Source organism: Callorhinchus milii, unplaced genomic scaffold, assembly GCF_018977255.1.
Source record: "Callorhinchus milii isolate IMCB2004 unplaced genomic scaffold, IMCB_Cmil_1.0 Scaffold12, whole genome shotgun sequence".
NCBI lineage: Eukaryota > Metazoa > Chordata > Chondrichthyes > Chimaeriformes > Callorhinchidae > Callorhinchus > Callorhinchus milii.
Window position 1 is genome coordinate 651,599 of NW_024704753.1, and position 70,758 is coordinate 722,356.

The 70,758-nt window shown below is 49.9% G+C and overlaps 3 protein-coding genes across 4 annotated transcripts in view; all 3 read left to right on the forward strand.

Annotated features, from left to right (window-relative positions):
• Positions 1-2,659: 2,659 nt before the first annotated feature.
• alas1 (aminolevulinate, delta-, synthase 1) lies at positions 2,660-14,262 on the forward strand. 2 transcript variants are annotated; one of them, XM_007884917.2, is made up of 11 exons: positions 2,660-2,784; positions 4,741-4,949; positions 6,045-6,248; positions 6,671-6,802; positions 7,167-7,389; positions 8,349-8,533; positions 9,192-9,371; positions 10,110-10,274; positions 11,878-12,146; positions 12,671-12,833; positions 13,951-14,262. In XM_007884917.2, exons 2-11 carry the CDS (start codon positions 4,754-4,756, stop codon positions 14,109-14,111), a joined length of 1,878 nt encoding a protein of 625 aa, XP_007883108.1. In that variant the 5' UTR covers positions 2,660-2,784; positions 4,741-4,753; the 3' UTR covers positions 14,112-14,262. The 2 variants fall into 2 exon arrangements, with proteins under 2 accessions (XP_007883108.1, XP_007883107.1); XM_007884916.2 differs by lacking the exon at positions 2,660-2,784 and adding an exon at positions 3,473-4,028.
• A 15,041-nt stretch (positions 14,263-29,303) lies between these two features.
• slc6a11b (solute carrier family 6 member 11b) lies at positions 29,304-48,775 on the forward strand. Its single transcript, XM_042339485.1, has 15 exons — positions 29,304-29,411; positions 31,087-31,319; positions 32,444-32,578; positions 32,747-32,887; positions 33,265-33,355; positions 34,370-34,502; positions 38,720-38,854; positions 43,091-43,194; positions 43,630-43,754; positions 44,808-44,920; positions 45,205-45,342; positions 45,571-45,673; positions 45,982-46,082; positions 47,840-48,010; positions 48,596-48,775. The coding sequence occupies exons 2-15, from the start codon at positions 31,103-31,105 to the stop codon at positions 48,734-48,736; spliced, it is 1,848 nt and encodes a 615-aa protein (XP_042195419.1). The 5' UTR covers positions 29,304-29,411; positions 31,087-31,102; the 3' UTR covers positions 48,737-48,775.
• Positions 48,776-61,004: 12,229 nt separating this feature from the next.
• The window catches only part of slc6a1b (solute carrier family 6 member 1b), a 22,203-nt gene continuing 12,449 nt past the window's right edge, over positions 61,005-70,758 (forward strand). The window contains exons 1-4 of the mRNA XM_042339486.1: positions 61,005-61,135; positions 61,231-61,334; positions 61,763-61,887; positions 62,911-63,023. Of these exons, the coding sequence (XP_042195420.1) occupies positions 61,034-61,135; positions 61,231-61,334; positions 61,763-61,887; positions 62,911-63,023 (444 nt within the window). The 5' untranslated portion in view covers positions 61,005-61,033. The remainder of the gene's footprint in view (positions 61,136-61,230; positions 61,335-61,762; positions 61,888-62,910; positions 63,024-70,758) is intronic.

The window sequence follows — 70,758 nt, forward strand, 5'->3', positions numbered from 1 at the left end:
TGTGTTGTAGAGGTTGTTAGGGGGGTATATGGGTGGGGGAGTGTGGAGAGGTTGTTGGGTGTATGGGTGGGGGGTGTATGGGTGGGGGGAGTGTGAGAGGTTGTTGGGGGTGTTGGGTGGGGAGTGTGTAGAGGGTTGTTAGGGGGGTATATGGGTGGAGTGTGGAGAGGTTGTTGGGTGTATGGGTGGGGGGAGTGTGGAGAGGTTGTTGGGTATATGGGTGGGGGAGTGTGGAGAGGTTGTTAGGGGGGTGTATGGGTAGGGGGAGTGTGGGTGGGGGGAGTGTGGAGAGGTTGTTAGGGGGGTGTATTGAGGGTGGGTTTGAGGGGGAGCCAAGGAGGGACTGAGGAGGGGTGGGGTTGGTGAGGGGGGACGAGGAGGGACTGAGGAGGGGGTGGGGGTGGTGAGGGGGGGCGAGGAGGGGGTGGGGGTGGTGAGGGGGGGCGAGGAGTGGGGTCGGGGGCCAAGGATCTCTGGGGCCACTCTAGACCCGGGATGACAACCTGTCGGATGCCTTGTGATGTGTGTCCCTGACATCAGATTTGTTGTTGTGACTGTTCTACACGTGTGTAACACGGATGCACGAAACACACGAGTCGGCCGGGCCAACGCCCCAGCGCAGTGAGTGCTGGGGGGGGAGAGAGCGGCGCATTGTCGGAGACCCCACCCTTCAAAATGAGAGGTTAACCGCCCCTCCCGGTCTGCGCTCTGCTCAGCCAGACTGTGATTAATGTCTGGGCGACCCTATTGTAAAAGGGATGGGAGTCTCTGGCTCTCTGTGCGCCTCTGGCCGCAGACCGGTCACTCACTGCTACACCTCACTGTGTGCAAATTGGCTGCTGCCGCTCGCCAAAGCCAAACCAGTCACTACAGCCACCCGTGAGGCACTGCCAGGGATATTATTACTGTGTTAGTGACCCCCATATCGTGGTGGACAGAGCGCTCGTCTCGCAAACGGGTTTGATTCCCGGGCAGGGTGAAACATCGGGCAAGTTTCCTTATTCCACACCCCCTCTGTTTACCTATAAGTAAGTTGGGAACCCAGTTGTTAAGTCGATTGGCGGATTGCTTTTCTGGGGGTAATAATCACTTCAAAAAAAAATTGGTCACTTCAATCCGACTGTTTGTGGGACGATGCTGTGTGCAATTGGCTGCCGAGTTTCGCCCACAAATACACAGTCAATTCACTTTACAGTGTAATTGGGGAAGCGCTTTGAGATGTCTGGAAGACGTGATAAGGCTCTGTATCAAGGTTTGAGGCTCTGGCCAGACCTGCCCTAACAGTGTGTGGATAGTGAGAGCCTCAGGGAGATGGGGACCGCAGACTTGCCCGGGAGGTGAGGCTAAAGGAATCCGTGCCTTTTGATGAGGTCAAATGTCTCAAAAAGTGCTTCAAGTGGAATATCTGTGAATGTGTGATTTGTGAGTGAACCCGGCAATCCAGTAATAATCTCTCAAGAAAAAAACAATGATAATTTGGTCACTTCAATCCACGGCTGTTTGTGGGGACGCTGCTGTGCGCCATTGGCTGCCACGTTTCACCTACAAAATACAACAGTCAATTCACTTTACAGTATATCCTGTGAAGAGCTTTGAGACTTTTGGGTATGTGATAAGACTCTGTATCAAATGCAATGATCATTATTATATAATTTCCCACAAACAAACAGCTGTGAAATGACAGATCAGTTTAATCTGGGTAATTGTCAGCCAGATACCTTCCCTTTTCTAACAGCACCACAGGATCTTTAATGTCCCGCTGGACAGGCAGAAGGGGAGCAAGGTTTAATGTCTCATCCAATATTGTCGTTGCTCTCTTCCCCCCCCCCAGTACTGGAGCCTCAGCCGAGACTGTGAGCTTAAATTCCCTGATGCGGGGACTCGAAGCCTCCTGACTCAGAGGCCAGAGCATGATCGAGTGAGTCAGTCTGAAACCCTAATTATGTAAACGGGAAGGATTTATTTCTATTTGTCGGTCGGGAGAGGTCTTCAATTTAAGTTCATCACAAGGGAACACGGGGAGAGTTAGAAAACTTTCAGCCACTTGCCCAGCGAAGTGAAGTGAAGTGAAGGGCCTATTTGGGGCAGGAATGTGCTGAGTGCACGGCAGGTGAAAGCTTGCCATGGATTCACTCCCAGTCTCCCGGCAGGAATCAGGAATGTGTTCGTGTAGAGACAGCAAACAGTGCCAAAAGCTCCCAGTACAGGGGCAGGGGGAGGGGATGGTTAGGGAGGGTTGGGGGTGGGTGGGGGGAGCGAATGTGATGGAGCGTTGGGAGCAGCACTCGTGTCTGGGCCAAGCGCTCTGAGACGCTAGCCCGTGTGAAGGCCGTTATATCAGTGCAAGTCTCTACACAAACACATTCTTCACAAATACAAGTTGTTGTTGCTCGCGCTTTCTCCATCTCTCTCCCTTCCTGTCTCCCTCTCACACTCTCGCTCTGTGCTGCAGTTTCAGGTTCCCATCTATGTAACGGTGTGTACACGGATGACGATGATCTCTGCCTGGACGACATCAATCAGTGAGTGTTCGATTTCACACCTCAACCTGGCGCTTGGCATTCACAGCTCGGCACCCCCCACCCCGCACGCACACACACACTGATGCCCCTGCGTACACACACTCTTGATTGTGATGATGCCTCCTGTTGCCCAGCCCACATTAGCACTGCTCAATCTTGTAATTTGTTGAGTGGTTTTGAGTGCTTCACACTCGCCCCTGTGGTGGTCTTCTGTGTTAGGGGCAAGAAGGGAAATAGGCAATCAACTCTTTCAGTAGAAGAAGTAAGTTGTTGAAGAATCCATCTTAAATGTTGCTGTGTTGGATTATTTATTGACTACTTTAAGTACAGTACTTGAAATGTCTCATCCATACTTGGGTTTACACTGATCGTCTGTACTAGGGCCAGTGCATGGAGTTTGTTCATGTTAAGGATCTTAATTACCTTTTGGTTTAAAATTGAGCATCAGTGAGTTGCGATGTAGCTTGTGTGGTTTTAAACCAGTCAACTCTTACTAGTGGGTGAGCGGTGTGCACTGCATTGTAGAACTCAACCTAATAAATATGAACTTGTGATCTGGTAAGATAGCATCCATAAGTGTTTCAGGTAATGCCCACTGTTAAAGGTTGCCATAATCTGAAGACATTTTAAATGGGAGAGGCAGGTGAGGAGAGAACACTGGTGTATGCACTGTACTTTAGACCCATGTGTAAACCAAGCCTATAAACTGCTATAAATACAAGTCTCCGTACATATTCTAATGTGAAACCTACCTCCAAAGATCTGGGTGCAGTTTTGATCTTCAATCAAAATAGCTTGTGATATAAATAACACTGCTCCCTCCCCTGCCAGGCATTGTTTTGATGCTAAATGTGTAGCTCTGTGAATACAGGGTTGGCATTGCTGTACAGGCACGTTGCTTGCAAACACTTATAACTTTGGTGAATGTCCACGTGAAGTGGTAAGGTGATAACTTTACTTGCTAGGTTGTTGGGGTAAATCTTCAAGAGAGGTTTTGTTTGTTGTTTAGTAGTTGCAGACTTTGCCAGCTTGTTTTTCCAATTGTAATCTTGCAGGTGCTAGTGATGGTGTGAGTTGAGTTTGTTTGAGGGCAATGGGACTACATGGAGAGCTCTTTCAGAAAGCTGTCACTGACACGATGTGCTGAGTAGCCTCCTTCTGTGCTGTAGTATTCTCTGATTTTGAGCGTCATTGTGACTGGATATTTCTAGCCGTCTAATTCCGTCAGCATCACTGAGCTGCTTCAGCATCGCCCCTCCACTCCCATTGTCTCAATACATGAGGAACTGATTGAGATGTCTAAACCAGATGCCCACACTCGGGGTTTCATTTGGAGCATCTGACCCTGTAGCCATTTCAGGCTAACGGCCGCTCTGGAGTGTACACGCTTAAACCTGTGCATTTCTTGTTTTTGTGAGAACCTTACCTAGTGTAAAGTAGCATGAACCTGTTGAGGTGTGGGTTTGCCGTTCAGTTTCTGAGATGCCAGTGGAACAGTGTCTTCAAGTATGTTTATATTTGAGCGATTGAGAATGTTTGTTTCTGTTTCACCGTGTAAACTACATTGGCTTCTGTGTTGACTGGCACCGTTCTTAAAACCACTTTGAGGTAAAGCCAATTTGGTGTACAAGTATGCTTTTAGCTTTGGAGAGAATGAAATTATTTTTCCGTTTACCTAGGTAAGCCTTTAGTTTAAGGAAATTATTCATTTTTAATTTAGTGCCTGGTGCTGATGTAGACCCTCTCTGCTCTGACCCAGCTAGGCTATCGTTGTGTTACTGTGACATTGTTTATGATGCATTTTTTAAACTGAACTGTAATCATTGAGATTCCTGATCTAGTGACATTGAGATTCCCCATCTCTAGTGCAATGAATATCGTAGTCAAGATATTGGAAGGAAACTTTGATTGATGTAGGAGGTTTTAATACAGAAGAAAGGAAGTAAACTGATTGCTGGTGTTAGAGGGATGAGATATAAGGAAAGATTAGATAAGCTTCAGCCTCAAAGCAGTGGCCTCGGAGACCACCTGAGAGGTATATATACAAGATGTTAAATGGCATCAAGAAAGCATTAAGCGTCTAGGTTTTCTTTTCCATAAGTAATCTCCTGTGCAATGTGTGTATTCCCACTTCGGAACAGCTGGAAACGTTAGTTAAGTGAGTGTTGGAAGTATTTACCTGGGAGGCTTTGCTCTGAAAAGTTTAATTTTTTTGCAGATTGAGAACCACGATGGAGACTGTTGTTTGGCGTTGCCCGTTCCTGTCCCGTGTCTCACAGAACTTTCTCCAGAAAGCGGGCAAATCCCTGATCTACTATGCTCAGCGCTGCCCCGTCATGATGGAGTCAGCAAGCAAGCTGGCAATGCGTAACGTCACCACCTCTGCTGCTCACCACCAGACCAAGGAGACCACACCAGTGACTGAGAGTAAGGACCCCTTTGCCCCTCTGCGTATAGGCAGCAGAACTCCCCTTCCCTGGCTAAAGGCGGCAAGTGTTCAGTTTGGGAGGGAAGGGGAGTCGAGCAGCTTGTTTTGTTGGGGTGTGGTGAGGCGGTTGAAGTTCCAAGATCAGTAATGTCAAACAATGAAGCCTGTTCCTTGTGACTGACTGATCTGAACAGGGAAATGATGGAAACTGCTTAGTGTAGCTGTAACCCAGTAATTAGTTATGAGGAACTGATGTTTAAAAAAAAATCCAAATATGTTCTTTGGCCCAAGGGCCAAAAGTCTCTGCTTTGCATTTCCTGCTAAGCACAGCGCTTTACATATTTTGAAACTATTCACTGTGGGAAAACATGATTCTTTACATATTGATTGTTTCTTCACTGTTAAATCAGGGTGTTACCGGCATAGTGGAATTATTTGGGTGAAGTATTTTGACACTTGTTATTTCTACTGTTGCTTAATGGGAAATGTGATGCCCGCAGGGTGTGGATATTTTTCTCATGTCTCCATTCTATGGATTGCAGTAACATTAATGTGCAGCTGTCAGATGGCATCATTCAGAATTTGGAGAAATTTAATCTAATTTGCCTTTTAATTTGAAAAAGCAAGGATTTCAGTCAGTGAGCGGATTGTACATTGAGTTTTGAATTCTTGTATGGAATGCTCTTTGATCTCATTGAATTTGAAAATGTGCAGTCCTGCAGCACAGTAGTTAGAACGCTCACCTCACAAGGGAGAGGACCTGGGTTCGATTCCCGGGCAGGGTGAAACATCGGGCAAGTTTCCTTATTCCACACACCCCTCTGTTTACCTATAAGTAAGTTGGGAACCCAGTTGTTAAGTCGATTGGCGGATTGCTTTTCTGGGGGTAATAATCACTTCAAAAAAAAATGTGGTTACTCAATCCATGACTGTTTATGGGACATGGCATTGGCTGCTGCGTTTCACCCACAAAAATACAGTCACTACACTTTACAGTATAAGGTGCTATATCAAATGCAAGGTTTATTATTAATTTTTGTCTGTAGTTGTCTGCTCTGGGCATTTTCTTGAACAATCTTTTCTCTGTGCCACAGAACCCAACGCCTCACGTGCAGCTCCGGCGAGTGTCCCCAGCGTCCAACTTCCCCTGGGACACCCGGCCCCAGGTCCAGGCCAGGCTGTCGCCTCCAAATGCCCCTTCCTGGCTGCTGAGATGAGCCATGGCCACAGCAGCGTGGTCCGCAAAGCCAGTGTGGAGCTTTCGGAAGATGTACAGGAGATGCACGCTGTCAGGAAAGGTAGGATTAACTAGGTTTATAACCTTGTACTGTGGTGTTGGACTTAAATCCAGAATGTCCTTGTATTCCAACTTAGTATGGTGGTGCATGTCACATTGCTTGAGTGTGAAGCAGGATCTCTATATTTCCCAATTGTCCGTGCCTCCCAGTCCTTTAAAGTTCGTGGTATTTTTATTAAGCACCCGTTGTTTTGAGCCAAGGCCAAATCGAGATCATGCCTCTGAATTTACACCACCTGAGCTGAGAGTGTCAGCAAGTCTCATCATTTCAGGTGTGCATCCGTCTTTGATTTCTGCATGTTTAGAATTGTTTACTCCACTGTGGCGATGCCATTGATCTCAGCACTAATCACCTTACACCCACGTTAGGATTGTTTTAATATTGATGGCATCAGGCTAACCAATTGCAAAATTACCCTTCAGAGTTGGCTCATAATCCAGCTGCTGTCAGTGTGAGTGAAGTGAGCAGACAGCAGCCCAGCCTCCTGAGAAACCTGCACGGTGCTGTCAAGCAGAAACGTCCGTCCCATCTCATTCAAGACAACATGCCCAAATGTAAGTGTTAGCTACAGAAATGTAATGAGCATCCCAACTTATCCCAATCTCAATTTATACTATTCTGTAGTTACTTTTTTTTCCTCATCAATTGAGGGGCAAGGGGTGGGTGGGAGAGAGGAATGGTGTGTGGGTGCTGGTTAAACTCCTGACATTTATTTTAAATCACTTTGGAGTGTCTCCTTAACCCTGACCTGCTGTGCACAATTAGCTTCTGCGTTTCGCCTACAAAATATACAGTCAATTCACTTTACAATATGTGCTGTGAAGAGTTTTGAGACGTCTCAGCAATGTGATCAGGCGCTATATCAAATGTGAGGATGATTATTATTATTATTACTAATATTATTCTCTTTATCTGCAGCTGTCCCAGCCTTCAAATATGATGGTTTCTTCGAGAAGTCGATCAACGCGAAGAAGAAAGACCACACGTATCGAGTCTTCAAAACTGTGAACCGGCGAGCAGATGTCTTCCCCATGGCTGACGATTACTCTGACTCTGTTAGCATCAAGAAGGAGGTGTTTGTGTGGTGCAGCAACGATTACCTGGGGATGAGCCGGCACCCCAGGGTCGTGGCGTCTATAATGTGAGTGTCCCTCGCAACTGTACCTACACACTTTACTGGCCCACGGCTTTTTGTTGGGAACGATTTTCTATTTGTCAACGTATCTGCACCTTGGCTTGTACGCAGAATGTCTCAGTTTGCAGTTGGCTGTGCTTCTCTCCCCAACTGGTGTATGTCAACACAGCCTTGCACACGAGAGGGGTGTGGTGAGGAATGAAGCCCCGAGTTAAACATGAGCGAGATGGTGGGCAGGGTGGAGCAGATTATAATAAAAATGTAATAATCCTTGCATTTGTTGTAGCGCTTTTCATGTCTTCTAGACAACAACAACAAGATTCCATTTATTGAGCGCCTTTCACGTCGGGAGGACGTCCCAAGGCGCTGTACAGTTAGGTCAGGACCCGAGCAAGGGGGAAATGGTCAGGGTGAGGGGAGGGAAGGGAGGGGGTGAGGAGGGGGTAGAGAGTCGAGAGGGGAGCTGAAGGCTGAAGGTCAAAGAGAAAGGTCTTGAGACCGGCCTTGAAGGAGGAAAGGGAGGAAGCGGCGAAGGCACTGGGGGATAGAGTTCTAGAGCCTTGGGGCTGAGAGGCTGAAGACATCTCAAAATGCTTCACAGAGTATACTGTGAAGTGAATTGATTGTATATTTGTGGGTGAAACGTGACAGCCAATTTCGCACAGCAGCGTCCCACAAACAGTCATGGATTGAGGGACCAATTTTATTTATTTTTCTGAGGGATTATTATCAGGCGAGCAAGGATTAAGGAATCTTGCCCAAGGTTTTGTCCTGCTGGGAATCGAACCCAGCTCTCTTGCTTGTGAAGCGAGTGCCCTAACCACTGAGCTACAGGACTCCACAGATTGGAATGCCTTTGTGTGCAGAGAATTCCTTTCTGAACTCGTACAAGATCTAATCCTCTAGCTGGCTTCAGTTTGCCTTTGTTTCCAGCTGTGTAACTGGAAGCTCGGTTTCCTTTCCAGGGATGCCCTGCGGCAGCACGGTGCGGGAGCTGGGGGCACCAGGAACATTTCTGGAACCAGCAAATACCACGTTGATTTAGAGGGTGAATTGGCTGATCTTCACGGCAAGGACGCTGCTCTGCTGTTCTCCTCCTGCTTCGTAGCCAATGATTCAACGCTCTTCACTCTGGCCAAAATGCTCCCAGGTACGTATGGTGCTCAGTGAAACCTGCTTACAAGATCACTGGACTATCCTTAAATATACTTACTGCTGTCTTCCCATTGTTTGAGAGTTCACCAGACTAGCCTTAAACTCCCTCTGGTAACCTGTTCCAACTGCTGGTGTCAAATACTTCCCATACTTTTGGTGTCTTATCTACAGAATCACTTTCACATCCCTGGCCATTGCTGCCTTGGCTTGTCGCGCTGGGTTTACAATCCCTTCAGATCCCCACAGAGATGTCTTGTGCTGCACGTTACCTGTTTAATAGCTTTGCGTTCCGCACCCTAATTGCAACTTTTTGCCTAAATGGTATTTATTCTCTCTCTGCTCTACAGAAAGCTGGTCACATTGTGATGTTTAAATCATGCTTGTTAATTTTAATAAAGTGAATTTCCTTTCCTTCGAATGTCTGTTACAGGACTTTAACCACTTTGTGAATCATTGTGTACGTTTCTGAGCAAGATGAGTAACTCTGTTACCAGATACTTCACAGCCTTGGCTTTTGAGCAGTGTTGGGTTACGAGGCTTGTTTTGTCTTACTGTGGGCTCCCTGTCGTTGGGAATGATTTCAGAGGCTGTGTGTGTGTGCGTGCGTGTGTGTGTGTGTGTGCGTGCACTAAGTTCTGTTTCCATTTGCTCAGGTTGTGAGATCTATTCTGATGCGGGAAACCATGCCTCCATGATCCAAGGAATTCGGAACAGTGGTGTTCCCAAGTTCATCTTTCGTCACAATGATGTCAGTCACCTGCGGGAGCTGCTGCGTAAATCCAATCCGGCCACTCCCAAGATCGTGGCCTTTGAGACTGTGCACTCAATGGATGGTATGTGTCTGTAATCTATTCCCATTGTAAAGGGAACTGGGTGTAGTGTGTCAGCAAGCTAATAAGGTAATTCCTAAGTTGCAAAACCTCCCAAACTAGTCTGGCCACATTTATTTACCCTGAAATCTGTTAATATGTTTGCCTCCAGTACAGTCACCATTTACTGTAAATCTTCCCTCTGCCCCTGCCCAACGTTGAAATGTTTGATGAGGTCCTGTATCAAACGTTAGGATGATTTTTAGAGAAACACCGATTGTAGTGTGATTGGGTTATGGGCTCTGACATTTCAAACCGAAACATCAGAGAACGCACAGAGTTGGCCTCACAGTGCTGGCCGGCTGGCTTCCTGAGTGTTAAATGGCCAACCTCCTGTTGGTTTAATCCCTGCCTTGGGACGTCCTCTCGATGTGAAAGGCGCTATACAAATGTAATTTTGTTGTTGTTTGTCATTGCCTGTGTTGCTGGCTATAAATGCTCAGCTCCCAGCAGTGACAGCCATAATCTGGGTGGTGACTATACTTTAAGCACAGGAAGCCAACCAGTATTCTATGTACAGGCACACAATGTGGAAGAACTGACCACAATCGTGCTGGTTATAACGCCCTCTCCCCTCACATCACCAGATTACCTGGGCTGTACTGTATGGCAATGGTGGTTGGGCAGGGGCAGAGTTAAATTTCCATATTGTGGTTTGAAAGCCTTTCTTTCCCAAGTGTCTGATGTTGCCTTTTCCCTCAGGCGGTGTGTGCCCGCTGGAGGAGCTGTGTGACGTGGCACATCAATACGGTGCCGTCACCTTTGTGGATGAGGTCCATGCCGTGGGGCTTTACGGCTCTCGGGGTGGGGGCATCGGCGATCGTGACGGGCTCATGCATAAGATGGACATCATTTCAGGAACCCTGGGTATGTGCTTCCTGGCCCTCTTTCCTGGAGTGCTGCGAGCCTGCTGCTATTGTGGTGGATTAGGGCACTCTGACCTCGGAAGGATGATGATTGAGCAGAACAACACTTGCTAGTAGCTGGAGTGCGTGTACGGGGCGATGTTTCTCACGTCATTTGGTGTCGTTTCCAAAGTTCATGACCAATAAATAGGTAGATCTCCTCAACGCCACTGATTAATAATAATAATAATAATAATCCCTCCAAAACCAAAAACAATAATAAATTGGTCATTTTCAATCTACGACTGTTTGTGGGACATTGCTGTGCGCAATTGGCTGCCGCGTTCGCCCACAAATATACAGTCAATTCACTTTACAGTGTGTTCTGTGAAGCGCTTTGGGACGTCCTCCCGACGTGAAAAGCGCTATATCAAATGCAAGGATTATTATTATTATCAACAACAGCTTGTGTTTACATCGCGCCTTTCACTTTATAGGCACTTCAGTCACCCTTATTAACAACCCACAGTTGGTATATAATTACTATTTAGTGAAAGTCTGGGAGTTTGGGCTTTATTATATTAAAAAATAATAGTGGTTTGATTACGTTAGTAACCCATTTAATGCTGTTTAGCAGCAATTTTGTATACAATACAGGATGCTGACGTTTATCACTCTGAATGCCTGTTGTCAGATGTAATTAAAGCACTGACCTAGAAAGGCTTCAGAGAAGAGTAAACTGAGCCTGTGACCGAGTTTGCCCAATATCTGTCTTATATTAAATAATGGTAATGCTTATCAAATTACAGCCATGTGATACACAGCCGCCTTCTTGTACAGGAGTGTGAACAGCCTCTTTACAAAACAGCCATTGTACTGGATGGTCCTGGGTTTACTAACCCTCAGTGCCAGTTTTATTAGCATCATTACCACTGCACCTAATCAGATGGTGAATGAAATGTTACACAATAAACTTTGTTCCCATTTTGGCTCTGACCTTTCAATGAGAAAGTTGTATCCTATGCAGGCTGAGATGTCTTGTAATTCCCTTTGTGCATGAGGGACATTTGGATTACTGATGCTCAGCAGATTGTGTGGATGCTGCCTTCTGAGAATCATTCTGTGTAGCAGGAGCCACATCCTGCTATCTCTACCCCAACCCCACCCCCCACCCTTACCCCAGCACATTGCTTGGCATCATTGCTGGTAACATTCAGACGTGCAGCAATTTGCTGAGATCTGCTTTCTTCCCTGCTGAATGTGGTTCATGTTGAAACTGTTCTGCATGTTGGCGTTTGTGCTCATGGAACAATTCATAGCAAAAGTGGAGTTCTGCAGTCTAGTTAGGGCAAGCTCGCCTCGTAAGCGAGAGGACGTGGGTTTGATTCCTTAGGCAAGTTTCCTTACTCCACACGACTCTGGTACCTAGTAGTAAGTAGGGACCCAGTTGTTAGTCGATTGGTGGATCGCTTTCCATCGGTGGTAATCCCTCCCCAAAACCACAAAATATACAGTCACTTTACAGTATATCCTGTGAAGCGCTTCGAGACGTCTTGACGTGATCAGGCACTATAGCAAATGCAAGGATTATCATTATTATTAAAGCCGCTCTCTTCCTTTCGCAGGGAAAGCCTTTGGCTGTGTTGGTGGCTATATAGCCAGCACGGCTTCTCTCGTGGACCTGGTGCGTTCCTACGCCGCTGGCTTTATCTTCACCACCTCGCTGCCGCCCATGCTGCTGTCGGGGGCCCTGGAGTCGGTGCGCGTGCTAAAGAGCGAGGAAGGGCGGTTGCTGCGACGTAAACACCAGCGTAACGTGGCCCATATGAGGCAGCTACTGATGGACGGAGGCTTCCCTGTCATCCAGTGTCCCAGTCACATTATCCCCATCCGTGTGAGTGTCCCTTCTATCACTTCAGGCCTACACTGCCTGAGCTTCTCATCACCTCGTGTTTACTGTATAGCGCCTTTCACGTCGGGATGACATTCCCCAGCGCTGGGGGATGTTCCAGCGACTCGGGATGTCCTCATGTGAAGGGCACTAAACAAAGGTAATTTGTTGTTGTATTTTGATGCTTTTCATTGTGTTTCCTGTAAACTGGGAATCCTAAATCTGTGTCAGGTTAATGGTCTCCTGTGATTTGATACCTTGTTTGCTGGAGGAGCCTGGTTCACGTTGAACAGGCGGCTTGTGATAATATGCTGTGTGTCAGCTCTCACATACCCCAAAACATTAAGGCATCGCTGCCTCTGAAGTGGGAGTTGATGGCCACACCCTCTGGGCAGGTTGGAGCAATATTCCTGCTCATTGAATTGATGGGGAATGTGTGTCAATGAGATCTTACTTGTAAGTGGTTTGCTTTGTAAAGGATTGCCCGCCCCACCTCACTGACTAATGTGCTTGGTCTGTTTCTGCAGGTTTCCAACGCAGCGCAGAACACCAAGGTCTCTGATCAGTTGTTGAGTAAATACAACATTTATGCCCAAGCCATCAACTACCCCACGGTGGCACGTGGTGAGGAGCTCCTGCGCATCGCTCCTACACCTCACCACACCCCTCAGATGATGGATTACTTTCTGGGTAAGATACAATGATGTGTGGGACACAGGGGCAGCCAGAACATCTGCTTGTTACACTCGGCTTGACACTCTGTCACAGCCCATTGTGTACTGAGGTGCTCACTCATCTGCTGGCTAAACAAGGCAGCCAGACTGTCTGGCCAAAACACATTATCAGTTTACTGTGATGCTTGGTGTATAATGCCACTGGTATTTAATGACTAGCAACTACGGTGATGGCTGTGTCACTGGGACATGCCCTTGGCTCTGCCCAGTGTGTTTGGGAGTTGGCAGTGTGTGGTTAATCCTGGGTGAGTGGATTAGTGATTTAATGGTATGCAGAAATGTTAGGTTACTTTCCTGTGGAGTCTAATAGCTCAGTGATTAGAGCACTCGCTTTGCAAGTGAGAGACCTGAGTTCAATTCCAGGCAGAGGGCGAAACCTTGGGCAAGTTTCCTTACTCCACACAGAGCCTAATAATAATCCTCCAAAACCCAAATCAATAATAAATTGGTCATTTTCAATCCACGACTGTTTGTGGGACATTGCTGTGCGCAATTGGCTGCCGCGTTCGCCCACAAATATAGTCAATTCACTTTACAGTATATTCTGTGAAGTGTTTTGAGATGTCTAGAAGATGTGAAAAGCGCTATATCAAATACAAGTATTATTATTATAAGCAGGACAAAACCCTCGGCAAGTTTCCTTACTCCACACACTTCTGTTTACCTACCAGTAAGTGGGAATCCGGTTGTTAGTTGATTGGTGGATCGCTTTCTGGGATCTCCTTAGCCTCCTTCAAGTCCTGCCTCAAGACCCTCCTCTTTGACCATGCCATCAGCCACCCCCCTTCCCCTCCCCTGCCTTTGCCCCCCCCACCCCCGACCCCAACTCGGGTCTGAAATGTTGTATTCGGTTCAGCGCCTTGGGACGTCCTCTCGACATGAAAGGCGCTGTACAAATGTCATCTTGTTGTTGTTGATACTGCTGTGGGACACTGTTGTGAGTAATTGGCTGTTGTGTTTTGCCCACAAAATGTACAGTTACTTTACAATATATTCTGTGAAATGTGTGTGTCACAGACGGTAAGCAGAGTGAAGGTATGCCAGACTAAATCTGTTTTATTTTTATTAAACAGAGAAGCTGCTGATTGTGTGGAAGGATGTTGGGCTGGAGCTGAAATCCCACTCCTCTGCAGAGTGTAACTTCTGCCATCGCCCCCTACACTTTGAGCTACTGAATGAGAGCGAAAGGTCCTATTTTGATGGCTTGAGCAACTTGGTGTCTGTGAGCGCCTGATCCGCCTGCCCAGGGAGGGCACTGTGGCTCTCCCCTTCCTTCCCCCATTACATCCAACTTTATACTCCACTGATTTTAACAGAATATATACATATAATTTATACAAGTTATTCCATGATGGGGGCAAAAACTAATAAAAATAGTAAAATCATCTGCGTGTCTCTGGTTTGCTCAGTGCTGTGGGTGAGGCTGTCACTCAGTTACTTTCTGGGAAGAATATGACACATGGTTGTGAAAGGGCTGCTTTCTAGAGATATCAGCAAAGACTTTGCCAAAACAACTCATTCCCACATCTCCTTCCTGTCTGAATGTTGTTGTTGGGTCCTGACGCTGGGGATTTTCAAAGATGCTTTAAATTCCTAAATTAGTTTGTGCGGTCAATTCACTTTGCAGTATATCCTGTGAAGCGTTTTGAGATGTCTCAAAGACGTGATAAGGTGCTATATCGTCACATTTTGCAGTAAGTTTTGTTTTGAAACAAAAAAAACAGAAGCTCTGTGTGGAGTGACTGCCCGTAAGTATGTGTTGCTGTCACGCCTGATTTACAGTAAAGCCTTCCGGCTCCTAGTGGGAAGTTATCTGTTCCAACTCTGTAAAAACTGGAATCCAGTCTATTTCCTGCTGTCTCTGACCTCACTGACTGACGCATGATGAGGAAACCTATTGCCAGTTCCTTTTGCCGGAACTGACTTACTTGTCAAGACAAGCAGATTGCAAATGTTTTCAAGGGTTTCACCCACAAACACACGGTCACTATGTTTTACAGTATATTCTGTGAAGCGCTTTGAGATGTCTCGAAGATGTGCAAATGCAAGGATTATTATTAAGGTTTCACTGACCATCAGGAGCTCAGTCCAAAGTTTTTTTCTTTATATTTTCCTGGTGCACTATAATAATAATAATCTTTACTATAATAATAATCCTTGTGTTTAATACTGCACCTTATCAGGTTGGTGAGACGTCTCAAAGGATGTACTGTAAAGTGAGGTGACTGTATTTTGTTGGCAATACGTGGCAGCCAATTGCACACACTGGCCCATGAGGGGAGGTGTTAAACCCGAAGGTTCCCACCCAGACCTGTTCAGGTTAGAGACTCCCCAGACTCGGGAATGGGGGGGGGGGGGGGTTGTTCCGGGTTCTGGGCTGACAATCCCGCAGATTAGACACTCTCAGTGACTTCAAGGCTGAGGACAGACCTTGCCCTGCTTTGCCTGGTGTGTTTCCCTACCCAAACACACGCCACACGCGGCAGCATTATCAATGAAATATTTCGGACGTTTTGACTATGAATTTGGAAGGTTTTTTGTTTAATCTTGTAACTTGGGGTGGGGGTGTGCTGTGGTGTTGCAGCCAGAGCAGGAAAGGCCGGTTATTATAATAATATTCATCCTTGTGTTGTCACACAACACAAAATTACATTACCTTTCACGTTGGGAGGATGTCCCAAGGCGCTGAACAATCAGAGCTCGCGTGGGCGGGGGGTTTGGGTCAGTAAGGGTGGAGGGCAGAGAGGGTAGGAGGGTGGCCAAAGGCACAATCGAAGAGGAGGTTCTTGAGGCGTGCCTTGACGGAGGTAAGGGAGGGAGCGAGGTGAAGGGTATGTTAGATGGAGTTCCAGAGGGTGGGGGCAGAGAGACTGAAGACCTGACCGCCGATGGTGGGGCAGGCCGGTCGGGGGACATGGAGCAGGCTGGAGCCTACTGAGTGGAGGGAGAGGACAGGTTGATAAGGGGTTAGCAGGTTGGAGAGGTAGGAGGGGACAAGGCCATGGAGGGCCTTGAAGGTGACGATGAGAATTTTGAACTTGATTCTCTGAGGGAAGTGGAGCCAGGCAAAGGTGGGTGTGATGGGGTCATGGAGTCTGGTGTAGGAGAGGACACAAACTGCAGAGATCTGGATGATCTGCAACTTGTGGAGGGAAGAGTTGGGCGGGGTAGTGGCGGAGTCGGGAAATGTTGCAGAGGTGGGGGAAGGCAGAGCGTGTTATGGCATGGATGTGGGGGAGAAAGGACAGTTGAGGGTTGAATAAGATGCCTAGGTTCTTGACTGGCTTGGTGAGGTGGAGTGTGCATCCTTGGATGCTGTCAGTGCCTGAGGTGCGGAGGCGTTGGCAAAAGCCAATCAGGAGAGTCTTGGTCTTGCTGACGTTCAAATGTAGAAAGTTGGCTCTCATCCAGGACTTGATGTTTGACAGACAGTCTGTCAGGACATCAGTGGTCCTGGGGTCGAAGATGGAGGCAGAGAGATAGAGTTGGGTAGAGTTGATATAGTAAATTAGAGGCTGAATTTATGGAATGCATTAGAGATAGTTTTCTAGAACAGTTTGATGAGGAACCAACCTGCTTTTCTCCCTTGCTCAGGGTCTGACTCCCACCACTGTGCAACGCTCCGAGACGCTGCCCTGTGTTCTCCACTTCTCAAGTGGAGTCAGACCCTGAGCGAGGGAGAAAGGCAGGGAGGGGGCTAGAGCCACAGTCAAAGAGGGAGGTTTTTAGTTGGGATTTAAAGGTGGGTCAAGGGGATGAGGCAGAGCTGTGGAGGCAGCGCGTTCCAGAGGAGCGGCTGAAGGCTCAGCCACTGATGAATGGGGTGGAGGGGTCGCTCGGGGGGGGCGGGGGAGTGTAGTGAGCGAGGGGTGAGAGAGGTAAAGGAACAGTGGACCCGACAGGTAGGCTTGATAGTCTTTGCACACGGGACCTGGGGCAGCAGTGAGGAGAGGAACCTGATCTTTCAGCAGTGAATAGGCCTGAGCTGCCGAGGTGCCAACACAAAGTTGTGACATGTTATTGTCTGTTTGGAACCACACAGTTCCCTCATTGCAAGACGTTCCTCATTCTTCTTCTCGGAAATGATAAGCAAATGCTATGTAACTCCCCACCCACATCATCATCTCCAAGTAATTGCTTATTTTGTTCAGTGATGGAATTATGTAAGCAGATACGATTCTCCAAAGAGAGTGAGAGAGAGAGAGAGAGCGCATTTCATTCCAAATAATAATAATAATAATCCTTGCATTTGATATAGCGCTTTTCACGTCAGGAGGACGTCCCAAAGCGCTTCACAGAACACACTGTAAAGTGAATTGACTGTATATTTGTGGGCGAACGCGGCAGCAATTGCGCACAGCAGTGTCCCACAAACAGTCGTGGATTGGAAATGACCAATTTATTATTGTTTTGTTTTGGAGGGATTATTATTAGGCTCTGTGTGGAGTAAGGAAACTTGCCCAAGGTTTCGCCCTCTGCCTGGAAATGAACTCAGGTCTCTCACTTGCAAAGCGAGTGCTCTAACTACTGAGCTACAGGACTCCAAAGATCTACTTCTGGGATTTCCATGTGTAAGTGGGAGGCATGGAATTCTCAGCTTGGTTTGGAGAACTCTTAAACAACGCTGTTGAGTTTCCGTGTGTGTTAGATACACAGCTCCCCAAAAAGAGCCCCAAACCACTCCCGCTCCCGCCTCCCCAGACCGGTTTCATGCAAATCTGTCGGCAAATCAGGAAACACTGAGAAAATTCCAAGCATTTGTCTGTAACTAGCTGTAACTTCCTCCTCGCTGAAACCTCTCCCCTCCCCCCACACTCCCTGACCAGGAGACCCTCATCGGGAGATTGTCTGCCCCCCTGTACAGCACTGCCCACCTGTACCTCGTCACGCCAAGCAGACGTGCTCTGTCTCCTGTCAACTCAGCACAGTCTGACTTCAGCCAAGCCTCAAACACTCCTCTCTCTCTCTCTCTCTCTCAATCCTCTTCCCCCATCTTGTCTCTCTCCCTCCATCACCCGCCGTGTCTCTCGCTTTCTTTCTTCCCCACACTCTCTCCCCCTTCTGCCCCTCGTCTCTCTGTCTCTATCTCTGTCTCTCTCACCCCGGCGTCTCTCTCTCCCGCACACACTCTCCCCCTTTCCTCTACCCTATCTCTCTGTTTCTCTGTGTCTCTATCTTTGTCTGTCTGTCTGTCTCTCTCTCTCTCTCTGTCTCTCTCTTGAGTTGTGAGGTTGAAGGCCACTCTCTGATCTCACTGGTATTTGGGACAGCTGGCTCCAGATGTTGATAAACTGGCAGTGTGTTGGCATGTTAGTGCGTTAGAGTGTGGTCGGAGCGGAGGGACTGAAGGTCGCTGATGAAAGGCTGTCTGTTATCTGCTGTCAGGAATAGTTCAGTCCGTGTGTGAGGCCAAGTCTCGCTGTGAAGGGCAAATACTGACTGAACAAAGTCAGGGCCTCAGTGAAGGCTCAGGACGCGATGTGGGGAACACGGAGTCCCTGTGCTCCTGGAGATCTGATCAATAATCCTGACATTCCCCGGCACCTCCTGTAGTGAACCTTGGAGTGGCTGCTTCTCGATCCTCAGTACAAACCCAGCCAAACATGGAGTCCTGTAATCCCTTCAAAAAATAATTTGGTCACTCAATCCATGAAGGATTATTTTTTTTTTGGATTAATTTTTTGAAGGGATTATTGCCCCGGAAAGCGATCCACCAATCGGCTAACGAGCGGGTTCCTACTTACTGCTGGTAAACAGAGGTCTGTGGAGTAAGGATTTGCTTAAGGTTTCACCCCGGCCGGGAATCGAACCCGGGTCCTCTGGCTTGCAAGGCGAGCGCTCTAAACACTACGTTACTGTGCGCAATTGGCTGCCGCTTTTTGCCCACAAACTACACAATCACTGCACTTTACAGTATATTCTGTGAGGGTATTGAGATGTCTCAATGACATAATAAGGCTCTGTATCAAACAAAAGGGTGAAAGAGTCTGGGAATAGGGCTCATTATATAATATAACACTCCTATAACACCCCTAATCTCTGGAACTCGCTGCCTCAATCCCTCCATTTCACCCCTTCTCTATCAGTCTCTCCCCCTCCGTCCCAGTCACCTCTGTGGTGAGAGACACAGAGAGAGCAGTGAGTCCGCAGGGATATTAATGATAACAATCCTTGCATTTAACACAATGCCTTTCAGGAGGACGTCTCCAAGGGCTTTGCAGGATTTACTGTAAAGTGTAGTGACTGAGTGTTTTGTGGGCGACCTCAGCAGCCAATCTGCACACAGCAACATCGCGCTAACAGCCATGAAAGTGAGCGAACCATTTAATTTTAGGGAAAAGGAGGGTGAGACGGATTGCGGTGTCTGTGACTCACGGAGTAGAGGGAGGGAGGGCAGGAGGGAGGGAAGGAGGGAGGGAAGAGTGAGTGTGTGTTGGAGAGAGAGATACTGAGGGTAACACAGTGACCTCACAGAGCAAACATGGAGCTGTGGTGCCCTCTGGTGGTGAGACATGTAATTGCAGGGAGATAGACAGGTGACCAAAAAGGCACATAATACCATTGCAATATCTAATAAGTTTCAAAGAAATGATGATATATATGTATATATATATTTAGATAATAGGGTAGTTTTCACGACTTTTTGGTCATGCTGTATTTTATGTGTTACATAATCTCTTCACTTCTCCTGTAGAATAGAATCATAGAATCTTCAACACAAAAGGAGGCCATTCGGCCCGTCGTGCCTGTGCCGGCTCTTTGAAAGAGCTGCCCAACCAGTCCCACTCCCCGCTCTTAACCCAAAGCCCTGCACATGTCTCCTTTTCAGATACCTATCTAATTCCCTTTTAAAAGCTAATATGGAATCTGCTTCCACCGCCCTTTTGGGCAAAACCCTTTTCACTTTTTTTTTCCTCCTCACTATAAAATATTTCAATTAGTCGCTGTTGCTAATTATAATGGTGGTGGGATTTGGGGGGAATAATTAAGATGTGGGGAACTGAAGTTTTTCTATGTAAATGGATGCGAGTGAGAACTCTCACTAATAAAACTAATTCTGATCACATTCGCCTACAAAACCCACAGTCACCTCACTTTATAGTAACTTCTGTGAAGCACTTTGTGACGTCTCGATGACATGATGAGGCCTTGTGTCAAACTCAAGGATTTTTTTTATTAATAATAATAATAATCCTTGCATTTGACATAGCGCTTTTCACGTCGGGAGGACGTCCCAAAGCGCTTCACAGAACACACTGTAAAGTGAGTTGACTGTATATTTGTGGGCGAACGCGGCAGCCAATTGCACACAGCAATAATGTCCCACAAGGTGTCGTAGATTGAAAATGACCAATTTATTACTGGTTTTGGTTTTGGAGGGACTATTATTAGGCTCTGTGTGGAGTAAGGAAACTTGCCCAAGGCCTCGCCCTCTGCCTGGGATTGTACTCAGGTCTCTCACTTGCAAAGTGAGTGCTCTAACCACTGAGCTACAGGACTTTGTTATTATTAACAAAGCTTTATGTTAAAGGATAAAGATGATAATAATAATCCTTGCGCTACAGCAAGACAACAGCACAAATATAATAAAAATATAACAGTGCAAAGACACAATAATAATCCTTGCATTTGATACAGCGCCTTATCATGTCGTCGTGACGTCTTAAGGCGCTTCATGGGATACACTGTAAAGTGTAGTGACTGTGTTTTGTGGCGAAAGATAATGTGTAAGTGGGGATGGTGTCAGTGACAGCACGTTAGTGCTGTCCAATGCCGAGAGAGCACGTGAGGTGTGAGCGTGTCTCCAACAGGGGTCGCCCAACGCCACCAAATCCTCTCATTGGGGGTCCGGCTGTCTCCCCCCCCCCCCCCCACCCCCCCCCCCCCCCCCCCCCCCCCGTCAGGATGTTATGCACATGTTGAACACCAGATAGCGCTGTATTGTCACAATCAGTGAGAGGGTGTCAGTGGGGGTGAGAGGGTTTCAGAGACGAGCAATGAGTGCGTGGGGTCAGAGATACCTCCTGTACACTCCACACCAAATACCCACGAAGGTTCCCCACCCTGAGCCGCGCGCAGGGACCACAGGCCATGTTAGTGACCAAATTTCTTACGCTCTAATTTTTCTTTCAGGAAATAACGTTCTGGGATATAAAAATAATAGCAATAATCCTTGCAGTTGATACAGCGCCTTATCACGTCTTCGAGACGTCTCAAAGCGCTTCACAGATTATACTGTAAAGCGTAGTGACTGTGTATTTTGTGGGTGAAATGTGGCAGCACTCTTATAGGTAGTTCGGGACATGCTCAATAAATGGAATCTTGTTGTTGTTGTACGTGCACGCGACCGCCAGGAAGGCGGAAGGCAAACTAGATGGACCTTGGTCTTTTTTTCGTCTTGCATTTCTTATGTTCTTAAATGATCTGAAGGATTATTGGCCAGTTCACGGCGCCTCTGATAATGCGGTACCCCCCCCCATGCCGCCCACCTCTCCCTCTCTCCCCACACCGTGTGGCCACACAGAGCTGCTGACGGCCCCTCACGTTCTCTCTGCGCTTCCTCCGACGACAATGAAGCCGGCATCAGTCACTGCTGCAGTGGGTGGCGGTGTGACTGGGGTTTTGCCAACGCTTGTTTTCCACAATCACGCGGCCACCCAGCCTCCTGGGCCCATTCTAAACCAGGTTTGCCAACCTGCCCGAGTCACACGGCAACAACCCCCCCGCTACCCCCCACCAGGCTCGCTCAATGCACAATCTTTCTCTGTCCCTGGCGGAACCAGCAACCAAACACACAGTTACAGAGCCACACACACACACAGTCACTTACATACACACACACACAGTCACACACACACACAGCCTGTGACTGCTCAGCTTCACCCTCTCAGTCCACTCACGTCACTTGTCAGTGATCAGTGTGGTTGTGTGGCTATTGTGCCTGTGAGAAGTTGTGTGAATGGAGCTGAACAAATAAGAAAATCACTTCCCAGCAAAGCTCACACTGACCCTCAATCAGCACCTCACACAGGCAGCAGCTGCTGGCATTCAGTGTGTGTGTCAATGGCATGAAAAGGCAGGTAATGTGGAGTTCAGGACAGAATGGAGATAACCGGTGGTTCCAGGTGGGAAGGGAGGGGGACAATTATGAGGATAGGCACAGGGCAGGACTGCTCACTCACTGAATGCTCTCTGGGAGCCAGTGAATAGGTGTTGATTGTAATGGCAGCTCCTGTTGGCCCTCCCATTGACATGTTTACCAGAGTCTTTCTCTCCCCATTGAATGGGGTTAGAGTTGAGAGCTCCAATGGGAGGGTGAGCGCCAGCACAGACACGATGAGCTGAATGGCCTGTAATTCCCTGGATTCTGTATATAGGAATGTCCATTGGTTTGTGGTTGCAGCTGTCCGTGTCCAATCTGTCCCATCCGCTTCCTTGATCCATGGCAGAGAGAGAGACAGAGAGGTGTACCTGAACTGACCTATGTACCTGTACTTGCCCTGTGTACCTGCCCTCACCTGTGTAACCTGCACTGACTTGTGTATCTGGGCTCCCCAAATCCATGTGTTGTTCAGCTCCTTTCACCAGGCAGCCATTCAATACACACTCCCTTCCCTTGTTTGTGTGTGTGTATTTTTAGCCAAAATGAATCACCTCATGTCCCCCTTTGTTGAACCGCATCTGCCACTGATCTGCCCATTGTGCTTAACTGTGTGAATCCTCCTGCAGCCTCTTGCCATCCTCCTTACAATTCATTAAGCTTTCTAGCGTGATATCATCTGCATTCTCTGACACTGAACACCCTCCAGCCAAGTGCAGGTCATTGATATAAATGGGATAGAGGCGAGGCCCAAGCACAGCCCTGTTACACGCCACTAATAACCTTCCTACAACCTCCAAAAGTAACCTTTTACCCTTTGCTCTATTCTGCTTTCTATCCTTCAACCAGCCTTCAATCCAAATCACCAATAAATAAAAGGGGCTCCATCTCGGAGCCCCTCCACCTTGCCCCCTTTCCCCCCCCAACCACCCCCCGTCTCCTTCAAGACCCTTTTCTTTGACCGCCACTCTCCAACCCCACCCTCACTGCCCTCCACCCCTCCTGATCCCAAACCCCAGCTCAGGTCCAAACCCCTTATTATCCAGCGCCTTGGGACGTCCTCCTGACATGAAAGGTGCTGTTTAAATGCAGCTTGTTATTTGTTGTTGTTGAAAGGAAGCGTTGGAGAGTGTGTGGGGTGGGGGAGAGAAATGTACAGTGTGTGAACGCACTCTATGAACTCTGAATGTGAGCTGAAATTTTAGCCTGTGTCTCTCTGAGTACCAGGAACCCAGCTCGGACTCCAAGCCATCATTTGCCCTTCACACCTGTCGTTCTCCTGGCTGCTGCCCATCACCAGCCTGAAACCCGAGAGTCAGCCCCAACCCCAATCCACAACCCCACCCCCCCAGCCCAGACTCAAGCCCAAACCCCCTCCCCTCTCCCTCTTCTTCTGCAATAACCTGCCGTGTTTCGCCTACAAAATATACAGTCAATTCACTTTACAGTCTATTCTGTGAAGGGCTTTGAGATGTCTCGAAGACGTGATAAAGCGCTGTATCAAATGCAAGGGTTATTATTATTATTATTAACAAGCGGCTGCTAATAAATGAATGTGTGTGCAAACACGGGATGGAATAGGGCCTTGTGTTGGTGTGACCCCCCCCCACACATACACAAACTCACTGATAGCGATAGCCAGTAAAATCCCCCCACCTCCCCCTCAAGTAAATTTGTATCAAAAATAACAAGCCACCACTTGACGGCATTCATTGCTCTCCGCACTGTGAGAAGCTTTTATCTGTGAGCTTGTAGATTTTAGTGCGCTCTCCCTGTAAGTTATTATTATTCCGGGCACGTCACACGGGAGCAAAACACTGACATTAAGAGCCTTATGTTTTACATTGCGAGCTCCATGCTGAGTCCCTTTGAAATGACTCCCCACTGGGGTCCCAGACCCAGTCAGGCTGTTGTTTATCCCCTCACTGAAATATGTGGTGGATTATCAAATCCTAAAGCCTCTCTCCTCAAACCCTCTCCTTTAGCACTCGGCCAAACCTCTCAACCATAAAGTAGCTTAAAGACCGACTGTTAACACTCAGGCGTCTTACTCGAGAAGGTAATTCCGAGAGTTTTATTTACACTGAAATCTAACCCTGAACCACAGATCTTTCCTGCCTTCTGGTCCCTCGTTTCACCACATCTTACAATCTTCTGACGCAGTGACGAAGTGCTATGAGGGCGACGGGTTCTTTAAATAAATAGTCAACATTTGTTTAAGCAGTGGTAGGGTGTCCCTCTGCTCAGAGAGGGGCTGAGATCAGGGGGAGCACTGGTACAGGGAACACAGAGGTTAGAGGATAAATATCATAAAAATTTATAATAAGACAGAGGAACATCTGACTCCATTGGCCCAGTGATCTCCTTCTCCTTGGATTTCTACCACCATAGGGTCTCCCTGGAGCTCAACTGGCCCCAAGAAGACATGCTGGCAATAGAGTGTCGGAATCAAGCCAGCCCTCTGTGATGGTCTCTAGTCCGGTTCCTGAGCCAGGCGAGTCCGCAGTGTCCCAGTGCACTCACTGCTGATGGCAGCACAGCCCGGCCTGGCTCATCGGCAGGACCTGAAAGGGCGAACCATTCACTGGGGGCAGGGAATCTTCCACCTCAGCTCCTGTTAACCCTGCAGCCAAAGCCCTAACGGGGAGGGTGCTCCTAGCTGGACAAGCAGTGGGAAAACTTGCCAGACAGCAATATCAATGGCAAGCTATGTGGGAGGAGAGAGAGTGCGCATTCCATTCCAGACACAGGGAAATTTCCATATGTAGGTGACGTACATATGTAGGACTCTCAATCTGGTTTGGATAGTCTGAAACACGGTAATGGGTTTCCAGCCGGTATCTCTCACACGAAAACCCATCACCGTGATCAGCTGGGTGTATGACACACGGAAATTGGGCTTTGGAAGGTGGATCTGAGGCCATGAAGAAACCCTGCCCTTCAGAGATTGTCCAATCATAGATGTGTCCTCCTGTAGGGGTTATTACACCACAGAGAGTTGTGGATGTGCTGTTGGAGGAGATTTCCTCATGCTGTGTACACGCAGACAGCACGTGTTTGAGACTGTAAGCAGTTGCAGTGATAAACACAAGCATTCTGTAATGTTTGCACGTGGAGAATCAATCCAAGGTTGCCTTTTGCTGTGTGAAAATGTTGTAAGGTTTCCCGTGTTGGTCGCTGATATTTCTGAAACATCTGGTACAGAAGAGATGGTAAACGCCCCATCATGTCTGTGCTGGGGCTCGCTCCCCCACTGGAGCTCTCGACTCTAACCCCATTCCCTGCTCTCTCTCTCTCTCTCCATCGTGTCTGTGCTGGGGCTCGCTCCCCCACTGGAGCTCTATGTATGAGTGTTCTGACAGCTGACAATGCCCTGATTACATACGAGTTGTAAAGTGAAATTTATTGTTAACGTTGGCCTAGTCTGTAGACAACACTGCAACTAGGTTAAGTGAATTCATAGTGAGCCCTTTGTAGCCTGGACACATGTGTATAGATACAAGATGAAGGATTTTGAGGGAGAAATATGTTACTCCAGGAAATAGTCAGAATATAATAACACAGATCGCTGTTTGGGTGATTAGTTTTCATAACAACTGCTCGAATCTCAGGCGACAATGGGACCCGGTGTCATAAGGCACAAACCAAGAATGGTACCATTATGGGAACTATTATAAGGGGATATCTCCAAATTAGTTCAATTTGTATTGAGGAATCATCCTGAAAATTTTCAGCGCCTTGGGACATCCTCCCGACGTGAAAGGCGCTCTATAAATGGAATCTTGTTGTTGTTGTTGTTGAAAATGGTCATTCACCTCAAGGCTGTTGCTCAAACATACGAATTGGCTGCTGTGTTTGCACCCACAAACACGTTGGCTGATCGGCTGAGGGAGTAGGGTTCCACTGACCTCCGAGCCCAGCCTGGCCCGGGTTAATGTTCTTTGGCTCGTGTTCAGCCACTGCCCATCCACAGGAAGTTCATGAAAGCCTGGTCCCTGATACCACCTCAGGTGAGAAAGAGGGGGAGGGGGAGAGAGACAGAGAGAGAGGGAGAGAGAGAGAGAGAGAGAAAGGCAGACCCTCATCATGGGTCTGACTCCCAGAGTGACAATTATTCCCATGTTACACAAAGCTGGTGGCTGCTCTGACATTGCGTGTGGTTTGGGATCAGAGGGTTACATGACAGTGTGTCAGCCGTTCACTCCTAACACTGAACTATAGCTTAAAGTCCCCAGGGGCATTAGGGTCAGGCATGATAGTACACTATCTCCCCCACTTCTCCCCCCTCCGCTGCCCTGCCCCCCACCTCCCCTCCCACACATACACACAGCTCTGAGCTTAGATTTGAAAGGTCCTTCACCCGGTCAACAAAGCAGGGCCCACTCCAGCCTCATTCACCAGAGGCTATGTATTCTGTAACCAGCCATTGCCCAAACCATAACCTGACCCTCACCATTATTCAGAAACCCTACAACAACAACAAGATTACATTTGTTAGCGCCTTTCACGTCGGGAGGACCTCCCAAGGCGCTAAATCCTTGCATTGATACAATCTCATCAATTCAAATCATCTCAAAGCGCTACGCAGTTTGCTGTAAAGTGTAGTGATTGGGTATTTCTGGACAAACTTGGCAGCCGATTTAATCTGGAGGATTGTCAGCCAGGACACGGGGAGAGAAAAACTCCCTTCTCTTTTCCTGACAGCGCCGCAGGATCTTTCACGTCCACCTGAACAGGGCACGGATGGTAATTGAGGTTTAACTTCTTATCTGAAGGACGGAACCCCTGAAAATGCAGCACTCTCTGCCCCCAACCCTGCACTGGGGGGGGGGGGGGTCAACCTGGACTGTGAATACCCTAATCCTTCAATAAATCCATTTTACTGCTGTGTGGTGGTGGTGTGTGGGGGGGTGGGGGGTGTTGAGCTGTTCAGGACGTGTTGTTCAGTGAGAGGCTCAGGAGCTGTCAGTGCTGGACTTTGGTGTCTCAACACAAACCAAGCTGAAGAGTGTTTTAGGTAAAAATAAACTTTAATTGATTTGGAACCGTCCATTTATGTTCTGGGAGGAGTCTGAGTCTATCCGAGCTCTTTGCTCACAAGGCGTGGGAAAAGCTAATAGGGGGAGAGTGAGAGGGGGAGAGAGAGTGTTACGAGGAGAGAAACGACAGAGGAGAGGGTGAGAGGAGGAAGGGGAAAAGGGGAGAGAGAGGGTGAGAGAAGAGAAGGGGGCGAGAGGACAGAAGAGGAAGGGAGAGAGGGCGATAAGAGAGGGGAAGAGAGGGATAGAAGAGCGGTAAGGGAGGGAAGGGGGAGATGGGGGGAGAGAGAGAAGAGAGATGGAGGTAATAAGAGTGTTAGAGGGGAGAGATGGAGAGAGGAGAGGAGAAAGAGGATTTGTGCAGTTACAATGAGGGACTGGCCAGTCGCCCTGTGAATATTTACCTACTGCACAATGATAGCTAACACGTTCAAGCCTTTCCCCAGCGCAGTATCAGGGGAGTGTGGGCTCACTGTGAAGACTGTGCACAAACCAATTACAAGTGCAATAAAAACAGAAGTGACTGGGAACACTCAGCAGGTCAGGCAGCATCATAGCCATATAGCCTAGATTCTGCCTGACCTGCTGAGTGCTCCCAGCGACGTCGGTTTTTATTTCAGATTCCAGCATCTGCAGTACAGTACTTTGCCTTCCATTTATAACTGCATTCTGCACAGACACAGGCTTAGGCTTTTGGGGACTGGGGACACAGACACACATACATACACACACACACAGCCCCTCACACATACATACACACAGCCCCTCACACACACATACACACACAGCCCCTCACACACACATACACACACAGCCCCACACACACATACACACACAGCCCTCACACACACACACACAGCCCCTCACACATACATACACACAGCCCCTCACACACACTTACACAACAGCCCTCACACACACACCAGCCAGTTACACACACATACACACACAGCCCCTCACACACCACACAAACACACACAGCCCCGAGACACACACATACACACACAGCCTCGACATACACATACACACACAGCCCCGAGACACACACATACACACAGCCCCTCACACGTACACATACACACAGCCCTCACACACACATACACACAGCCCCTCACACATACCTACACACAGCCCCTCACACATACCTACACACACAGCCCCACACATACATACACACACAGCCCCTCACACACACATACACACACAGCCCCTCACACACACATACACACAGCCCCTCACACACACATACACACACAGCCCCTCACACATACATACACACACAGCCCCTCACACATACATACACACACAGCCCCTCACACATACCTACACACACAGCCTCTCACACATACATACACACAGCCCCTCACACATACATACACACACAGCCCCTCACACATACATACACACACAGCCCCTCACACATACCTACACACACAGCCTCTCACACATACATACACACAGCCCCTCACACACACATACACACACAGCCCCTCACACATACATACACACACAGCCCCTCACACATACATACACACACAGCCCCACACATATATACACACACAGCCCCACACATACATACACACACAGCCTCTCACACATACATACACACACAGCCCCTCACACATACATACACACACAGCCCCACACATACATACACACACAGCCCCTCACATACACACACTCACATGCCCCTGGTCTATCTGCTTCTCTCATCATATCAGTGTTGGGGTGGGGGGGAGGGGTAGGTGTGTGTGTGAGTGAGGGCAGTGTATGTGGGAGGGGTGTGAGGGGTGTGTGTGGGTATGTAGGGAGTGTTTGAGGTGGGGGTGGGGGGCAGTGACAGGGAGCACTTGGCTGACATCCAAACCCAGGGATTCGGCAGCGGCTGTGAGAGGGGGTTGAGGTGCGCTTGTTCCCAGTCACTCAAGTCAGTGAGAGACAGACAGACAGAGAGAGAGGAGTCACCATCCCCACAGACACAGAGGGAGAGAGACAGAGAGAGAGAGAGAGAGAGAGGAGTCACCATCCCCACAGAGAGACACACAGAGAGAGGAGTCACCATCCCCACAGACACAGAGGGAGAGAGACAGAGAGAGAGAGAGAGAGAGAGGAGTCACCATCCCCACAGAGAGACACACAGAGAGAGGAGTCACCATCCCCACAGACTCAGAGGGAGAGAGCCACAGAGAGAGGAGTCCCCATCCCCACAGACACAGAGGGAGAGAGAGGAGTCACCATCCCCACAGACACAGAGGGAGAGAGAGGAGTCCCCATCCCCACAGACACAGAGGGAGAGAGAGGAGTCCCCATCCCCACAGACCCACAGAGAGGCGCTGGCTCCCCGCCTGTGCCCCACACTGCACTCAGGACGCTTCCCCAGAGAATCGCTCGCACGGTAAGTGAGTGAGTGAGTGAGTGGAGCGAGGAGCGCATTCTCAGCCTCTGCTAAACATCACACGGCGTTGCGAATCGTCCCCGTCGGCAGCGCATTCTACAGCAGCGATGGTTCAGAGCTGAGCGGCGTCTCTGGGAATATCAGCTCCTCAGGCAGTTTGCATTCGGATTACTCACTGTCCCCCCAACACACACACACTAACTCCCTCACAGTCACACACACGAACTCCCTCACAGTCACACACACACTAACTCCCTCACAGTCACACACACGAACTCCCTCACAGTCACACACACTAACTCCCTCACAGTCACACACACACTAACTCCCTCACAGTCACACACACTAACTCCCTCACAGTCACACACACTAACTCCCTCACAGTCACACACACTAACTCCCTCACAGTCACACACACACTAACTCCCTCACAGTCACACACACTAACTCCCTCACAGTCACACACACTAACTCCCTCACAGTCACACACACACTAACTCCCTCACAGTCACACACACTAACTCCCTCACAGTCACACACACTAACTCCCTCACAGTCACACACACACTAACTCCCTCACAGTCACACACACTAACTCCCTCACAGTCACACACACTAACTCCCTCACAGTCACACACACACTAACTCCCTCACAGTCACACACACTAACTCCCTCACAGTCACACACACACACTAACTCCCTCACAGTCACACACACACACTAACTCCCTCACAGTCACACACACTAACTCCCTCACAGTCACATACACTAACTCCCTCACAGTCACACACACACTAACTCCCTCACAGTCACACACACACTAACTCCCTCACAGTCACACACACTAACTCCCTCACAGTCACACACACTAACTCCCTCACAGTCACACACACTAACTCCCTCACAGTCACACACACTAACTCCCTCACAGTCACACACACTCCCTCACAGTCACACACACACACTAACTCCCTCACAGTCACACACACACACTAACTCCCTCACAGTCACACACACACACTAACTCCCTCACAGTCACACACACTAACTCCCTCACAGTCACACACACTAACTCCCTCACAGTCACACACACACTAACTCCCTCACAGTCACACACACTAACTCCCTCACAGTCACACACACTAACTCCCTCACAGTCACACACACACACTAACTCCCTCACAGTCACACACACTAACTCCCTCACAGTCACACACACACTAACTCCCTCACAGTCACACACACTAACTCCCTCACAGTCACACACACACACTAACTCCCTCACAGTCACACACACACTAACTCCCTCACAGTCACACACACTAACTCCCTCACAGTCACACACACTAACTCCCTCACAGTCACACACACACTAACTCCATCACAGTCACACACACTAACTCCCTCACAGTCACACACACTAACTCCCTCACAGTCACACACATACTAACTCCCTCACAGTCACACACACTAACTCCCTCACAGTCACACATACACTAACTCCCTCACAGTCACACACACATTAACTCCCTCACAGTCACACACACAGTCTTCCCCCCACCCACTCCCTCACGCTCAGACCCACCGGCACTGACACCGTGACAGACAGACAGACAGACAGACCAGTGTCCCCTCATGACAGACAGACGCTGACCCCCCTCCCGCCTGTCCCAGGTGACTATTGCAGACCATGAGACAGGTGAAAGCTGACCCCATCCTCAACGGGAAGTCAGAGGATGTCCCGGACACTGAGGCGTCCAATGCCGCACTGGTGAGTGCCCAACAGCGGGTCCGGGAGCGCGGCCACTGGAACAACAAAGTGGAGTTTGTGCTGTCAGTGGCCGGAGAGATCATCGGCCTCGGCAACGTGTGGCGGTTCCCCTATCTGTGCTACAAGAACGGCGGAGGTACGGTGCTGACCCCCACCCCCACCCCTCTACTGTCCCCCACCCCCACCCCTCTACTGCCCCCCAAACCCTCACCCCAAACCCTCACCCCAACCCCTCAGCCCAACCCTCACCCCAACCCTAACACCAACCCCTCACCCCAACCCCTCACCCCAACCCCTCACCCCAACCCCTCACCCCAACCCTAACCCCTCACCCCAACCCTAACACCAACCCCTCACCCCAACCCTAACCCCTCAACCCAACCCTAACACCAACCCCTCACCCCAACCCTAACCCCTCACCCCAACCCTAACACCAACCCCCCAGCCCAACCCCAGCCTTCACCCCAACCCCAAACCCTCACCCCAACCCCTCACCCCAACCCCAACCTCTAACACCAACCCTCACCCCAACCCTAACACCAACCCTTCACCCCGAACCCTCACCCCATCCCCAGCCTTCACCCCAACCTCTCACCCCAACCCCTCACCCCAACCCCAACCCCTCACCCCAACCCCAGCCTTCACCCCAACCCTTCACCCCAACCCCTCACCCCAACCCTAACACCAACCCCTCACCCCAACCCTAACACCAACCCCTCAGCCCAACCCCAGCCTTCACCCCAACCCTAACACCAACCCCTCACCCCAACCCTTCACCCCAACCCCTCACCCCAACCCCTCACCCTAACCCCTCACCCGAACACCAACCCCTCACCCCAACCCTAACACCAACCCTCACCCCAACCCCTCAGCCCAACCCTAACACCAACCCTAACACCAACCCTTCACCCCAACCCCTCACCCCAACCCCTCACCCCAACCCTTCACCCCAACCCCTCTCCCCTATGTCTATCTCAGTCTGACACCTCAACACTCTCTCACACACTATGGTTCTTTGGGGAGCAGGGATGGTCTGTGTAATGTTTAATAATCTATCTCTTCTCTCCCCCTATTGTATTCCTCCCCTCTCATTTCTCCTTCTTTCCCTCCCTCTCTCCCCCCATTTCTCTTATTCTCTCTTTCCTCTCTCACCCCCCCCCCCCTTCACATCTCTCCCCATCTTTTCACTGTCTCTCTCTCCTCCATCTCCTCTTTCCTCCATCTCTCTTATTCCCCCCTCTCCTCTCTCTCTCTTTATAGGTGCCTTCCTGATCCCCTATGTGATATTCTTTGTGTGCTGTGGGATCCCTGTGTTTTTGCTGGAGACGGCGCTGGGGCAGTTCACCAGCCAGGGTGGCATCACCTGCTGGAGGCAGATCTGCCCACTGTTTGAAGGTAAGGCCCCAAACCAACCCAACGCCAGCCCCAGCTCCAACCCCCAGCCCGAACACATGGTCCAACCCCAGCCCCAACCACATGCCCAACCTTATCTCCACCCCCAACCCTCAGCCCCAAACCCAGCCCTGCCCGGCTCAACCCTGTCTCTCTCTCTCTCTCCCGCAGGCATTGGCTACGCCACTCAGGTCATTGAGGCTCACGTGAACATCTATTATATCATAGTCCTGGCCTGGGCCATCTTCTATCTACTGAACTCCTTTACCAGCGAGCTGCCCTGGGCCAGCTGTGATCACCATTGGAATACAAGTAAGCTCTCCCTGGCACCCACCCCTCTCCCTGGCACCCACCCCTCTCCCTGGCACCCACCCCTCTCCCTGACACCCACCCCTCACTGCACACTCACACCCCACATCACACACCCCACACTGTCCGTCTACAAACACGCACCATCCTGCTCTGCCCCACCTTGTCGCTGACTGTTGATCTCTTCTGTTTCCTCCACTCCCTCCTTTATCCCCTCTCCCACTTACTTCCCTATCTACTCTGTCCTCTCTCCCCCCCCTTTCTTTTTATCCTCCTTCCCTCTCCCACCCTCACTGTCTCTCTTCCTCTCACACTCTCCCCTTTCTACCCTCTCTCCTTCCCCCTCTATCCCCCCCAATCCCGCTTTCCTATCTCTGAAGAGAACTGTGTGGAGTTTCAGAAGCTGAACATCACCAACTGTACCCAAGACAACACCCGCAATGGGACCTCGTCTGTCATTGAGTTTTGGGAGTGAGTATGAGCGATAGAAGGTTAATCACAGCAGCCAATAAACAGGAGCAGGTTTTAATGGGAATCGAGACTTGGGGAAAACTCTGGGAAGAGGCGTGTGGCTCGGGAAGCGCTTCCATGAGTTGATTTAATTGGATTAGACATTCATAATTTATTGTTGTTTGTAACTGACTTCTATTTCTCTGACTTCTATTTCTGTGACTTCTATTTCTCTGAGCTGGGTGTCTGAAGTGTAACCAGATCAAGCTGTGACCATGCAGAATATACTTATAGAATATTCATCATACTATTCTACATATTGTATAGAATTTTATAATTACAAATAGAATTATTTTCAGTGAAGTTAGAATTACCTATTTTTTTTAGTTCGAACCCACTCGAAAAGGGTTTCCATAATAATAAACCTTGCATTTGATATAACGCCTTATGACGTCGTTGAGACGTCTCAAAGTGCTTCACGGGATTTAGTGTAAAGTGCAGTGATTGTGTATTTTGTGGGTGACAGCTAAAATGCTCTCATTCGAGAATAGTTTAGAAACACAGATGATTTTTCCACTAAATTTTCCCCCAAAATTGTACCTTCTTAAATTGTCCAAAGGCTAAGAACTTGGAGGAATTTCAGTGTTCAGTCTTCATTCACTACATCAGTCTTATTACGTCATTGAGATGTCTCAAAGCGCTTCACAGGATACACTGCAAAGTGTAAGGACTGTATATTTCTTGGGGGTGAAATGTGGCAGACAATTGCGCGCAGTAGTGGCCCACAAACGGTCGTGAGTTGAGTGACCAAATTTTTTTATTTTTTGGAGAGATTATTACCCCCAGAAAACGATCTAGCAATTGACTAACAAGTGGGTTCCTACTTACTGCTGGTAAATAGATTGAAAATCTCCAGTCAGGGTCAGGTATTTTGACTTGTGTTGTGATCTCCGCAATACTTTCCTGGGGGAAGGAGGAGGGGTATTTTGGGATAAGTGGAAATGTGACTTTTTGAGGTGGTGTTGTTGTTGTCAGACGGAGAGTGCTGGGATTATCGAGTGGAATAGAGAAGATCGGGAATGTGCGGTGGGAACTAGCCCTGTGTCTGCTGGCTGCCTGGATCATTTGCTACTTTTGCATATGGAAAGGGCCCAAGTCCACTGGCAAGGTGAGGTGATTCCAGGAGTCTGGCACAGCACTCTGACTCCGCACAGCATTCCGCGCCCCCTTCCCACACAGCGTTCTCCCACGCAGCGTCCCCCCACCTCCCTGCGCTTCCGACCACACACCAAGCTATCAATGGTAAGCTATGAGGCTTCAGCAGTTACCCCATGCACACTCTGGACTCCCCAAATCTTGGCTCTTGCCAATCTGTGCCTAGTACTCTCCGGAATTAGGTAAGCAAGGATGTGTCCCTCTAGGGAGAGAGAGAGAGAGTACACATTCCATTCCAATAATATATCTCTCGGATTTCCAAGTGTGGATGGGAGGCATGGAATTCTCAGTTTGGTTTGGAGACTCTTAAGCAACAGTGATGGGTTTCCGTGTGTGTCAACAACCAAAACACAGCATCTCTGTCTCCACAGTGACATACACCATCACCTGTTGTTTTATAGAATGTCGTGGCTCTTATTGCTGAAAGCGAGCATCAGTTTGTGGGAAAAATCATCCCCTAAACTGCTGGCTATGACTCCGGCCCCCACCCACCCCAGTTCTCAACCCCTTTACCCAAACTCCAATCCCCAACCCCACCCGGACATGCGGTAACACTGAGGATTGTTACGCTCACAATGGCCGTCTAAGATACTCCATCAGAGGAAGAGGAGGAAAACAACAACAACTTCGATTTATATAGCACCCTCCACGCCAGATGGCATCTCAGAGCGCGTCACAGTGACAGATCCCGGGGCCCGCTGGGGGAGGGGGGGGGAAAATGACCAAAAGTGCGGTCGAAAAGAAGGGTCTTCAGCCGAGAGAAAGGTCTTCAGCCGAGAGGGAAGAAGAGGGAGGGGGAGGAATAAATAGTCAATGTGACTGTGACTGAAAAGTGACTGTGAAGTCCTGGTTATCCTTTATCTTTGCTTTGAGCATTTACCTTTGGTCTCTTGCTTCAGCACCCAGTCACCCACCCCGGGCCCCACCCCCAACTCTGAACCCCCAGACCCTACCCCTAGCCCCCAGCCCCTGTCACCAGCCTCCAGCCCCCCTCCCCATTCCCCCACAGGCCCCAGTCCCACTCCTCAACCCCAGCCCCCAACCTCCAGCCCCCCACCTCGGTGCCAGCCAGCTCTCTGATACTGGCTGTGCTCAAGAAGAGGTTTTGAAAAGCGCATTAGAATGAGCCTCTAATGGATTCAATGAGGCATAAAGGAACAGTGAAGAATGGAAAAGAGAAGTGTCGAGAGCAAGCAAAGGAATCAGCTCCATTGTGGTGGTCCAGGGAAAGGCTCGAGTCAGCAAAGATATTTTCTGCTGAAGTGTCTTTTGTTTGGGGCTACAGTGGTGGCAAAGAATAGCGCTTCACCGAGAGGCATTAGCGCAGAGCAGAGACTGATCTGTGTATTCACAGGAGGGAAGGAGAGGGATCTTTACTGTGTTCCCTCTACACCTCCTCCACGGCAGGACTGACAGCAGCACTGAGAGCTCTCTCTGCAGCCGCCAGCATTCACTCTGTCTCTAGGCGACTCGGTGGGATGCCCTGTGCTTGTGGGGGATTTTGGAAAGCATTTTTTTACAGGAATCTGAGCCCGGGGACGGTAGTGACTGCGAATGGCAATCAGGAGGCTCAGGCCTTTAACAAGAGCCGCGAGCCTAGCATTACAGAAAGCAATGGGGGTGGGGAGTGGTCAAAAACTCCACCACAAATACAGCGTCATCCACACGTCCACACGGTGAAACATGTGGATTCTGCGCTACTTGAAATAGGAAGGCAATGCGGTCTCTCAGGGTAAAACTAGGTGGAATTTCAGGGCTCACGAGAGGGGTTGGGGTGAAGAAGATCCTTTGGCCTGTTTGATCTCATCTCGCCCAACCTTGCTTCCCATTACATTGACCAACGCCCACCACACCCTTGCCTTATCTTCCTCTGTTAGTGATAACCCAGTCTGTTCCCACTGATAGGCCCCGACACTGACAGCCCCCACCCCACCTCTCAGCCACCCAGCCCATTGCCCAGCCACCCAGCCTATCTCCACCGACAGCTTCTGCTCCTAACCCACCCCCACCGCCCACCTTTAGATCAGCCTCGTTGTTGTGTTCACACACACATACAGGTCCCGGAGTTCACTGCACACGAGCCACTGAGAGCCCACACACTGTGGCATGAAATCGGAGCTACTGAGAGAGAGAGAGTGGGAGGAAGAGGAAAGCGAGAGAGTAGAGAGTAAGAGGAGACAAAATAATAATAATAATAATCCTTGCATTTGATATAGCGCTTTCCACATCTTTTAACCGTTTCAAAGAATATACTGTAAAGTGAATTGACCGTATATTTATGGGCGAACGCGGCAGCCAATTGCGCACAGCAGCGTCCCACAAACAGCCGTGGATTGAAAATGACCAATTTATTATTGTTTTGTTTCGGAGGGATTATTATTAGGCGTGTGGGGTGAGGAAACTTAAAATATCTAGAGAGAGGAATGTTACACGTGGGGCTGTCAGGGTGGTGAAGCCTGTTTGCGGGGTTATAGTCAGACAGATCGGAGTTGAAAGGTCGCTGGGGGAAGGAGTGCTCCCCCCCGCAGGGCAGCTGCAGGATTTAGGTCAGGGGTGACGAACATGGTTGAGACGAGTCCTTCAGCCTCCTGCCTGCTGCTCTCCGTCTTCTCAGTCAGGCCTGAAACTCCCCCCAGTCTCAGCCTGTGTCTGTTGCACGTCCCGTCTTAAACTCTAAGGTTTCCCGAGAATTCTCAATCTTCATTCCCATATGTTTTGCCGAGTTAGGGGTTTTCCACAATCCTGCACTGTCTGAACTGGAAAGGCACTGCGGTCACACGGGCTAAAAGTAAGGGAAGTTTCAGGGCTCGGAAACGTCACGAGAGGGGTTGGGGGTGAAGAAGACCACTTGATCTCATCTTGCCCGACTGTGCATCCCAATAACATCCCACTCTAACCTCCCTGGTCACCCCAATAATTCCCTTGCAATAAACAAATACGTCCCAGTGCCTCTCATCCCCCCACCCCACCCCCCACAGTGCTGGGGGAGCCACACATTGTCAGAGATGAGACGTTAACCTCACTCCCCATCTATGTGTCTTGTTCCGGTGGATAATAATAATAATAATAATAATCCTTGCATTTGATATAGCGCTTTTCACGTCGGGAGGACGTCCCAAAGCGCTTCACAGAACACTCTGTAAAGTGAATTGACTGTATATTTGTGGGCGAACGCGGCAGCCAATTGCGCACAGCAATGTCCCACAAACAGCTGTAGATTGAAAATGACCAATTTATTATTGTTTTTGGTTTTGGAGGGATTATTATTAGGCTCTGTGTGGAGTAAGGAAACTTGCCCAAGGTTTCGCCCTCTGCCTGGAATTGAACTCAGGTCTCTCGCTTGCAAAGCGAGTGCTCTAACCACTGAGCTACAGGACTCCACAAATGGATGTTAAAGCTATTGCAAAAGGGGAGTTTCTCTCTCCCTCCCGATGTCCCAACCGACAAGCCGCCAGATAAAATGAGTCATCCAGTTACTGGTCTGTTTGTGGGGACATTGCTGGGTGCAAATCAGCTGCCACATTTGCCTACAAAAAGTAAATTCCTGTGAAACGCTTTTGAGATATCCTTCTGAAATAAAAAGCGTTGCATAAACAAAAATGAAATAGTATCAAATACAAGCATTGTTAGTGTTATTTTTTGTTTTTTATTATTGTTATTATTATTTGTTATTTTTTATTTATTATTTTTTGCTATTATTATTTATTATTGTTACTTATTATTGACCGTTGTTGCCCTCTGGGACTACTGAGCTGACATGCTGTAAACCCATTTGATTTCACAGTTGTGTCTGTCTGTCTGTCTGTCTGTCTGTCTGTCTGTCTGTCTGTCTGTCTGTCTGTCTGTCTGTCTGTCTGTCTGTCTGTCTGTCTGTCTGTCTGTCTGTCTGTCTGTCTGTCTGTCTGTCTGTCTGTCTGTCTGTCTGTCTGTCTGTCTGTCTGTCTGTCTGCTGTGCTGAGTGCTGTTTTGGTCAGTTACCTGGTGATGGGCTGTTGATAATAATAATAATAATAATAATAATAATAATAATCCTTGCATTTGATATAGCGCTTTTCACGTCTTCTCGACGTTTCAAAGCACTTCACAGAATAGACTGTAAAGTGAATTGACCGTATATTTGTGGGCGAATGACCATTGATGGAGCTGATGATCATGTCTCTCTCTCTGCAGGTGGTGTATGTAACGGCCACCTTCCCCTACCTGATGCTGCTGGTTCTGTTGATTCGTGGTGTCACACTCCCGGGAGCATCCGAAGGCATCAAGTTTTACCTTTACCCGGACATGAGTCGTCTGTCTGAACCTCAGGTATGGAGCTCCAAGTCTCCCATTACACCCTCCCTCCCTCCCCTCCCTCCCTGCCAGCCTCTTTCTAACCACACCCAGAACCTCAATACCCTTCAGGGCCTTAGGCCACGGAGGTTGTGTTATGTCTATGATGCAAGTGTCAGGTTGGTCATGGGTTTGAGCCCTCACGTCAGGGACTCTGAGCTCACAGTCCAAGTTGATTCCAGCTTGGTGCTGGGGAGAGAGAGAGAGAGAGAGAGAGTGCCGCATTGAGGGACTGTCCTTCAGATGAGACGTTAAACCTCACTCCCTATCTGTGCCCTGTTCAGGTGGGCATTAAAGATCCAGTGGCACTGCTGGGAAATGAGAAGGGAGTTTCTTTTCTCTCTCCTGATGTCCTGGTTGACAGTCCCTCAGATAAAATTGGTCGCTCACTTCACGGCTGTTTGCAGGATGTTGCTGTGTGCAAACTGGCTGCTGCTGCGTTCACTCACAAAACACACAGTCACTACACTTGAGAACACTTCTCTGCGAAGCACAGACAGACATTGTAGCTTGATAATCCCAATAAAAGTGCGATAATTTATTCAGGTTAGTGTTTGCCCTGGATTTAAACTCCCCACATCTCAAGTTAATCATGTATATAAGAACATAAGAAATGCTAGTAAAAAAAAGACCAACGTCCACCTAGTTCGCCTCCCACCTTCCTGGCAGTCACCTGTACAATCAAAATCAACATTTCCTGATTCAAAATTCTCCCTCGGGTTCACTACTAGTGTTTGGGTAAATTCTCTCTGAATTTACTCCCCTCCAATTGCAGGATCCCCTGTCCTGTCCTCTCCCCCTTCCCCCCATCTCTGCAAGCACCCCCCCCCCTCTCCCCCGTCTCCTACCCCCACCCTGGTTACTTTGCTCTTGACCCAGATTTGTCACAAGACCAGAAATTCCCAGTGATGGAGCTTTCCGAGATTTAAAGACAGTCGGAATTCCCTAAGCTCATTATCCCCAGGTCCTGATTTACTGGAGGGAGGAATTATTACCAGTAATCTGCAACCCCCCCACCACACAGGGCAAACTATACACTTACAATGGGTTTCATTGTGTGTGTGTGTGTGTGGACACTGGCATCACATTAATAATCATATAAAAATCCCTGCATCTCAAAACCACTCAGAGAGCCTTACGTGTAATCGTTCTCAAGTGTAGTGACTGTGTGTTTTGTGGGTGAACACAGTAGCCAATTTGCACACAGCGATGTCCCCACAAACTGCCATGAAGTGAGCGAGTGGTTTTATCTGGGGCATTGTCGGCCAGGACACCGGACGAGAGAGAAACTCACTTCTCTTTTCCCAGCAGTAGCATTGTGAAGATCTTTAACGTCCGCCTGAACAGAGCACCGACAAACGCTCAGTTTAACGTCTCGAAAGACGGCGTCTCCAACAATGAGGCGCTCTCTCCGTCCCCTCCTCCCCCTCCTCCCCCACCTACTGTGCTGTGCTGTACTATTACTGCGCCGTCTCGCTGGGGAGGGGGTGTGGGGGGGGAGTGTTGGGAGATGGGGTGATGGGGATGGCTTGGGGGGGCAGGGGTGGGATTGGGGTGGGGGAGGGGCATGCAGTGGATGGAGTGGGAGCGGGAAGGGAGATGGATTTCAGCACAGACAGAATATCCAAGCATCAAACTTACAAACGATTCAAAAATAGTACAGGACGAGACCCTCACCCAGGCCTCAGGGCCTTCCAAGGCTCACTTACAGCTAGGAATTTCTGGCTTGCATGCTAGAAGTTCCCCAAGGGAAGCAGGCCAGCCTGTCACTCCGGCCACTTGGCATATGTGTATGAGGTGGGGGGCTGTGAGCCTGGGGGTGGGGGGGCGGAGGGGAGGCTATTGAGTGTGGGCCGACGGGCTGGCATGGGGCAGAGAGATCTGACCTGATAGGTCATCCGGGTCCGAGTGAAGGTTCATTGACGATTACATCACAGCCCGCCACTCCAATCCACTGAAACCCTGAGCGACAGAGAGAGAGTGAGTGAGTGAGTGAGTGAGTGAGAGGGAGTGAGAGGGAGAGAGAGAGAGTAAGTGAGAGGGAGAGCGAGAGAGTGAGTGAGAGGGAGAGTGAGTGAGAGGGAGAGGGAGAGAGAGAGAGTAAGTGAGAGGGAGAGTGAGAGAGAGAGTGAGTGAGTGAGTGAGCAACTGGGCAACAATGAGTGAGCGAACAAGTGAATGAATAAGTGAGCAAATGAGTGATCACGTTAGTGAGTGAGTGTGTGAGTGGATGGGTGAGTGAGTGAGTGAGTAACAGATGGGGAATGTAAACACAGAGTGGGTAAGAGTTTGGTAGTGTGTGTGACCGGCCCGCTGGAGATATGGCAAAGTGCCCAGAGCATCTCATTGCTGATACTACAGAGCAGTGTGTGTGTGGTGGGGATGGGGTGGGTGGGTGGGTGGGGAGAGGGGGAATATTCACCACTTAACTCATAGTGACTCTCTGAATCGGGGTGAATTTGGGCCCCACACCATCCCAGTGTAAACAAACGGAATTATAAATAACTCCAGTGGTGGGAGTTTAGGCTTTCAGTGGGACAGGACAGCTATGAAACCATTGCTCACTTTTACACTAATTCACGAGCTCACGCTCTGTAGCTACAGTCACAAACTCACAGTGCACACCTGACAGGCTGGGATTAAACTGAAGTCTAGCCAGAGGGTCAGCCTCGGCCTAACCTCATACATACCCAAAGTGTATTTTTTGCCCGGCCGGGTGTCTGACACATGCGGAAACCCATCACCGTTGCTTAAGAGTCTCTAAACCAAACTGAGAATTCCATGCATCCCACCTACACATGGAAATCCCAGAGATAGACTGTCTGATAGGAATTAGCTGATGTGTCAGAATTGGCGAGAGAGAGGGGGGAAAGAGAGAGTAGCAGGAGAGAGAGAGAGAGAGAGAGAGAGAAATCAGGGACTTTGCCCTCACAGTTCAGGCAGTTTGGAGCTGGAGTCTGCGATACACAGTCACTACACTTGGTCTCCACTTCCCAGTGGAAGCTCTTTGGGACAATTTGAAGTTTCAACAACAACTTGCATTTGTATATTTCTGCTGGAAAATAATATCTGGGGATAGAGTATATAGTTTTGGACACGAAATGGGAAGCGACTGCCAAGATGGTGGAAGGTGAACCTTGGTCTCCATTTGCCAGCAAATTCTTATGGTTTTACTGCGCCCCTCACCAGTGTAGAGTCTCACAGCGTGTTACATCTGTACTACAGCCAGGGATTGGCATTTAGTTGAGAATGATAAACACCAAGGGACAGAGAGTGAGAGATAGAGTCCGAGAGCGAGTGCAGGCTGTGGGTTTGCTGTCTCTGTTGCCCACACTCACACCTCTGGGGTTGGCAGTGCTACTGAACACAGAGAATTATGCTAATGTCGCTGTTTGTCTGTGTGATGTGTGAGTGCCAGAGCCACTTCCTGTTCTTTGTCCACACAATCCCCTTTGCTATTCTCATGACCTTTGATGTGTGCAGTTTGCCCGTGAGTTAGACACACGCTTCAATAGCATGTCACTCAGCTCTCCCCCCACACAACGCTGCCTTCACCAGCCCGGAGACGTGCACAATAAATCCAGCGGGTTTTATCTGGGGCTGACAGGCCGGATCGCGGTAAATTACCCGTTCAAATAGCCGCGGCTTCAGCTTTGTGCTGTGTGTGCTCGCATTGAGTCAAATCCCCCTTCTCCCCCCTCGCTCTCCTCCCGCCACCCCCGCTTGCCCCTTCTCCCTCGTTCCTTCCTCCACCCACTTACTCTTCTGTCTCCCCCTCCTCGCTCGCACCCCCCTCCCTGCACACACGTATGAGTTGGGTCTCGCAGCATTCCCAGCTCACTTCCCGGAGTCTCTCATCCCCAGACGGAGGTGGAGAGATATCTGTTAGGGCAGGGTATCCAGGGGCAATGCTGGGTAATTGGAGTTGAGGTACAGATCAGCTATGATCTAATAGAATAGGGGAACACGCTTGAGGGGCTGAATGGCCTGCTGCTGTTCCTATGGCTTGCCCGTTGTTCTCTTTGTGTACAGTGTGCATCGGTCACTGTCTCTCATGCTGTGTGTGTGTGTTCGTGTGTGTACGCTGTATGCACTATTGATTGGTCGCTGTTGCTGTTTCTCACGCTGTGTGTATGTGTGTGTGTGTGTGTGTGCGCTGTATATACTATTGATTGGTCGCTGTTGCTGTCTCACACGCTGTACTGTTGGCAGGTTTGGGTGGACGCTGGGACACAGATCTTCTTTTCCTACGCTATCTGCCTGGGCTGCCTGACTGCACTGGGTAGCTACAACCCCTATCACAACAACTGCTACAGGTACCCCACACGCACAGTCACTCCACCACACACTCACAGTCACTTCACCACACACTAACTCACACCCTCTACCATGACTACTGCTACAGGTACCTCACACTCACAGTCACTACACTCGCCTGGAAGCCAATGCCCCATGAAGCACTTCCAGATGTTTCACCGTTACAGTCATGGGATTAAACCGGAATTATTATTGTATAAACGTATGACTGGGCTCAATGATCAGCCGGCCACAACTCACCCCCCCTCACCCCACTGTACACTGACCCCCAGGCACGCAGCCCCCGCAGAAACTCAACCCCTCACCGCATACAGCCACGCCCCGGCATACAGCCCCCCCACACACACACAACCCCTCCCTGCACGAAGCCCCCACCCAATACAGCCATCTAACAGCCAGTAAGCCTGGTGGCTGACAGCCTCTCTCCTCCCCAGGGACTGTATCATGCTTTGCTGCTTGAACAGCGGCACCAGTTTTGTGGCCGGTTTTGCCATATTCTCCGTGTTGGGGTTTATGGCGTACGAGCAGGGAGTGCCCATCGCAGAGGTGGCCGAGTCAGGTGGGTGTCCATCACCGCGGGACCGTGAGGGAACCATCAAACGCCCCCCTCTTCCCCCCACAATTTGTCTTCCCTGCCCTGCCTCCCCTCCCTCTCTGTTAGCCCTTAAAAGCCTCTCCCTTTCACATGCCCCACTTCTGACGAAGGGTCGTGGACCCAAAACGTTGACTCACTTTCCTTTCTCCATAGACGCTGCCTGACCTGCTGAGGCTTCTCAGCCACTTCCGTTTTTGTTGCAGTTACTTATATATGTTTATTTGCCCGGCCGGGTGTCTGACACACGGGGAAACCCATCATCGTTGCTAAAGAGTCTCCAAACCAGACTGAGAATTCCACGCATCCCACCTTCACGTGGAACTCCCAGAGATAGATTGACAGAACGGAATGGAATCTCTCTCTGGAGGGAGGCATCCGGCTTATCTAATTCCAGAGAGTATTAGGCGCAGGTTCCACCTTCCCACAATCTCCCCCCCCCCACCCACCCAGTTATAGCCGAGTCTCGGTCAGGGTGGGGCTGGGGTTGGTGACATACTGCCCCCCTCTGGCAACTCAGGGGAACGGCAGCACCAGCTCCACTCCGCTCACTCCTGTTTCCATGGAAACTCCCATCATTTCCGTACAATTTCCTAGTTTCGGTTTCAAGTGAAAGTGGATTTTTTTTTTCCTTTTTCAATTTAACAATAAAAACTAAATCTGACAACGTGACGAATTCCAGCCCGAACTACCTCTCTCTCTCTCTCTCTCTCTCTCTCACTCTCTCCCTCGCTCCCTCCCTCCCTCCCTCCCTCACTCACTCACTCACTCACTCTCTCTCCCTCCCTCCCTCCCTCCCTCCCTCCCTCCCTCACGCTCTCTCTCCCCCTCCCTCCCTCCCTCCCTCCCTCCCTCTCTCTCCCTCGCTCTCTCTTTCCCTCGCTCTGTCTCCCTCCCTCATTCGCTCTCTCCACCTAGCTCTCTCCCCCTTCCTCACGGGCCAGTGGTTGCCATTGAGCCTCTTCCCCTCTGTGCCGCTGTATTTGCTGTGACGAGGCTGATATTGACCTTTACCCCCAGGTCCTGGGCTGACGTTTATCGCCTACCCAAAGGCAGTGACCATGATGCCGCTCTCCCCGCTCTGGGCCATTCTCTTCTTCCTCATGCTCATATTCTTGGGGCTCGACAGTCAGGTAGGTCCTCAGCGCCCCCCCCACCCCAGGGGCCCCCAGGCCCACCCTCTCTCTCACTCATTCCCCACCTCTCTCTCTTTCCCTCTCTCACACTCATTCCCTTCCCTCACTTGTACCCCCTCACTCTCTCTCACTTGTTTCCTCTCCCGCTGTCTCTCTCTTTCCCTCTCTCATTCTTTCCCGATCTTTCTATCTCTCTCACACTTGATTTCCCCCCTCCCCTATCTCTCTCTCTCACTAATTCCCCCTCCCCTCACTCTCACTTGTTCTCTGTGTCTCTGCAGTTTGTGTGTATGGAGAGCATGGTGACGGCTGTCATTGACATGTACCCCCACATCTTCCGCAAGGGTTACCGACGTGAACAGCTCATCTGTATCATTGCCATTATCTCCTATTTGATAGGCCTCTTCATGGTGACGGAGGTGAGTGGTCAACTGCTCCCTTCACCGCGCCACTCCACCCCCCCCACCCTCCCACACGACCCCAGCCCCCACCCTCTCTCACCATCATGTCTGTGCTGGTGCTCGCTGCTCCACTGGAGCTCTCTACCCTAACCCTATTCCCTGCTCTCTCCTGTCCGCGGTGTTGGTGTCGGTCACTCCGGTGTTCTGTGCCGTGCTGACACTGTGTTTCTCGGTGTTTCCCGGCAGGGGGGGATGTACGTGTTCCAGCTGTTCGATGCCTACGCCTCCAGTGGGATGTGTCTGCTCTTTGTGGCCATCTTTGAGTGTATCTGTATTGGCTGGTTTTACGGTATGGTGATGTGACACCCAGCGCTGGGTGGTGGTGGGGGCTGGGGTTGGGTGGCTTTTGGCTGGGGTGGGGGGGGGGCACTGGACTAGCAGGAGGTTGTGGTTTCAAGGGGATTCTGAGCTCACAGTCTCGGTTGACGCTGGGGGGAGAGAGCGCTGCTGGAGGTGCCATCCTGCGGATGAGATGTTAAGCCAAGCTCTTGCCTGCCCTGTTGAGGAGGATGTTGAGGGGGATCAGAGCCGGAAGTTTCTCTCGCGGTTCCTGGCCGCCAATCCCCGGGGCTAACAGTGACCTTCTGCCTGTTCCAGGGAGCAATCGTTTCTATGACAACATTGAAGATATGATCGGATACCGACCGTTTATCCTGATTAAATGGTGCTGGATGTTCATCACTCCCGGGATTTGTGGTGTAAGTTCCTGATGCCAGATCCCAGTCTCCCAGCCCTTCCCATCCCAGCTCTTCCCATCCCGGCCCTTCCCATCCCAGCCCTTCCCATCCCGGCCCTTCCCATCCCATCCCATCCCAGCCCTTCCCATCCCGGCCCTTCCCATCTCGGCCCTTCCCATCTCAGCCCTTCCCATTCCCGATCCCACTTCATTTAGTGAAATAACAACAACTTGCATTTACACAGCGCCCCTCACACGTTTAACAGAGGTGGAGCACGTCACCGAGCTGGGGGGAGGGGGGAGGTGACCTTAGGCAAGATCAGAGAGTAAAGTCTTCAGGTGCAACATGAAAAAGGGGACAGAAGGGGCAAACGGAGAGATTGAGGGAGAGAGTTCAAAAGTTTCAGAGGGGGCGGAGGAGTGGGAATTGACTGACTAGCAGCTGGGTGGGGAGGGGGTTGAGGGAGCAGGTGATGGGCTTGGTGTTGATGGTTGAGAGTGAGGAGGAGAAATGGGGTAATGGAGTGAAAGGAGCTGTGACGGAAGGAGTGGGTGATGTACATGGAAACGGGTGGCGGGTGGGGGGAGGAGAAGGCAGCTGGGGGGGTGGGGGAGGCAGTTGGGGGGGTGGGGGAGGCTAGGGGATATGGAAGGGGGGGAGGAGGAAGCAGTCAGGCAGATGTTTTCTATTTTCAAGATGAAGAAGTTCAGGACCTGTTTACACTTGACATTTGAAAAAAAAGAGATTGAATCAGTGAGGGTTTAATAAACAGTAATTGGACGTGAGCGACCGGGCGGTGGGTGTGCCCTCGTGTCCCTAGAGATACACAGTCACTACACTTGCCAGTCCCTCCCACGAGGTGCTGCATTGTGCTGTGTGCGCTGTGCACTGTGTGTGCTGTATGTGCTGTGCGCTGTGAGTTGCTGTGCTGTGTGGCTGTGAGTCACTGTGTGGCTGTGCTGTGTGGCTGTGAGTTGCTGTGTGGCTGTTGTGTTGCTGTGAGTCACTGTGTGCTGTATGTGCTGTGCGCTGTGAGTCGTGTGCTGCACTGTGCTGTGTGGGTGTGAGTCGCTGTGTGATCCACTGTGCTGCGTGCTGTGCTGTGTGGCTGTGTGTTGCTGTGCTGTGTGCTGTGTGTCTGTGGGTTGCAGTGCTGTGTACTGTGCTGTGTGTCTGTAGGTTGCTGTGCTGTGTGTCTGTGGGTTGCTGTGCTGTGTGCTGTGGGTTGCTGTGCTGTGTGCTGTGGGTTGCTGTGCTGTGTGTTTGTGGGTTGCTGTGCTGTGTGCTGCGTGTCTGTGGGTTGCAGTGCTGTGTACTGTGCTGTGTGTATGTAGGTTGCTGTGCTGTGTGTCTGTGGGTTGCTGTGCTGTGTGCTGTGGGTTGCTGTGCTGTGTGCTGTGGGTTGCTGTGCTGTGTGCTGTGGGTTGCTGTGCTGTGTGCTGTGGGTTGCTGTGCTGTGTGCTGTGGGTTGCTGTGCTGTGTGCTGTGGGTTGCTGTGCTGTGTGCTGTGGGTTGCTGTGCTGTGTGCTGTGGGTTGCTGTGCTGTGTGCTGTGGGTTGCTGTGCTGTGTGCTGTGGGTTGCTGTGCTGTGTGTCTGTGGGTTGCTGTGCTGTGTGTTTGTGGGTTGCTGTGCTGTGTGCTGCGTGTCTGTGGGTTGCTGTGCTGTGTGTCGCTGTGCGCTGTGTGTGTGTGGGTTGCTGTGCTGTGTACTGTGCTGTGTGTCTGTGGGTTGCTGTGCTGTGCTCTGTGCTGTGTGACGCTCTGCTCTCATTCCTCAGGGAATCTTCATTTTCTTCATTGTGAGATACAAACCGCTCAAATATAACAACGTTTACACATACCCAACCTGGGGCCACGGCCTGGGTTGGCTCCTCGCCCTCTCCTCCATGCTCTGTATCCCCTTCGGCATCCTCTACAAACTCAGCCAGGTCGACGGCACCTTGTCACAGGTACCTCTCTCTCTGATCCCTCCCTTCCTCCATTTCTCTCCCTCCTCCATCCCTCTAGCTGTATCTCTCTCTATTCTCTCTCTGTTTCCCGGTTTCTCTCACTCTCTTTGGCTGTGTATCTATCCCTATTCTCTCTCAGTCTCTCTATTCACTGTCTATCTCTATTCTCTCTCACTCTCTCTATTCGCTGTCTATCTCTATTCTCTCCCTCTCTGTCTCTCTTTTCGCTGTTATGTGTCTCTCGATCTCTCTCTTTCTCTCTTTCGCTCTGTATGTTTGTGTGTCTCTCTCTGTCTCTCTCTCTCTCGCTGTCTAGCTCTGTGTGGAAGTCTCTCTGTGTGTCTCTCTCTCTGTCTCTATCTATCTCTCTCTACATAAATCTGTGTGAGTGTCTCTCTGTCTTGCTCTGTGTCTCTCTGTCTTGATGTTTCTGTGTGTCTCTCTCTCTGCCTCTCTCTGTGTTTGTGTGTGTGTGTGTCTCTCTCTCTGCCTCTCCCTGTGTGTGTGTGTGTCTCTCTCTACCTATGTGTCTCTCTCTGTCGCTCTCTTTCTCGCCCCTAACACTGGCTGCCTTGACTCTGACAGAGGTTCAGGAAGCTGACCACACCAAGCCCTGAGCTGCAGATGAGAGGGAAGAGCTCCCTGGTCACAGCCAATGACTACGAAACCAAGCACCGAGGGGATGGCTATGTGTCGACCATCACAGAGAAAGAGACGCACTTCTAACCGGCCAGACCTACCCAGCCAGGTGTTCTGTAAAATATAGAGAGAGAGAATGAGACAGACAGAGAGAGCGAGAGAGAGCAAAAAAAAAAGGAATCACTTAATTCTAGAAGCTTTGCACGGACTTTAACCTGATAATTAAAAAGAAATTTAAGAGTTATTTTATCTGTTTTAAAAGAAGTGACATTTTAATTATTGTGTAAGTAACTGATGTTGTAATTGTGCTCAGTGTCACTCTGTTCTGGGAGGGAGGGGGGGTGGGGAGGGGGCGAAATTGCTCACTAAGACCCCACCCCCTCACCCCCACGTGAATGAATGTGAAGACGTGAGCCGTGAGACGTTTTATACAGGGCGACCAAGAAGTCGTGATACCATTACAATGTCTAATAAGTCTTAAAGAAATGATAATGGTTTTGATTTTCTTTCTAGATGATAGGGTAGTTATCACGACTTTTTGGTCCCCCCCTGTTACTTGGAAACAGTTTTCAATACGAGAAAGAGGCAGAAATAAAAACCAGAAGTGGTCGGGAACACTCAGACGGTCAGGCCGCAGATCAGGCAGCATCTATGGAGAGAGGAAATGGGTTAACGTTTCAGGTCCATGACCTTTCGTCAGAATCACTAACACAACACACCTCACAGCTCCGCACCCCTCTTTTTGTCACTAATATTTTCCACTTGTAAATGAGCTGATAACACACTACTATCATTCACCCTCATACACACACACACACTAACATACAGGTGCAAACATATGAACACATAAACACACGTACATGCATACAGACACACACAGACACTAACATACAGGTGCACAGATAGGCACACATAAGCACACATACACGCACATACATACACACACAGAGAAATACACACATACACACACACAGAAATACACACACATGTCCCGTATTGCCCTTTTGGGCAAAATACAATGTTCTTTTTAGTGACAGTAAATGTTGAGCTGCCCCCCCCCCGCCCCCCCTACCACACTGTCAGTGAGTGGGGGGTATTTAGGTATTTTGAGGGAAGTGGAGAGCAGGGGGGAAGGGCAGTGATGAGCTCCCCCCCACACCGCCCGCCAGTGAGAGAGTGGTGGGTCTTTTGGGGGAGGGCGTAGCGGGGGGAGGGGGAGGGCATTGGGTGCCTGGGTTCACACTGTGAACTGTTTATGATATTTTACAGAGCTCCAGATTTTATTGACAGCTTTACTTATCATTTTTAAAAGAGAAATAAAAGTTATGGATTTACTTTACATTTTCTGTTTCTTGCGCAAACGATGTGCCGTCATTGGGTGATGGGACCAGAGATGTCAGCCCGGCTCAGGGGCTTGTCTGTGTGGTCAGGAGGTTGTGGGTTCAAGCCCCCTCTCCTCTCGTCCCCCCCCCCCCCCCACCCCCCGACATCAGGGACTTTGAGCTCATTGTCGGGGACACTGTAACGGGGTGCTGGGGGGAGCCCTGTATTAATAATAATAATCCTTGCATTTAATAAAAGCGCCTTATCATGTCTTCGAGACGTCCCAAAGCGCTTCACAGGATATAATGTAAAGTGAGTTGATGGTATATTTGTGGGCGAGACTTGGCAGCCGATTGCGCACAGCAGCGTCCCACAGACAGTCATGGATAGAAGTGGTCCCCATAGGTTTTTGTACCCGTTACCGAGCTCCTCTAGTGACCACAAGCGGATGCTGCTCTCTCTCTCCCTCTCGCTGCTGGCCTGTGTTGGCTCCATGTGATACAGTGCCAAACAGCTGAAGTTGACATTTCTGTGTTGCCGTGTGGCTGGGCTGATCAGGGGGGAAAACGGCTGATTTACAATGACATTTGTACGACATGTGAACTGATTAATGTGATTCAATGTCACAGTAAATGTCCATCGCTGCCCGTATCGCTGGCGCTGAACTTCATGTTAAAGACACTTGACTTAACTTTTATCTCAGAGAGAGCACAAAGCAAGCTCGGAAGAGCTTCACCATGTAAATAGCTCAGCCAGAGACAGAGACTGCTCAGAAATGGGGGATGTTTAAACCCCAGATCCTGACTGGGGTCTAATCACTCATTGTGGAGTCCTGTAGCTTAGTGGTTAGAGCACTCGCCTCGCAACCGAGAGGACCCGGGTTCAGTTCCCAGGCAGGGCAAAATGTTGGGCAAGTTTCCTTCCTCCACACGCCTCTCTTCATTTAGCAGTAGGTAGGAACCTGATTGTTAGTCAATTTTCCAGGTGTAATAATCCCTTAAAAAATAATAATAATAATTTGGTCACTCAATCCACGGCTGTTTGTGGGGACGCTGCTCTGTGCAATTGGCTGCTGTGTTTTGCCCACAAAATACACAGTCAATTCACTTTACGATATATCCTATGAAGCGCTTTGAGACGTCTCGACGACGTGATAAGGCGCTGTATCAAATGCAAAGATGATTATTACTATCGTTATTACTATTATTATTATTATATTCACGGAGAGAGAGATTCAGCCCTGGTTGTGGCTGCTCCGTGTGTGTGATGACAGTAACACGTGATTGTGCATGATGCTGTACACGTGACGATGGGGTGATTTATTGCACCGTGTAATCCTCTGTCGCCACGGCTGAAATCTCAGGGACGATGATGAACATAACAATAATAATGTCACATTAACACATTTAGAGCCTTTCAGATCAGGAGAGTGTCTCGGAGCGCCTGGCAGGATTTCACTGTGAAGTTCCATGACTGTGTGTGTTTAGTGGGCGAATACGGCAGCCAGTTTGCGAACATCGACGTCCCTGCAAACAGCTGTGGAGCAAACAAATGATTATATTTGGAGGCTTTTTTTGTTGATGATGAAGGTAATAATAATAATGATCCTCGCATTTGATACAGGGCCTTATCACATCTTCCAGATGTCTCAAAGCGTTTCACAAGATTTACAGTAAAGGGAATTACTGTGATTGATTGAAGGGGTGGGGTTGGGGGTTAAATTCAGAACAAATCTGCAGAGACACTAATTCAGTGAGCGAGTTGTAAACGTATGGAACTGACTCCCGAGGGAGACGGTGGAAGCAGAAAACACCTTTTGCTTCAAGAAAAATTAGATAGATTTCTGTTACAAATTAATATCTCGGGATATAGATACACACAAACACGTACATACAGACAGAGGGTATAGTTTGGGACACGATATGTCAAGCGACTGCCAGGATGGTGGAAGGCGAATGAGATGGACCTTCTTATGTTCTTATGTATTGACTGTGTATTTTGTGGGGGAATCGAACAGGAGAGAACGAGACACGAGACTGAGGAGAGTACAGAGCGAGGAGTGAGCGAGCGCTGGGGGCTGCTGATTGGATGCTGGTTATGTAACCAGCCTCTCGTGTCTCTCCACTTGATGTTGTTCCCGTTATTTGAATCTATTTAAATAGCCCAGGTTCAGTGCTTGCACAGTGTGCGCATGTTGACGATGTTTTATCTCATCTTGTCACAGCAGCTCGGCCAGCGAACACACATACTAACTGCTCCAGACGTCCGTGTGCCTAACACGGACACAGACCCCAGTGTGGGCTGAGCAGCGGGACCTCAGGCACTGGAGAAATGGGAATTCTGACTGCTTTCCCGGGAATGGCTATCAGAGCCACCCATGAGCAGAGCAGAGCTGAAATCACAATAATAATAATAATAATCCCCGCGTTTGATACGGCGCCTTATCACATTGTTGAGACGTCTCAAAGCGCTTCACAGAATATACCGTAAAATGAATTGACTGTATATTTTGTGGGCGAAATGCAGCAGCCAATTGCAGCCCCTCCCTCCCTCGCTCACCGCTTCCTGTTGCTTCAGCCACAAGCTCCGAGGCTTTGATCCTTAAATTAACTTTAAATTAAAATAATCCCTTGGGAAGGTGGTCGCAGATAAGGGCTGCCTTTGATTGCATGAAAAACTCCCATCAGCCGCCTCTCTGCTTGTGTGCGGAGACTGTAAATCAACCGTGTTCTGTGCTCGGGGTGGGCAGGGTGGGGGCTGGTGGAGAATCAGACGGGGGGGGGGGAACAGGTGGAGCCTAGGGGCTACACCAAACTAATAATAATAATAAGCTGTGCATTCGATACAGCAGCTTATCACATCAGGAAACCATCTCACATTATATTCTGTAAAGTGTAGTGACTGTGAATGTGGCAGCCCAGTTTGCCCACAGCCATTACAGTATATGCTGTGAAGCGATTTGAGGCGTCTCAATGATGTGACAAGGCGTTACATCAAATTAAGTATTATTATTATACGTTCCTGGAGAGGAAGGGGAGGAATCTGGGGAGAGAGGGAGGGAGGGAGGAGCTTGGGTAGGAGGGAGGAGGCAGGAAGGGGGGCTCGGACTCACAGACCAGCAGCACCACCAACGCCTAACCCCACACGCAGCAGCAATGCAACCTGAGCAGCCGTGCAGCAGCCCCAGTGTGTGTGTGTTGCTCTGTGGCTAATGCTCCACTGCAGAGCCGGGTGGGGTGGGGCGGGGTGTGAGCTGCCTCAGGAGCACACAGCGGGGGTAACCATGTGGAAATGCTCCACTGGAATCCTGTCACCACTGGTTACCCTCCCCGAGCCGGCAACGTTAGCTGGCATACTGCCGCGAGAATAATCCTTTTCACGTCGTTAAGTCGTCTCAAAGTGCTTCACAGGACATACTGTAAAGTGTAGTGACTGTGTATTTTGGGGGCAAAACGTGGCAGCTAACTGCATACAGCAGTGTCCCACAAACAGTCGTGGATTGAGCGACCACATTATTATTATTTTTTTGGACAGAAGCAGAGATACAGACGCAGTAGGCTGAGCTGACAGAGCTGTAGATGTAACCTTTCCCTTGTGCGGCCAATGTAATGTAATTGCCTGCCGGCTATTGCCACTCACTCGCTCCCGCACTGAGCTCAGGCAGCAGCACACAGGGCATTGGCAGATGGTAGTAACAGGACTGTGAGGCAACGCACACACGAAACAGCAGCTCACAGTCCAGTTCACTGTCGGAGATACTGTCCTTTGGGCGAGACAACATTGTGTCTGTGCTGGTGCTCACTCCTCCAATGGAGCTCTCTACTCTAACCCCAATCCCTGCTCGCGCTCTCTCCCCATCGTGTCTGTGCTGCTGTCACTCCCCACGCTGAGCAAGAGAGAGAGAGACAGAGACAAGAGAGTGCGGGAGCAAGGGAGTGAGAAAGGGACCAAAAGAATGAGAGAGGGAGACAGAAAGAGAGCGCGAGATGCAGCATGAGAATGAGTGATGGGAACAGAGTGAGAGAGAGAGATGAGAGAGAGCAAGGGAGCGAGAGAGAGTGACAGAAAGAGAGGGAGATGATGCGGAAAAAGAGAGTGAGGTCTTTTTTGCTTCAGCAGAGTTCAAGATGACAGATGTGGGGGAGGGGGAAGGGGGGTGGGCTCATGGGGGGAAGGGGGTAGTTGGGGGTGGATGTTGTGGTGGTGGTGGTGGGGCGGGTGGGGGGTGCGGGCTGGAAATTTAGCCACTGATGGGATGGGGGTTGGGACATGAATCGCATGGCAGAAAATATTTCATATAAATATTGCTGATGTAAAAACTGTGTCCAGGTTTCTATCTTTATCTGAGACCGGAGGGCAGAGAGTGAGCGTGCGAGCGAGGGAGCGAGAGAAAGAAAGAAAGAGAGCACCATGTAACTGGGAGGTTTTTCCTGTCACTGAGTGAGGAGATTGATGTTTCTGTTGTTTCGCCATTAGCTCTGCTCTCATGCACTCAGGGAGCTGCAGGTAGAGATCTTCACATCACAGAGTTCTCAGACAGCATTCTGTTACTGTCACATAATGGGGAGTGAGCCCCAGCACAGCCCCGTGGTGGAGAGAGAGCTCCAGTGGGGGAGTGAGCCCCAGCACAGACACGATGGGGAGAGAGAAAGAGCAGGGAATGGGGTTAGAGTAGAGAGCTCCAGTGGGGGAGCAAGCCCCAGCACAGACACGATGGGGAGAGAGAGAGAGCAGGGAATTGGGTTAGAGTAGAGAGCTCCAGTGGGGGAGCGAGCCCCAGCACAGACACGATGGGGAGAGAGAGCAGGGAATGGGGTTAGAGTAGAGAGCTCCAGTGGGGAGCGAGCCCCAGCACAGACACGATGGGGAGAGACAGAGCAGGGAATGGGTTAGAGTAGAGAGCTCCAGTGGGGGAGTGAGCCCCAGCACAGACACGATGGGGAGAGAGAAAGAGCAGGGAATGGGGTTAGAGTAGAGAGCTCCAGTGGGGGAGCAAGCCCCAGCACAGACACGATGGGGAGAGAGAGAGAGCAGGGAATTGGGTTAGAGTAGAGAGCTCCAGTGGGGGAGCGAGCCCCAGCACAGACACAATGGGGAGAGAGAGCAGGGAATGGGGTTAGAGTAGAGAGCTCCAGTGGGGGAGTGAGCCCCAGCACAGACACGATGGGGAGAGAGAGAGAGTGGGGTTAGAGTAGAGAGCTCCAGTGGGGGAGTGAGCCCCAGCACAGACACGATGAGGAGAGACAGAGCAGGGAATGGGGTTAGAGTAGAGAGCTCCAGTGGGGGAGCGAGCCCCAGCACAGGCACGTCAGTAAACCTTCAGTCCATACCACAGGTTCCACTTCGTCTACTTGAAAATGGATTTCGATATCCGTCTCAGAACAAAAGCTATCAATCAGTCAGGCTGTCAGCACTGGGGTCAGGAAGTCGTGTGTTAATCTCATGTCCAGTCTGGCGCTCTCATGCATTTCTGGGGTGGGGGTGGACATTGTTTGGAGATGCTGTTTAAGATAATAATAATAATTCTTGCATTTGATAAAGCGCCTTATCACGTCTTCGAGACGTCTCAAAACGCTTCACAGAATAGACTGTAAATATACTGTGGATTTAGTGGCCAAAACTCGGAAGCCAATTGCACACAGCAGCGTCCCCACAAACAGTTGTGCATGGAGAGATCAATTTTTTTGAGGGATTATTTTTACCTCCAGAAAGTGATCCGCCAATCGACTAACAACCGGGTTCCTACTGACTGCTGGTAAACAGAGGTGTGTGGAGTAAGGAAACTTGCCTAAGGTTTCGCCCTCTCCCGGAATTGAACTCGGGTCCTCTCGCTTGCGAGGCGAGTGCACTAAACACTAAACTACAGGACTCAGAGATGTTTCGTTGAGACGAGGGAAGGAAATTTCAAGTGCTCTGGTTGCTAAGGCCATCACCAGACAATCAGAGCTCAGTGAGTGCTGAGAGCTACGCTGCCGTTTGTAGTTACTGGAGCAGAAAATGGGACCGAGTGAGTCGCTGGGAGCCACTGACAAGTGCTGAGGGTGAGAGCTGGGGCTTCTCCCAGCAAAGGCTGTGCACAGATACCAACTCCCCTCCCTCCCGAGTGGCAACACAGCCAAATCACAAACCACCATTAATCCAGACAAACTGCACTTAATGGAGTGGAAGCCATCCCAGCCACTGAGTTTATCTAAATGGTAATTTCTGGCCCCATTTCATTTCCTCTGTGCTCCTTCATGTGGAGGCCACACCGATAAAAGCCACTGAGACAAACCTGTTAATGTGTGCAGACTGGTTGATTTCTGACGCCTTGTTATCTGCCTGGGCTGCAGGCTGTCTCTCTCTCTCTAGACTCTCTCTCTTCAATTCACTTTACAGTAGATTCTGTGAAGCCCTTTGAGGCATCTCGAAAATGTGATACAATGCTATATCAAATGCAAGGATTATTATTATTATTCTGTCTCTCTGTCTCTCTCTGACTCACTCTCGCTCACTCTAACATACTCTCTCGCTCTTGCTCTCACCCTCATTCTATCACTTGCTCTGTCACACTCATTATATCATTCTCTCGCACTATCTCTCTCTCGCTCTCACTCTCTCCTCTCCTCTCTTGCTCTCTCATTCTATCGTACGCTCTATCATTCTAGCTCTCTCACTCTCTTGCTTTCTCCTCTCTCGCTCTCGCACTATCCTTTCATCTTTTGCTCTCTCATTCTATCACTTGCTCTCACACTCTCACTCTAATACTTTCACCTCTCTCTCGCGCTCTCCCTCTCACTCTCTGAGTGGTGTGAAAGACAGTGGCTGGTGACCGAGGGACTGTGATGAGCCAAAGAGGATTGTGGCATAAACAGCTGGTAAAGCTGCCACTTTGATGTCTGCCAGCTGTGCCAGCTGTTTCCCATTTAGGGAAAGAACAACAGAGCTGTGCTAAGTGTGACACTCCCAGTGCTCCTCCTGGCATTCAGCGTCCTGGACACAGCGCTTGCCCACTGTGAGCTACAGCGGGGTTAATCGAGTTCCACAAAAAGTGGCAAAACATTGTCCAACAACAACTGAACCGAGGAATCTATTGGGAATGAAGGGAAAGGCTGGGAATACTGAAGCTGTGTTTAGACGATACTGATACACAGTCAGAGATCTGGCCAGGAATGAGCGGAGAGGCTCAATGACAGAAAAAGTACAGCATGGGGTTAGAGCAGAGAGCTCCAGTGGGGGACCGAGCCCCAGCACAGACACGATGGGGAGAGAGAGAGCAGGGAATGGGGTTAGAGCAGAGAGCTCCAGTGGGGGAGCGAGCCCCAGCACAGACACGATGGGGAGAGAGAGAGCAGGGAATGGGGTTAGAGTAGAGAGCTCCAGTGGGGGAGTGAGCCCCAGCACAGACACGATGGGGAGAGAGAGAGCAGGGAATGGGGTTAGAGTAGAGAGCTCCAGTGGGGGAGCGAGCCCCAGCACAGACATGATGGGGAGAGAGAGAGCAGGGGAATGGCTGAATGATCTCCTGTGCTGAGCACAATATAGAGCGTTTCATATGTTTTATACGTTGATATAAATGGATATTGAGATAAATTAATATAAGAGTCCTGAAACCGGGCGCCACTTTGTAACGCAGATTTGTTTTGTGTTGACTTGGGTATCGGGGGGGGGTGGATGGTCAGATAACTCTGGTTACCGCTAACCAGACATTTTCCGGCACAGCGCAACCTGGGGAATGTGTGTTCTCACTCAGCACAACAAGTGGAAAGCCACAGGCTCCAGCGAGTTATCAGTTTGTTCGTTAACTCGTCAGCCATTTAATCCCCCCCAGATAATGAGATATTTATACACAGGCTCCAGTCTGCTCTGCTACATCCACAGCAAAACGGTAAGTAACCCGTGACACAATAACACTCCCAATGGCTCCCAATGAATAAAGCCTGTCCCCCACCCACCCCTTCCCCACCCCCCCAGACAGTCTGGGTCAGGTATCGAGGGCTCAGGGGTCAGACTGTGGGACACAAGGAGTAAAAGATGTAATCAGTTGGTACACAAACTCAAGCCAAAGTCTGGCTAAGGGTCAGGGACAGGCATGAGCAGGCTAGTCATTCCTACACGTGGCTGTTGGTTGAGACTTGATCACAAGATGGGTTTGGGTGAAGATGTCCCTTTGACCCATCTGACCTCATTCACCCACAGCACGCACAGTGACTACACTATACAGTAAAACCCATAAAGTGCTGAGAGACGTTCTCCCCCATGTGAAAGACACTGGATCAAATGTAATTATTTTCCTTCCAGAATGACCCACCTTAAACACCATCCTGTCCTCATAGGAGAACGAATCATACCAGGAACAGACCTGAGCCGTAAACACAAGCGGGAGACAGATTTCAGGGGGAAGAATAAGGTAAAGCAGGATAAGGAATGGTGGAGAGACAAGATGGTCCCCTTTATGCGTCACCTAGATCAGCGCTGGAATGTCAGTGTGTGTCCTGTGCTGCGAGTCAGTATTGCTCCTATTTACTGCTCTGTGATATTGTTGATCAGTGAAATCATTCCGAGTAACTACTTCCATATTCGAGGAAAATTGAATTTTAATTAACCTTTTCACATTAATCTCCACACTTAATGGAGTCTGAGTGTACGGTAATGAAGCTCTCTCTATCTTTCGACACAGCGCTAACTCCTGAGGGGATCTGTTTATTTGAGGAGCGTTAAACAGTCTCTGTTCAGCTCGCTTCCCCGGATGAATCATTATTTTTCATCATTAAGAGTTTAATCGGTCCTCACGACACTGCGCCCAGGTGACCCGGTGAGGACTGCGCTGGGAGGAGAGATACAACCAACAACAATGCGGGGGGCAAGGGGCAGGGGTGAGGGGCAGGGGCGAGGGGCGAGGGGGGGGCACAGGATCGTCAGAGACACCGGCTTTCAGATGAGATGTTAAATGGAGCTCCCATTATTGCCCTGTTCTGAGGAAGATTAAAGATCTAGCAGTAAGTAGAAACCTAGATGTTAGTCGATTGGCGGATCGCTTTCCCAGGGGTAATAATCTGTCCAAGAAAAAAAAGAAATTTGGTCACTCAAACCATTGCTGTTTGGGGGAGACTGATGTAACCAATTGGCTGCTGCTTTTCAACAGCAACATGGATTTATATAGCGCCCTCCACCCCAGACGGCGTCTCAGAGTGCTTCACAGTAATGGATCCCAGGGCCGTGCCGGGGGGAGGAAGGTGACCAAATGCGCGGTCGAAAAGCAAAGTTTTCAGAAGGGACCTGAAAGTAGGAAGAGAGGGAGCGAGGTAAAGGGAGTGAGGAAGGCAGTTCCAGAGCCTCGGGGCATAGTGGCTGAAAGCACTGCCGCCGAGGGTGGAGCGGAGGACTCGGGGGACAAGGAGGAGGCCAGACCCAGAGGATCGAAGGCAATGGGTGCTGTTTTGAGGAGAGAGGAGGTCAGAGAGGTAGGCATTTTTCACCCACAAAATATGCGTTCACTCCACTTTACAGCTTTGAGTTACCTGTGAAGCGCTTTGAGATGTCTCAACAGCGTGAAAAGGCGCTGTATGAAATGCAAGGATTATTGTTATTATTGTATTGTTACTGACGACCAGAGATCACACAGCTGCAGAGAACGTGAGCTGGTTACCAAGGTGGCAAATTACAGTCACCGCATTCCACACACAGCATATTTCCTGCAATCAAAGGCTTTCTTTATATAAACTCTGATCATTGTATAGAGTGATTACAGCTGGTTCTTGAGTGACTCCATCTTTCCTGGGATTAACTGCATGAGGAGGGGGAGATAGCATTTGGGAGGTTTATTCCCGAATACAGCCAGGACTACCGGGATCACATCCCAACCAGAAAACACCGCCAATGTACACAGCAGCCAGAGGCAGAATTAAAAACCCATCTTAAGAACATAAGAACATAAGAATTTAGGAGCAGGAGTAGGCCATTCGGCGCCTCGAGCCTGCACCCCCATTCGATAAGATCATGGCTGATCTTCCTACCTAACTCTAATTACCTGCCCTATCCCCACATCCCCTGATCCCTCTATTTTTAAAAAAAATCTATCAGTCTCAGCCTTGAAAATGTTAAAAATGAAAATTATAATAATCTTAGCCTAGAGTCGGCATGTCAAACATCTCATAGCATTGTACCATCGCAAACCACGTTCCTCCCAAATAATGCAGGTTTTCACACACATATTACCGATAGAGTTCACCTCTCAAACCAGACCCCACTGGAGCTCTCTACTCTAACCCCATTCCCTGCCCTCTCTCTCCCCATCGTGTCTGTGCTGGGGCTCGCTCCCCCACTGGAGCTCTCTACTCTAACCCCATTCCTTGCCCTCTCTTTCCCCTTCGTGTGTGTGCTCGCTCGCTCCCCCAGTGATGCTCTCTACTCCAGTGGATGACTAACTGTTACAGAGAGCCAGTGTGCTCACAAGGGGCTGAACGACCTCTCTCTCTGAGCGAGCTGTAAAATTGTCAGATTGTGCGGTTTCTCTGGTGTTGCTGTGAGCACATCACTGTGTTCCCCTCCGGGAAGTCAGTGTGTACAACACCACAGTGTGCTCAGCAGCTTGCCATTGCACAGTGTGTGTGACCAGCTGTCACCTGTTAGCCTCCAATCTGACCCTTGGTGCGGGTGTTAATGGGGTATTGATGGCACTCAGCGAGTTGGTTTGTCAGGAACAACATGACTGCACTACTGATGATCGTCTTATTCTTCACATTCACTGCCGCTGGAAATCTGAACTAAAAACAAGTGTCTGAGAACCCTCAGCAAGTCAGGCAGCAACCGTGAAGGCAGGAAATGGAGGTAACGTTTCAGGTCGATGGATCTTTTGTCACGGAGGCAGCGGTTTGGGCGGTAAACGGGCTTCGCTCCCCGGTGAGTGACCGTGTGTGTGTTTGGCATGGCTGGGTGGTAAAACAGTAAAGGAACATGCCAACAGGGGCCCCCAAACTATACTGTCCCCAGGCCCTGGGATCAATCTGAACCTGGCCTGGTCCCTGACACTGTCTCCCCCCCCCACAGGTGGTGTATTTCTCGGCCACGTACCCCTATGTGATGCTGATGATTCTCTTCTTCCGCGGAGTGACGCTGCCCGGGGCTCACGAAGGCATTTTGTTCTACATCACTCCTGACTTCAGCCGCCTGTCCGACTCCGAGGTACGTCTGTGGCACCCACCGCCCCCCACATTCACGCTCAACACGCCCCCCACTCCACCCCCCACCCCAACTCGCTCTCTCGATCTCTCTCTCAGGTGTGGCTGGACGCAGCGACTCAGATCTTCTTCTCCTATGGTTTGGGGCTCGGCTCGTTGGTGGCTCTCGGGAGTTACAATCCATTCCACAACAACGTTTACAGGTAACTCCCTCCCTCCCTCCCTCCCTCCCTCCCTCCTGCGGCCCCTGACACGGTCACAGCTTTACATCTCCTCGGCTCAGCCTCTCACGAGCATTAACTCAACCCACACACACCCGCTGAGGAGTGCGCTTAACTGGTTGCGATCTACATTCGGGTAGACAGTGGGTGGCAGTCTGTAGTGTGCGCTAGACCCCCCCCCCCCCCCCCCCTCCCCACCAAAAAAAAAAAAAATTGCAAAACCCTTGAAAAGCGATGCCGAGATTCTGGGAAGGGGTTAACCCGAGCCCCAGATTAGACCCCAACAACTTGCGTTTATATGGCGCCCTTTACGCGCGGTACCGTCCCGGAGCGGTTGCCATCTGTGAGGACATCTTACTCTGTGAGCAGATGAAGCAGCGACGCTGATCCTCTTTCCGGCTGTGTTTCAGGGACGCCGTTATCGTGTGCTGCATAAACTCCACCACCAGCATGTTTGCCGGCTTTGTCATCTTCTCCATCGTGGGCTTCATGGCCAACGTGACCCACAGGTCCATCGCTGATGTGGCAGCCTCAGGTGGGGCCACTCCCAGCCCGGGGACCCGCTATCTTTAGGGGGGAGGGGGGAGCTTGGGGGGAAGGGGTGAAAATCGCCATGTGCGATGTACTAATTATGACATAGATGGAAAAAAAAATCCAGATAAATTGGTCCACACTTCCTTTATGAGACATTGCCATCCATGGTTGCCTCCACAGTCACTACAGTTATACAGAGTTCCATGTGAAGCACTCTGAGTGGTTTGATGTTATAGGAGCTGGATCACAGGCGAGGATTATTATTATTAGTAGTATGTGGCCAAGGATAATGATGTGAGCTACAAGGAGAGAGAGCGGGTTGTGACTTTCTGTTCAGTTTCTCTGGCCTCCGTAGATGAAGCAGGTTGACAGATACAGTAATGTAGGGATTAGACTTCTCTTTGACCGAGCCTTCAGCTCCCCTCTCGACTCTCTTCCCCCTCCTCGCTCCCTCCCTTCCCTCCCCTCACCCTGACCATTTCCCCCCTCCTCGCTCCTTCCCTCCCCTCACCCTGACCATTTCCCCCTTGCTCGGGTCATGACCCAACTGTGCAGCGCCTTGGGACGTCCTCCTGACGTGAAAGGCGCTTTATAAATGGAATCTTGTTGTTGTTGTTGTTGTAGACTTGCTCTCAGCCAGGTGTCTGACACACTCGGAAACCCATCTCCACGCTTAAGATTATCCAAACCAAACTGAGATTTACATGTACGGAAATCCCAGAGATAGATTGTTGGAATGAAATGTACACTCTCTCCCTGGAGGGACACATGCTGCTTAACTAATTTTGGAGAGTTGGCAAGAGCTAAGACTTGGGGGGGAGCCCAGAGGATGCGTTGGGGTAACTGCTGGAGTCTAACCAGCTAAAACCAAATAGCTTGACATTGATATCGCTGTCTGGCAAGCTTTTCTGCTGCTTGTCCAGCTTGGACCACCCTCCCCATTAGAGCTTTGGCTTGCAGGGTTCGAGGGAACTGAGTGGGAGGATTCCCTGTACGCAGTGACTGAGCCTAATCTCTCTCTCAGGTCCCGGCTTGGCGTTCCTAGCTTATCCTGAGGCTGTGACACAGCTGCCGGTTTCTCCTCTCTGGGCCATCCTCTTCTTCTCAATGTTGCTGATGCTTGGGATCGACAGCCAGGTACAGAGACCCTCAGCGTGGGGCAGAGACCCTCCTTCCCCCCAACCCCCACACTGCATTCACCTCCAGCTGTAATCCACGGAACGTACATAAAACCCCTTCCCATCATCACCATCAAGCTGTCACACAAACCTGATTGATGGAGACGGGTTTTACATTGGAATTTAACTGTTGTGACCAATGTGGTCGAAACGCATTAAAATGTTAATGCTTTCAACAACCACGACAGCAAAATGGTGGCGGTGTTCAACTTCATTGAAGGATGTGACCGAACTATTTGCACCCGAGCGGAGAGGACTTTGGGCTGTGAGGACAACAACAACAATGTGCATTTATGTAGAGTCCTTCATGCGGGGTAGAGTCCCAGAGTGTTTGATAATAATAATAAGCTGTGCATTCGATACAGCAGCTTATCACATCAGGAAACCATCTCACATTATATTCTGTAAAGTGTAGTGACTGTGAATGTGGCAGCCCAGTTTGCCCACAGCCATTACAGTATATGCTGTGAAGCGATTTGAGGCGTCTCAATGATGTGACAAGGCGTTACATCAAATTAAGTATTATTATTATACGTTCCTGGAGAGGAAGGGGAGGAATCTGGGGAGAGAGGGAGGGAGGGAGGAGCTTGGGTAGGAGGGAGGAGGCAGGAAGGGGGGCTCGGACTCACAGACCAGCAGCACCACCAACGCCTAACCCCACACGCAGCAGCAATGCAACCTGAGCAGCCGTGCAGCAGCCCCAGTGTGTGTGTGTTGCTCTGTGGCTAATGCTCCACTGCAGAGCCGGGTGGGGTGGGCGGGGTGTGAGCTGCCTCAGGAGCACACAGCGGGGGTAACCATGTGGAAATGCTCCACTGGAATCCTGTCACCACTGGTTACCCTCCCCGAGCCGGCAACGTTAGCTGGCATACTGCCGCGAGAATAATCCTTTTCACGTCGTTAGTCGTCTCAAAGTGCTTCACAGGACATACTGTAAAGTGTAGTGACTGTGTATTTTGGGGGCAAAACGTGGCAGCTAACTGCATACAGCAGTGTCCCACAAACAGTCGTGGATTGAGCGACCACATTATTATTATTTTTTTGGACAGAAGCAGAGATACAGACGCAGTAGGCTGAGCTGACAGAGCTGTAGATGTAACCTTTCCCTTGTGCGGCCAATGTAATGTAATTGCCTGCCGGCTATTGCACTCACTCGCTCCCGCACTGAGCTCAGGCAGCAGCACACAGGGCATTGGCAGATGGTAGTAACAGGACTGTGAGGCAACGCACACACGAAACAGCAGCTCACAGTCCAGTTCACTGTCGGAGATACTGTCCTTTGGGCGAGACAACATTGTGTCTGTGCTGGTGCTCACTCCTCCAATGGAGCTCTCTACTCTAACCCCAATCCCTGCTCGCGCTCTCTCCCCATCGTGTCTGTGCTGCTGTCACTCCCCACGCTGAGCAAGAGAGAGAGAGACAGAGACAAGAGAGTGCGGGAGCAAGGGAGTGAGAAAGGGACCAAAAGAATGAGAGAGGGAGACAGAAAGAGAGCGCGAGATGCAGCATGAGAATGAGTGATGGGAACAGAGTGAGAGAGAGAGATGAGAGAGAGCAAGGGAGCGAGAGAGAGTGACAGAAAGAGAGGGAGATGATGCGGAAAAAGAGAGTGAGGTCTTTTTTGCTTCAGCAGAGTTCAAGATGACAGATGTGGGGGAGGGGAAGGGGGGTGGGCTCATGGGGGGAAGGGGGTAGTTGGGGGTGGATGTTGTGGTGGTGGTGGTGGGCGGGTGGGGGTGCGGGCTGGAAATTTAGCCACTGATGGGATGGGGGTTGGGACATGAATCGCATGGCAGAAAATATTTCATATAAATATTGCTGATGTAAAAACTGTGTCCAGGTTTCTATCTTTATCTGAGACCGGAGGGCAGAGAGTGAGCGTGCGAGCGAGGGAGCGAGAGAAAGAAAGAAAGAGAGCACCATGTAACTGGGAGGTTTTTCCTGTCACTGAGTGAGGAGATTGATGTTTCTGTTGTTTCGCCATTAGCTCTGCTCTCATGCACTCAGGGAGCTGCAGGTAGAGATCTTCACATCACAGAGTTCTCAGACAGCATTCTGTTACTGTCACATAATGGGAGTGAGCCCCAGCACAGCCCCGTGGTGGAGAGAGAGCTCCAGTGGGGGAGTGAGCCCCAGCACAGACACGATGGGGAGAGAGAAAGAGCAGGGAATGGGGTTAGAGTAGAGAGCTCCAGTGGGGGAGCAAGCCCCAGCACAGACACGATGGGAGAGAGAGAGAGCAGGAATTGGGTTAGAGTAGAGAGCTCCAGTGGGGGAGCGAGCCCCAGCACAGACACGATGGGGAGAGAGAGCAGGGAATGGGTTAGAGTAGAGAGCTCCAGTGGGGGAGCGAGCCCCAGCACAGACACGATGGGGAGAGACAGAGCAGGGAATGGGTTAGAGTAGAGAGCTCCAGTGGGGGAGTGAGCCCCAGCACAGACACGATGGGGAGAGAGAAAGAGCAGGGAATGGGGTTAGAGTAGAGAGCTCCAGTGGGGGAGCAAGCCCCAGCACAGACACGATGGGAGAGAGAGAGAGCAGGGAATTGGGTTAGAGTAGAGAGCTCCAGTGGGGGAGCGAGCCCCAGCACAGACACAATGGGGAGAGAGAGCAGGGAATGGGGTTAGAGTAGAGAGCTCCAGTGGGGGAGTGAGCCCCAGCACAGACACGATGGGGAGAGAGAGAGCAGGGAATGGGGTTAGAGTAGAGAGCTCCAGTGGGGGAGTGAGCCCCAGCACAGACACGATGAGGAGAGACAGAGCAGGGAATGGGGTTAGAGTAGAGAGCTCCAGTGGGGGAGCGAGCCCCAGCACAGGCACGTCAGTAAACCTTCAGTCCATACCACAGGTTCCACTTCGTCTACTTGAAAATGGATTTCGATATCCGTCTCAGAACAAAAGCTATCAATCAGTCAGGCTGTCAGCACTGGGGTCAGGAAGTCGTGTGTTAATCTCATGTCCAGTCTGGCGCTCTCATGCATTTCTGGGGTGGGGGTGGACATTGTTTGGAGATGCTGTTTAAGATAATAATAATAATTCTTGCATTTGATAAAGCGCCTTATCACGTCTTCGAGACGTCTCAAAACGCTTCACAGAATAGACTGTAAATATACTGTGGATTTAGTGGCCAAAACTCGGAAGCCAATTGCACACAGCAGCGTCCCCACAAACAGTTGTGCATGGAGAGATCAATTTTTTTGAGGGATTATTTTTACCTCCAGAAAGTGATCCGCCAATCGACTAACAACCGGGTTCCTACTGACTGCTGGTAAACAGAGGTGTGTGGAGTAAGGAAACTTGCCTAAGGTTTCGCCCTCTCCCGGAATTGAACTCGGGTCCTCTCGCTTGCGAGGCGAGTGCACTAAACACTAAACTACAGGACTCAGAGATGTTTCGTTGAGACGAGGGAAGGAAATTTCAAGTGCTCTGGTTGCTAAGGCCATCACCAGACAATCAGAGCTCAGTGAGTGCTGAGAGCTACGCTGCCGTTTGTAGTTACTGGAGCAGAAAATGGGACCGAGTGAGTCGCTGGGAGCCACTGACAAGTGCTGAGGGTGAGAGCTGGGGCTTCTCCCAGCAAAGGCTGTGCACAGATACCAACTCCCCTCCCTCCCGAGTGGCAACACAGCCAAATCACAAACCACCATTAATCCAGACAAACTGCACTTAATGGAGTGGAAGCCATCCCAGCCACTGAGTTTATCTAAATGGTAATTTCTGGCCCCATTTCATTTCCTCTGTGCTCCTTCATGTGGAGGCCACACCGATAAAAGCCACTGAGACAAACCTGTTAATGTGTGCAGACTGGTTGATTTCTGACGCCTTGTATCTGCCTGGGCTGCAGGCTGTCTCTCTCTCTCTAGACTCTCTCTCTTCAATTCACTTTACAGTAGATTCTGTGAAGCCCTTTGAGGCATCTCGAAAATGTGATACAATGCTATATCAAATGCAAGGATTATTATTATTATTCTGTCTCTCTGTCTCTCTCTGACTCACTCTCGCTCACTCTAACATACTCTCTCGCTCTTGCTCTCACCCTCATTCTATCACTTGCTCTGTCACACTCATTATATCATTCTCTCGCACTATCTCTCTCTCGCTCTCACTCTCTCCTCTCCTCTCTTGCTCTCTCATTCTATCGTACGCTCTATCATTCTAGCTCTCTCACTCTCTTGCTTTCTCCTCTCTCGCTCTCGCACTATCCTTTCATCTTTTGCTCTCTCATTCTATCACTTGCTCTCACACTCTCACTCTAATACTTTCACCTCTCTCTCGCGCTCTCCCTCTCACTCTCTGAGTGGTGTGAAAGACAGTGGCTGGTGACCGAGGGACTGTGATGAGCCAAAGAGGATTGTGGCATAAACAGCTGGTAAAGCTGCCACTTTGATGTCTGCCAGCTGTGCCAGCTGTTTCCCATTTAGGGAAAGAACAACAGAGCTGTGCTAAGTGTGACACTCCCAGTGCTCCTCCTGGCATTCAGCGTCCTGGACACAGCGCTTGCCCACTGTGAGCTACAGCGGGGTTAATCGAGTTCCACAAAAGTGGCAAAACATTGTCCAACAACAACTGAACCGAGGAATCTATTGGGAATGAAGGGAAAGGCTGGGAATACTGAAGCTGTGTTTAGACGATACTGATACACAGTCAGAGATCTGGCCAGGAATGAGCGGAGAGGCTCAATGACAGAAAAAGTACAGCATGGGGTTAGAGCAGAGAGCTCCAGTGGGGGACCGAGCCCCAACACAGACACGATGGGGAGAGAGAGAGCAGGGAATGGGGTTAGAGCAGAGAGCTCCAGTGGGGGAGCGAGCCCCAGCACAGACACGATGGGGAGAGAGAGAGCAGGGAATGGGGTTAGAGCAGAGAGCTCCAGTGGGGGAGCGAGCCCCAGCACAGACACGATGGGGAGAGAGAGAGCAGGGAATGGGGTTAGAGTAGAGAGCTCCAGTGGGGGAGCGAGCCCCAGCACAGACATGATGGGGAGAGAGAGAGCAGGGGAATGGCTGAATGATCTCCTGTGCTGAGCACAATATAGAGCGTTTCATATGTTTTATACGTTGATATAAATGGATATTGAGATAAATTAATATAAGAGTCCTGAAACCGGGCGCCACTTTGTAACGCAGATTAGTTTTGTGTTGACTTGGGTATTGGGGGGGGGGTGGATGGTCAGATAACTCTGGTTACCGCTAACCAGACATTTTCCGGCACAGCGCAACCTGGGGAATGTGTGTTCTCACTCAGCACAACAAGTGGAAAGCCACAGGCTCCAGCGAGTTATCAGTTTGTTCGTTAACTCGTCAGCCATTTAATCCCCCCAGATAATGAGATATTTATACACAGGCTCCAGTCTGCTCTGCTACATCCACAGCAAAACGGTAAGTAACCCGTGACACAATAACACTCCCAATGGCTCCCAATGAATAAAGCCTGTCCCCACCCACCCCTTCCCCACCCCCCAGACAGTCTGGGTCAGGTATCGAGGGCTCAGGGGTCAGACTGTGGGACACAAGGAGTAAAAGATGTAATCAGTTGGTACACAAACTCAAGCCAAAGTCTGGCTAAGGGTCAGGGACAGGCATGAGCAGGCTAGTCATTCCTACACGTGGCTGTTGGTTGAGACTTGATCACAAGATGGGTTTGGGTGAAGATGTCCCTTTGACCCATCTGACCTCATTCACCCACAGCACGCACAGTGACTACACTATACAGTAAAACCCATAAAGTGCTGAGAGACGTTCTCCCCCATGTGAAAGACACTGGATCAAATGTAATTATTTTCCTTCCAGAATGACCCACCTTAAACACCATCCTGTCCTCATAGGAGAACGAATCATACCAGGAACAGACCTGAGCCGTAAACACAAGCGGGAGACAGATTTCAGGGGGAAGAATAAGGTAAAGCAGGATAAGGAATGGTGGAGAGACAAGATGGTCCCCTTTATGCGTCACCTAGATCAGCGCTGGAATGTCAGTGTGTGTCCTGTGCTGCGAGTCAGTATTGCTCCTATTTACTGCTCTGTGATATTGTTGATCAGTGAAATCATTCCGAGTAACTACTTCCATATTCGAGGAAAATTGAATTTTAATTAACCTTTTCACATTAATCTCCACACTTAATGGAGTCTGAGTGTACGGTAATGAAGCTCTCTCTATCTTTCGACACAGCGCTAACTCCTGAGGGGATCTGTTTATTTGAGGAGCGTTAAACAGTCTCTGTTCAGCTCGCTTCCCCGGATGAATCATTATTTTTCATCATTAAGAGTTTAATCGGTCCTCACGACACTGCGCCCAGGTGACCCGGTGAGGACTGCGCTGGGAGGAGAGATACAACCAACAACAATGCGGGGGGCAAGGGGCAGGGGTGAGGGGCAGGGGCGAGGGGCGAGGGGGGGGCACAGGATCGTCAGAGACACCGGCTTTCAGATGAGATGTTAAATGGAGCTCCCATTATTGCCCTGTTCTGAGGAAGATTAAAGATCTAGCAGTAAGTAGAAACCTAGATGTTAGTCGATTGGCGGATCGCTTTCCCAGGGGTAATAATCTGTCCAAGAAAAAAAAGAAATTTGGTCACTCAAACCATTGCTGTTTGGGGGAGACTGATGTAACCAATTGGCTGCTGCTTTTCAACAGCAACATGGATTTATATAGCGCCCTCCACCCCAGACGGCGTCTCAGAGTGCTTCACAGTAATGGATCCCAGGGCCGTGCCGGGGGAGGAAGGTGACCAAATGCGCGGTCGAAAAGCAAAGTTTTCAGAAGGGACCTGAAAGTAGGAAGAGAGGGAGCGAGGTAAAGGGAGTGAGGAAGGCAGTTCCAGAGCCTCGGGGCATAGTGGCTGAAAGCACTGCCGCCGAGGGTGGAGCGGAGGACTCGGGGACAAGGAGGAGGCCAGACCCAGAGGATCGAAGGCAATGGGTGCTGTTTTGAGGAGAGAGGAGGTCAGAGAGGTAGGCATTTTTCACCCACAAAATATGCGTTCACTCCACTTTACAGCTTTGAGTTACCTGTGAAGCGCTTTGAGATGTCTCAACAGCGTGAAAAGGCGCTGTATGAAATGCAAGGATTATTGTTATTATTGTATTGTTACTGACGACCAGAGATCACACAGCTGCAGAGAACGTGAGCTGGTTACCAAGGTGGCAAATTACAGTCACCGCATTCCACACACAGCATATTTCCTGCAATCAAAGGCTTTCTTTATATAAACTCTGATCATTGTATAGAGTGATTACAGCTGGTTCTTGAGTGACTCCATCTTTCCTGGGATTAACTGCATGAGGAGGGGGAGATAGCATTTGGGAGGTTTATTCCCGAATACAGCCAGGACTACCGGGATCACATCCCAACCAGAAAACACCGCCAATGTACACAGCAGCCAGAGGCAGAATTAAAAACCCATCTTAAGAACATAAGAACATAAGAATTTAGGAGCAGGAGTAGGCCATTCGGCGCCTCGAGCCTGCCCCGCCATTCGATAAGATCATGGCTGATCTTCCTACCTAACTCTAATTACCTGCCCTATCCCCACATCCCCTGATCCCTCTATTTTTTAAAAAAATCTATCAGTCTCAGCCTTGAAAATGTTAAAAATGAAAATTATAATAATCTTAGCCTAGAGTCGGCATGTCAAACATCTCATAGCATTGTACCATCGCAAACCACGTTCCTCCCAAATAATGCAGGTTTTCACAC

Bases quoted from the DNA above. Each gene is read 5' to 3' on its own strand.
- slc6a11b (XM_042339485.1), top strand. From the start codon at position 31,103: ATGAGACAGGTGAAAGCTGACCCCATCCTCAACGGGAAGTCAGAGGAT. The intron at 45,343-45,570 runs GTGAGTGGTCAA...GTTTCCCGGCAG, and splicing joins GCCTCTTCATGGTGACGGAG to GGGGGGATGTACGTGTTCCA. The intron at 46,083-47,839 runs GTAAGTTCCTGA...CTCATTCCTCAG, and splicing joins TCACTCCCGGGATTTGTGGT to GGAATCTTCATTTTCTTCAT.
- alas1 (XM_007884916.2), top strand. From the start codon at position 3,964: ATGAACCTGTTGAGGTGTGGGTTTGCCGTTCAGTTTCTGAGATGCCAG. The intron at 8,534-9,191 runs GTACGTATGGTG...CCATTTGCTCAG, and splicing joins TCTGGCCAAAATGCTCCCAG to GTTGTGAGATCTATTCTGAT. The intron at 12,834-13,950 runs GTAAGATACAAT...TTTATTAAACAG, and splicing joins GATGATGGATTACTTTCTGG to AGAAGCTGCTGATTGTGTGG.